Source organism: Rhea pennata, unplaced genomic scaffold (assembly GCF_028389875.1).
Source record: "Rhea pennata isolate bPtePen1 unplaced genomic scaffold, bPtePen1.pri scaffold_33, whole genome shotgun sequence".
In the NCBI taxonomy this organism is placed as follows: domain Eukaryota; kingdom Metazoa; phylum Chordata; class Aves; order Rheiformes; family Rheidae; genus Rhea; species Rhea pennata.
Window position 1 is genome coordinate 983,226 of NW_026907680.1, and position 63,551 is coordinate 1,046,776.

At 52.6% G+C, this 63,551-nt stretch overlaps 2 protein-coding genes across 2 annotated transcripts; one reads left to right on the forward strand and one right to left on the reverse strand.

The window, feature by feature from the left end:
- Positions 1-4,404: 4,404 nt before the first annotated feature.
- On the reverse strand, positions 4,405-27,092 carry LOC134154673 (uncharacterized). The gene is made up of 18 exons (XM_062601352.1): positions 27,077-27,092; positions 24,176-24,295; positions 23,929-24,074; positions 23,730-23,838; positions 23,475-23,591; positions 23,293-23,360; positions 23,137-23,232; positions 22,828-23,016; positions 22,603-22,705; positions 22,330-22,471; positions 22,074-22,248; positions 21,862-21,961; positions 21,659-21,777; positions 21,487-21,524; positions 21,103-21,215; positions 20,935-21,001; positions 8,326-8,411; positions 4,405-4,514 (listed from the first exon to the last, which is right to left on the reverse strand). The coding sequence occupies exons 1-18, from the start codon at positions 27,090-27,092 to the stop codon at positions 4,405-4,407; spliced, it is 1,914 nt and encodes a 637-aa protein (XP_062457336.1).
- Positions 27,091-40,884, forward strand: LOC134154674 (transmembrane protein 209-like). The gene is made up of 16 exons (XM_062601354.1): positions 27,091-27,353; positions 28,059-28,111; positions 28,876-29,002; positions 29,119-29,177; positions 29,918-30,049; positions 31,035-31,273; positions 31,685-31,893; positions 32,366-32,537; positions 33,490-33,561; positions 34,698-34,794; positions 36,380-36,505; positions 36,934-37,031; positions 39,032-39,146; positions 39,247-39,344; positions 40,165-40,238; positions 40,830-40,884. The coding sequence occupies exons 1-16, from the start codon at positions 27,091-27,093 to the stop codon at positions 40,882-40,884; spliced, it is 1,989 nt and encodes a 662-aa protein (XP_062457338.1).
- Positions 40,885-63,551: the final 22,667 nt, after the last annotated feature.

The window sequence follows — 63,551 nt, forward strand, 5'->3', positions numbered from 1 at the left end:
AGCGCCCATAGCACAAGGCCTGGGCAGAGAGCAGGCTGGCACATGAAGGGCCTCAATGAGGAGCACTTACCACGCCAGACCTCTGACGGTCCTCGCTCAGAGGACATGCAGCTAGTGCTCGGGCTTCTCTCCGTTCCTTCTTCCTGCCCACTGCTGCTCCACTCTGTGCAAAGCACTCTAAGGTGACTGGCACTGGCCTGCAAATACACACCGCGGAGAGGTGATATGAGCACAGGGAGAGTAGGGTCCCCACCTGGCCCTCACCAGCTTCACACCTGCTCCTGCAGCAGAAGGCAATTCTGCAGCAGAAGCACAGGGCTCCCACTGACTGCGGCCACATCAGAGCATCACCTCCCACCAAAACACCTGGGGCTGCACGTCATGCCTGAAGGAGAGCTCCAGGAGCCCAAGGGAGACTCTCTCCAGGCAGTGAGGAGAGCAGCAGGGTCATCTGCCAGGACAGGCTCCAAGGCACAGCATTACCTGCTGTCCTGTCAGCTACATAAGACCTGAACACTCTGTGTTCAGGGATGGGCAATAGGTTGTTGCTGGGCTCCCAGTGTCGAAGAAGGAGAAAGATATCAAGGCAGTCAAGCATAAAGCTCTTGCATAGTGGGAGGCAGCTCTGCAGAACCCTCTCCCCACCCACAGAGCCCAGATGAAGGCAGAGCATGCGTGCAGGTCACTGGGACCCAGCCGCTTGGAATTTTTGCTCCCAAAGCACTTTCAGAGCAGCCTCCCCCAGCCCTGGCAATGCAGCCCTAACAAACCTGTGCGGAGAGGCTGCTGCCTTTGTCAGGAAGAGGGGAAAGAAGGAAGGCAAAGTACTCACCTTAGGAACATGTTTGGAAGAGGTGCAGGGGACACAATCGGAGCTGCTTTAGGAGCTGTCGGGATTGAATCCCTGTGTATTTTCATCTGCAAAGGTGAGAAAGAGAGGTGAGATGCTTCCAAGGAAAGGATCTTGCTGCTGGTAAGGGCAGCCCATGTTTCCATGCTTCAGAGAAGAAGCTGCCTCTCAGAATTGCAGAAACAGCCGTTGATCCTTTGCTCTTGCTCACAGCAGCCCCTCCATTCCACACAAGAGCAGCTGCAGGGGAATATGGGCAAAGAGCTAAATGTTCTGGCAGGCTTTTGTCCAGGGAAGAGCCAAAAGGCTGATCCAGGACAGAACGGAGACATCAAGGGAGGCAAGCGCAGGGGAAGCCAGCTCAGAAGCTTCTCCAGAAGGGAAGGTTCTTCCCCAGCCTCTGCTCTGAGCCTTCCCGGGAGCCTTCCTGTCAGCACCCTTTTACCCTGAAGGGAAGCCCAGAAAGGCTGAACATCCCTTTCCTGCTTGAAAGAAGCATCTGAATTATCACAGAGCTGAGCAGAAGCTCTTCACTTTCTATCACAGAAAGGCCCAGCACTTCCAGTGCCACCAGCAGGAGGGCCCCAGAGGCTCTGCTGGTGTGTTCACGGAGAGCAAGGTGCAACAGCGTGTGCATTCCAAAACTACATTCACCACTGCTGCCTTTGAAGGCAGGACTGGGCGATGTCGGGCAGGGCTCAGTGAACCCATGGGAAGGGCTCTTGCAAGCCAGCGCCCATAGCACAAGGAGTTTGCAGGAAGCAAGCTGGAAAAGAAGGGCCCCCAGCAGTGACACTTACTGCTCTGGCATTCTCGTCCACTTCATTCCCAGGCCACTCAGTAGGTGCTCCACCTTCTGATGATGGCTTCCTCCCGCCTGGCACTGCCTTCTGGGCAGAGCACTCTGGGGTGCCTAGGAATGGACTGCAAATACACACCACGGGGAGGTGGCATGAGCACAGGGGCAGTAGGGTCCCCATTTCAGCCTGACAAGTTGGGCACCTGCTTCTACCGCAGAAGGCAGTTCTGTAGCAGAAGCACGTGGGTCCCCCTCACTGGGGTCACATCAACAGAAACGGGGATCACCCCCTAACAAAACACCCAGGGCTGCAGATCATGCCTGAAGGAGAGCTCTGGACACAACCACAGTGAAAATTTCTCTCCATGCAGGAAGGCGAGCAGCAGGGTCATCTGGCAGGACAGGCTCCCAGGCACAGCATTACGCGCTGTGCTGCCGACTACATTAGCCACTGCCCCATGGCCCCAAGGACTCTGTGTTCCGGGATGGGCAATGGATTGCTGCTGGGCACCCAGTGACAAAGACAGAGAAAGGCATCAAGGCAGTCCAGAATAAAGCTCTTGCGTGGTGGGAGACAGCATAAATCTTGGCTTAGGGCCTCCAACAGACCCTGTATGAAGGCAGAGCCACTGGGATGCAGCCGCTGGGAAGTCTTGCTCCCAAAGCACTTTCAGAGCAGCCTCCCCCAGCCCTGGCACTGCAGCCCTATCAAACCTGTGCTGAGAGGCTGCTGCCTTCGTCAGTCAGGGGAAAAGAAGCAAGGCAAAGTACTCACGTTGGAAAAATACTTGGAAGAGCACAAGGGGCCTCAGTCTCACTCCTCTGGCTGGCTTCGAGGACTGAGTCCCTCATCTCCAGCATCTGCAAAGGTGAGAAACACCGGTGAGATGCTGCCAAGGAAAGAATCTTGCTGCTGGCAAAGGCAGCTAAAGTTTCCACTACTCAGAAAAGAAGAAGCTGCCTCTCAGAAACTCTGAAATACCCATCATTGTTGCTCACAGCAGCCCCTCCATTCCACACAAGACCAGCTGTAGGAGAATATAGGCAAAAGTCTAAAAGCTCTGGCAGGATTATGTCCAGGGCAAGCACAAAGAGGCTAATCCAGCAGAGCATTGGGAAGTCAAGGCAGGCAAGTGCAGGGGAAGGCAGCTCACTAAACTCTAGGGCAATGTGCAGGGCAGTCCTGCTAGGGAGGATGAGAGAGGGCAGTGGGGGTTACGGCAGCTCTGTTTTCCCAGAAGGGAAGGTTCTTTCTCAGCCTCTGCTCTGACCCTTCCCTGTCAGTGCTCTTTTACCCTGAAGGGAAGCCCAGCAAGGCTGAACATCCCTTTCCTGTTTGAACCAAGCATCTGAATAATCACACCGCTGAACAGAATCTCTCCATCTGCTATAGCAGAAAGGCCCAGCAGTTCCACGGCCACTAGAGCGAGGGCCCCAGAGGCTCTGCTGGGAGAGGTTAATGGAGAGTGAAGGAGTCATGAGAGATGCACTGCAGAAGTAGAGCACAAGCAGCGCCTTTGACAGCTAACCCCGGGGACAGTCAGGCAGGGCCCAGAGGAACCCATGGGAAGGGCTCTTGTCCAGCCAGTGCCCACACCACGATGCTTTGGCAGAAAGCAAGCTGCCAAAAGAAGGACCTCCATCAGGAGCACCTACCTCTCTTGACTTCTGATAGCCAGTCTCGGGCCAGCCAGCTCCTGCTCTGGCTTCTGGCAGCTGCTTCCTCCAGCCCAGTAAATCCTCCTTTGCAGAGCTAGGCTGAATTGCTGGCAGCATGCTGCAAATACACACCGTGGGGAAGTGTGACACAGAGACTCCCCACCACCCAACCACCCAGGGCTGCACAGCGTGCCCGAGGGAAAGCTCTGGGTGCCCACATCAAGACTTTTTCTCCAGGCACCAAGGAGAGCAGCAGGGTCAGCTCCAAGGACAGGCTCCAGGACACACCATTACCCACTGTCCTGAGCACTCCAGTAGCCACTGCTGTGTGGCCCCCAAGGACAAGCTTTCTTGGAAGCTTCAGAAATGGAACCGGGAATAACTGCTCTGTCCCTTGCAGTCCTTCCGTCTTCAGGCACTCATGTCCCTCCTTCCCATCCTCTTCAAAGTGCCCAAACAACTCGCCCTTGCCTCTAAGGGCTGCCTGAGCCATGGCCACACCCTCTCGAGCCTGCTGCTCGCCACCCCTGACTGCTGCCTGGAAATGACCCTCCTTCCTCCTTGCTGCTGGCAGTCAAAGGAAGGGCATTGCCCAAGGGGAAACACCACAGCTTTGGGGAGATATTCACCCAAGGCATCCTCCCCTCCAGCAGCATTCCCTGCACACCCCTCTTGCACCTCGCACCAGTTGAGCTTTTCCACTTAGCTCCTCACAAGGCCTGACAAGGGCATGCAGACTCTTCCTCAGCCTCCAAAATTGCCCTGAGACACCCAGCCCTGCTCTCCACAGAGGAGCAGCATTCTCCTTACTTTCATCTATGGGCTAGGGGAAAAGGCCCTCCTCTTCCCGAAGGACCAATTACATTGAGTTGCCCAAAGATCTGGAAGCTGGAAGCAGAGGCAGCGGGGGCAGAAAGCCAAGAGCAGGCTCTGCCAGGCACTTGCTCTTGTCTGCCCAACCAGCGAGGGAGGCCTAGTCCTCGTGGCAGAGCTTAAAAGGCATTCAGAGCTCCTCAGGACCTTGTGTCCAAGGGAAACATCACCCTCCAAGACACACAAGGCTACAGGGTCACCCTCCGCCATTCCCCCAAGTGTCTCACCTGCCTCGAGGCTCTTCCTCCACCATGCCTTCCTCCACATTGGTAGCCACCACTTTGGATTCAGGCTGCCTCTCTCGCTGGAGGAGGCGCTGGCCAGATACATGCTCTGCAATCAGAAGGGAAGAAAACACACAGTCAAGCCAAAGGCTGTGCTTTGGAAATGTGTAGGAGAAACACAGAAGGCAAGGGCAGAACGAATTGCTTTGAAGGTGGAAGGAAGTCTTGGCACAAGTGAGCAGATTGTCGACTCCCCATCAGGGCTGAGCTGCCTTGCCTCTAGTGCCTCATGCTAGGCGAGCCACGGTGCTGCAGCCTTGGCTCCAATGCCCTGCCAAGGACCAACAAAGGAGAAGGTGCAAAGCCCAGCCAGGCATCAGCCACTCCATTACCTTCCTTGCTGCTGGCAACATCTAGTCCCTTCTCTTCTTCCCACGTGGGCTTCACAGCTCCCACAGATGGTCTTGGAGGGGCACTCTCAAGCACATACCTGTAAACCAGAAAAAGATACCACTCGCAAGGAAGGGCCCCGCATTTCCTTTGCTGCTTCTGTGAATTCTGGGCGTGCAGGCACATTGCGAAGCTGATACAAACAGCAGCCTTTCCCAAAGGGGGAATATGCAGGACAGGTCATCTCCTGCAGGACTCCCTCAGGAAGTGCAGGGACCCAGCATCCTGCCTGCAGGGCCACCAGCTTCCTCCTCACACTGCTCCAGGCCTTCCCTCTACCCCTGGGGAGAGAGCTCCTTCTCAGCTTTCCAAAGCAAACCCTCCAGGTCAACACTGCAGCCTGTCTGACAGCTCCTGAGCAGGCTCCTGTGCAGGCACATCAGACAAGGCCCCTTTCCTCCAGCTTTCCACCCTCTTAGGAAATTCTAATCTAGACCTCCACAGCCCTTGCAATCCCTCCCAAGCTCAGGGCAGAGCATCTGCAAAGAACAGCCTCCATTCCTGGGCCCCTAGTGCAACAAAGGCCTTCACAAGGTGGGAGCCAGCACAGAGCTCAGCAGAACCCCCACACAGAGCCCAAGCAAAGCCAGGGCATGGCTGAAGCACACGGGGATCCAACTCCTCAGAAGACTTGCTCTGCAAGCACATCCTGAGCAGCCTTCACTAGCTCTGGCAACACACCTCGACCAAACCTGTAGTGAGGAGCTGCTCTTTGGGTGAGCCAGGAACTCAGGTGGAAAGGAGCAAACCAAAGTACTCACGTTGGAAAGACAATGAGAGAGCCAGAATGGATCAGGGAAGCCGCTGTTTGGGTGCTTGCGAGAACTGAATGCCTCATCTCTGGCATCTGCAAAGGGCAGAGACATGGGTGAGATGCTACGAAGAAAAGGACCTTGCTGCCCACAAGGGCAGACCATGTTTCCACTAATCAGAGAAGAAGCTGCCACTCAGAAAGAGGGAAACACCCCTCGCTCTTGCTCACAGCCATCCCCACCTCCATTCTACAGACCAGCAGGTGCGGAATAATACAGGCAGATGGCCAGAAACACTGGCAGGCTTCTGTCAAGGGCAAGAGCCAAGAGGCTGATGCAGGAGAGCACTTGTTGCATAGTGGAGAAGTCAAGGGAGGCAAACAGAGGCCTTCTGCACCAGAAAGCCCAGGCTGAATGACACGGCTGCACTGGAGACCTGGGCAAAGGCCCTGGCTTGCAATGACTTTGTCTGTGACAAACCCCGAGAGTCTTCTGCAACTTGAGGAGCAGCTGTTGGACGCACTGCCCCACAATCCCAAACATGGCCAGAGGAGGCCTGGAGACAAATGGGATCCTAACACAAAGACCCCAAGGAAAGGCTGACTTTCTGGAAGACTTCTGGAGGAAGCCTAGCAGGAAAGAACTCCCAGGACCTGGCAGTGGGGGGAAAGCGGTTGCTTTGGACTTGGCCAGGCTTGCAAAGGGGTGAGAAGGAGAGCTGTGGAAAAAGGCAGACTTACATCCAGAAGAGCTTTGAGCAGCTGTGGGGAGGCATTCAGCCTGCGCAGAAAGCCTCTGTAAAACCACATTGTCACCTCTTTGCCTTCAATGAGAAGCACGCCAATGCCCTTGAAAAGAAGGGCCACGTTCTTCCCATTGGCCAGGCAGCAAGACAGAAGGTACACGGTCTCCTCCACGCAGGCCGCCACTGTTTTCCAAGGCACGGAGATGGCCACGGCTACGTGAGGATACTTGAGGGTCTCAGCTTTCCTGCGCCCTAGGCAACAAGCAAAGAGCAGCCCAGTCACGGACGGAGCCCTTCAGCAGGCTCCCACACAGTGCTGGGCGCCTGAAGGTCTTGCGGCAGCACGGAGCTGCAGAGCTCTCTGCTTTAACCCCCACAAAAGCCCCCACAGGAGGCTCCTGTCAGCCCTCCCTGACCCAGATTCAAAGCACTCTGCAGCCTCCTGGGCCAAGTTTACCGCAGGGCTTCCTTCCCTGCACAGACACCAAGAGCAAGCCCTGGCCACCTCCTGGGAGCGGGAGGCAGGAGGGCAGGCCAAGCAGAGCAGCAAGGGGGCCAGCTGCCAGCAGAAGGCAGTGCACAGAGGAATGGTGCCGGCACTCAGGCCATGCTTTGACGAGCCTTAGCTGTGCCATGTCACGCTGGCTCCAAAGGAGGAGGAAAACACATGGGCTGCACAACAGCCTTCCACGCTGCCTCTTAATCCATTGGTGTTAGGAAGCAATAGGAAGGACTTGTCCTTTTGAGCAGACGGCTGCTGTGGCATCAACAGGGAACAACAGTGGCAACTACACGGCACTGGAAGCAGCAGCCACAAAAGCCCCACTATGGAGCCACGTGTTCGAGCCAGTGCAAGAGAGAGACACACCGAGAGACTCTCGTTGGATTCTGCATTATAATGTTGTGATAATCAAAACACCCTGAAGCTCTGCTCAGCACCCGGGGCAGCAAGTCTCAATTTCTAACAGCCCCTGGGAAACAGCAGAGAGCCACAGCCCCGCGATGTCCCCAGGGGAAGCCGAGGTTTCAGTCTGCCTTCTTACCAGCAACAGAGGCCTCCTCGTGGCTGAGGCCGTGAAGATCCACAAGGTTGCTTGAGAGGCGAAATGCGGGTCTCTGAACAGTCAGAGGACTTTTCTTGCCAGCAACGACTTGTTTTGTAGCAACACTGAAGTTGCCAAGGGGAATAATTCTCACATCCTGCAGCCAGAGAAGTAGAGAGAAGCCTTAGAAGCATGGGAGACAAAGAGAGAGTTGTTCTCCAAGCATGGCCACGGTGCTAGGTGCCCTGCCCATGGCTGGCATGCAAAGGGGCAAGACAGAGCCTTCTGGAAAGCTTGGCGGAAGCCCTGGAGAACTCCCTGAGAAGGCCATTCCCCATAGTTTCCTCCCCCTCCTCCTCAGCCTCCAAAGGCAACGTTGCCGCCCCTCCAGCACACGAAGAAAAGGCTTTCCCAGAACGGCTCTCTTTCTGGCCTTGCACTCTGCCAGGATCTCCAGAGAGGGCCCAGAAAGCCTCCCACCCTTCCAGCAACCACAGCTGCACTGCACATTGGGCACCTCCCTTTTGGGAGAAGTCGGTCTGGGGCACAGCTGTCATTTGCAGCATGCTTCTGCAGGGAAGTTGCTTCTGCTTGGAGAGGAGGGGCAGGACTATTGCGGCCCATGGCCCCGAGGGGTCAGTGCTGCTGCCAGCATGGGTATGGGAGGGGAGGGAGAGGATGGCACACCCACCTTGTTCAGCACCAGCTTCTCCTGGATGTAGTTGGAGACACCCTCCCAGATGGGCACGGCCACTGCAAAGCAAGGCAAAGACACGTCATGCCCCCTGCACCACAAGGCACCATCAGCGGAGGACCCTTGGGGCACCCCCAGCCTGCCCAGGCTCCCCAAAGCCCCCGGGCATCTACAGCCCATCTTGGCGCTCAGCCTCTCGACAGCGATCCTGGGCAAGGAGGTCGCGAAGGCCTTACCCCGCAGGGGGATGACGGGCACCCGCTGCTCACGCTGCGTGGCGCGGCACTTGTGGGGCTGCCGTGACCCCCGCACTGGGGAGGTCCTGGGGCAGGGATAACCCCACCGGGGGACCGGCTGGGCTGGGTGCTGCGGCTGCACTCAGCCAGGCCATGGCCCCATGCTGGAAACCTGGCTGCGAGGGGAGGGGGGCAGTGGGGCACTGCACCAGCCTCCACCCATGGCGACACAGCACAGGCTGCGGCTCCTGCTGCCCCCAGTGCAAGGAAGTGCTGAGAACGGACCGATGGCAGGGAAACCTCCAGCAAGGCCTTGGCAGGCAGCAAAGCCCTGGCTCAGTGCCGAAGGAGAAGTTTCTTCCTGCCAGGCGTGGGCAGCTGGTGCATCCTGCCTCTGGGAATGTCCCCCAGAGCCCCCAGATGATGCCACACACGGGTCTGTGTCTCTCCACATTGCCCAGGGAGAGCTCGCAGGCTCTTGCGCATGCCCTGGATCACCTCTGGCACCTCTGGTGTCACCCAGTGTTTCCACGGCAGCAGCTGACTCCCACCTTCCACCACCTTGGACTGGAAATGGGAGGGGGGACAAGGAGCTCGCACACTTCTGTGCACCTCTTTTGGGCACACGGCAGCTTAAGCAGGATGAATCCCACAACCGTCCTGGGGGTTGGTGGCGTGCATGGGATGGAGGTGTCTGCCCCACCACCTGGAGGGCTTCTCCCCAAAGAAATGAGGGGCCCAGGCTGACTCAGCTCACTCACTCCCCGAAGCCTGGGGAAATGACTTCCCTGCTGGGTGCAGGAGCAGCTCCTCTGCCAGGAGCCGCAGTGCTGAGGGCACTGCCTGCCCGTGCTGAGCTGAGCTGAGACAAAACGGAGGGAAGCTCCGGACGCTCAGGAGGGAGGCAGCAGCTGAGAGCTCCTTCTGGCAGAAATGGGCAGAGCCCTTCCAGTGGGAAGTCTCTGGCTGCAGGGCAGTGCTGCTGAGCTGCTCGCGGGGTCCTGGAGACCTCGCGCAGGTGATGGTTGAGGCCATCTTTCCAGAGAGCTCTCTCGGTGGAGCAGCTGGTGCTTTAGGGCAGGGACTTGCTGCCACAGTGTCCGAGGGACAGGGCGGCACGGCTTCCTTCTGCCGGGGAGGGTGTAGGGCTGTGCGAGCAGGGCGTGCGTGCAGCCAGGTGTGCCCAGGGCTGTGCCTGAGAGCAGTGTCCTGGGAGGTCAGGGTGCCCAGGGCCATGCCTCTGCCACCTGCCTTGGTCAGCACTCAGCCCGCCTGGGCAACTGCCTGCAGCGCTGCGTGGAGAAGCCATGGTGGGAAGTAGCAGCCCACAGAAGGGCAGGATCTTGCTGTCCCAGATCAGAGGCTGTGTGGGGCAAGGCTGCTCAGAGCTGCTGCTCAGCCCCAGGAACTTGCCCGGAGGAAAGTCAAGGCAGGGACCACTCCACAGGGAAGGAGGTTTCCTGAGTGTTGGCTTTCTGTTCCACGCTGTTGTTTTGGGGGAAGGGAAAAGGAGGTGCCAAGGCTGGAGAAGAGCTGGAGACTGGGGAGGCTGCTGAGGGGTCAGCAGGTCTGTGGGGAAGCTCAGAAAGTGCTTTTGCCCCTGCTCTGCCCACGCACAGCAGCAGCAGCAGCAGCAGCTCTGCTGGCCCCAGGAGCCTTTGTGGCAGCTGCTCCTTGGCACCTGCCAAGAGGTGGGTGCCCCAAGGCAGTGCCCTGCTGCCGGGAGGGCTCTCTGGGGCACAGCCAAGTGCCCCAGAAGTGGGCTGGGGTCTGTTGGCTAAGGCAGGCAATGGACGCAGGAGAGGGCATTTGGTGCTGGCAGGAAAAGCAGCAGGCGGTGGAGCCATGGTGCGAGAAGGGGAGGAAGGCAGAACAGAAGTGCGGTGGGAGGGAGAATTAGGGAATTTAGCTCTCTTCTCCTCCATTGCAGATGTTTTCCTCCCAGAAAACCCCACATGGCCTCTGCCAGCCCGCAGAGCCTCTGCCCCACAGGCCCCAGGGCCAGGCCAGGCACTGCCTTCTCTGCAGACAGACCTCTGGCTGAGGAGAGAGTCCGATTCCAACGAGATGTTACTCCAGCCTAGGCCTCTCTTGCAAAGGCTGGAGCAGCAGCAAGTACATGGAGGTTCTGCTTGCAAACTGCAGCTCACTAAGTGCTTGAGGTCAGTGTTCTGAGAGCTGCTGGTGCTTCAGCACAGTCTTTCTAGCACAGGCTGGAACAACAGCAAGTAGGTGCAGAACAGCCAAAAATGCACTGATTGCCCCAACAGGGTCTTCTTCCAGCAGCCTGGGGCCTGGGAGCTTCCTCAGCCAGACGCAGGAGACACAAAGCCTTTGCCTGCTTGGTCCTTCCAGAAGCACACCCCCACCTTGGCCTGAAAGCACACCGTCAACCTGTGGCAGGGCCAGATGCAGCTCCTTGCTTGGCTTCTCTCTTCCTCTTCAAAGCACTTCTGCTGGGCTTCTTCTCACCTCCGCAGGGCAAGGAGATGTGGCTTTCAGCGACCTCTCTCTTGCCTCTCCTTCCTGACCAAGAGCTGTTAGCTCACAGCCTGCCCCGGTGCATGCAAAGTTCAGATGTGGTCATTTACTCCCCAAGAGGCCTTACTCCTCCTGCAGCAAATACCCTCTGGCACTTTATTGCCCAGCCATTCCCTGTGCTTTGGTCCTTCTGTAGCTCTTATTTGGGGAGCCTATAACATGGAGAGGAATGAGTGGTTCTGGTTTTGGTTTGTTTGAAAAGATTGATCCCTACCAGAAGCAAGCAAGGCAGAAAGACATCTTGGGCTGGCTTTTTCCTCCAGACCACGTTTGTCACAGCAGAGAGTCAGCTGCCCGTATGGGAGCATGATTTGGATCGGAAAAGGGTACGGGAACTCCTCATCACAAAGGCCTTAAGCCATACTGGGGAGCCAAAGTCCTCAGGTAAAGCCCACAATTTTCTCAGCCTGGTCTTCAAGTACGGCCTCAGAACACAAGTGGGCCTCTTGGCATGCTGGGCTGCCACCTTCAGCAGGAGCTCTCCTGGACGGGCTGAGTTCTTGCTTTTCTCTTTACTCATACAATTTCAAGAAGAAAACAAGAACTCCCCACCAGTGTCCCCGGCCACACTGAGATGACTGTGGCTCCTAATGGCTCCATTCGCAGAAGGGCCCAGGAAGAGTCTGCATAGGTATTGTCAGAGAAGGAAAGCTCCTCAGATCCATTGGAGATGTGGGCCTTCCACTCGTGTATGCAGTGTGCTTCCCAGGCTCTGACAAAGGAAAGGGATGGGCGGAGGAGGAGGGCAAACTGGTTCCTCTGGAGTCCCTGCTTTGTGACAGGACCTATTTCAAAGCACGGAGATCATCAGAGAGGTCCTTTTTGCTCCAGGATCTTTTCCTCACCCAGCACTGTGATTTGTTTCTCTACAGCTTTCAACATTTGCTGGCGTGTCCACAAACCTATTGCCTAACACTAGCATTTTTGAATGTCATCCCGTGCTGACTGGGAGCAATGTCATTTATTGGCTTCTGAGACTATCTGATTGTGCTAGATGCAGGAAGACACTGAGGGTCTTCTTGGTTGGTTTACATAGTCCTGTAGAGGAGTTTCCCTGGAAAAAAAGGAAGTTTCGACAGGGCAAGTGGTACCCGTGTGTGTGTTTGTGTATGCATATACATCTCCATCGAGAAGGCTCAGCAGAAAGCGGCTAAAAGATTTGTCCTCCATAAAACTGCCTTTCTGAGCTGTGAAGGAAGATGGGATGCTTGGAGACAGAGAGACCTGCAGGGGTCCAGGTTGGCCAATGGTGTAAGTAGATATGGTCAGTGGGTTTTCTGAAAACGTGTGGGGCATATCACAGAATCACAGAATGGGTAAGGTTGGAAGGGACCTCAGGGGATCATCTTGTCCTACCTCCCTGCTCAAGCAGGGTCACCTCGATCATGTTAGACAGGGTTGCATCTGGGCAGGGTCTGAATCTCTCCAGAGGAGGAGACTCCACAATGTCTCTGGGAAACCTCTCCCAGTGCTCGATCACTCTCACAGGGAAGAAATTCCTCCTCATATTGAGGCGGAGCTTCCGCTGGTTCAGTTTGTGCCCGTTGCCTCTTGTCCTGTTGCATGGCACTAGTGAAAAGAGTTCGGCCCCATCCCTTTGATGGGGATATCCAGTGGAATTTCCTTCACTCTCTTTCAAGAGCATGTTGAGTGATAATCAAACACAAAAAATCAAATGTCTTCCTCTGTGTGGGCCCCTTTCATTTTGAGTTCCTCTGAGGGCTTTACATCTCTCTACATTTTTGCACCGTCCACTCCCATGTACTATTTATTTCCACAAACGCTTTGGGCTACGTGTGCTGAAAAACTAACACTGGGTTTTTTTTTTCCCCCTCTCCCAGGTGCAGGTGAAGTTGGAAGTACATGTGTTGGCTTCCATGCATCTACTGAAGGATCTGCAGCAAATGCCACTTTCCAGGGCAGTACAGAGGCATTGTGATATTCTGAGCAGAAAGGATGTGACCGGCACAAAATACAATGCAATGCTGGTGAAAAATATTTGCTTTACACAGCACGGTAATGGTTTCCCACTAAGTGGTCTGGCTGTGAGAAATCCTTGCAGCAGTCTGAACCTAAACTCCAAGGGGTTTCAAAAACTGCCAGGCACACTGCACTTCCCTCTAACAAGCCTGCAGGGATATGGAGCATGTCTGGCACAGTAAAGTCCATGTCCCTTCTCGTGCGAGTAACCAACTGGCTAACCTTTCTTCTGCAGCTTGATGGAGCTGCCTAAGTATTTTGTATGGAAGCACACGTGTGGTCTTGCTCAAGTCAGGTGCTGCCTTTTAGCCAAAGCAGTCCCTCTGCTCCCTTCCATTCTCTTCCGGCTACAGACATGTAGCATTTTTAGCGTTCTCTTAGCACTGAGCACATTGCTCCTGGATCTGTTCTGTGTCCCCTACTTCAGTCCTCCTGCACTGGAAAACCCTCCAGTGCAGCCCAGCATGGCCACTGGCAGGCACAAGGCTTTGATGCTGAGTGTGAGGGCACTTGTGCCTTGCACCCGGGAGCGTCGCGGCAGGAAAATGGTGTCAGTGCTGACAGGGAGGTGATTCCAGCCCCACCCACCTGGAAGCCAGGAGGAGGAACCTTGCTGCTGCTTCTGCTAGTGAGCTCACTTGTGCCTCAAGACCTGAGAGGCCACCAGTGGCCACAAAGCTGCTGTTAGTGCCTGGGAAGGAGCAACCAGCCTGGGGAGGCAGCAGGGGTGTTGGCAAGCTCAGTGCAGGAGAGGAGAGCAGCAGGTGTTGTGCAGCTGCCTCCAGGAGGGCTCCACGCTGTCTCCCATTGCTTCTTCAACAATGTCCTGATGAAGCAGGGACTTGGTGTGTAACCAGGGAGGGGTGCTGATACCTGGCCGTGCTGGAGAGGAGCTTTTCAGAGAAGGACCTGGGGGTTGTGGTGGGCACCAAGCTGACCATGAACCAGCAATGTGCTCTGGTGGCAAAGAGCAGCCATGGTATCCTGGGCTGCATCAGGAAGAGCATTGCCAGCAGGTGGAGGCAGGTGATCCTTCCCCTCTGCTCAGCACTGGTGAGGCCGCACCTGGAGAGCTTGGTCCACCAGCACAAGAGAAACATGGACCTACTGCAGTGAGTCCAACCACAAAGAAGACTAAGGGCCTGGAGCATCTCCTGTATGAGGAGAGACAGAGATAGCTGGGCCTGTTCAGTGTGTAAGGGGAGAAGGCTCAGGGCAATTTGAATGTACAGAAGTACCTGATGGGGACATGGCATAAAGAAGACAGAGACAGATTCTTCTGTGACAGCCAGTGGCAGGATGGGAGGCAACAGGCACATGTAGAAATACAAGAAATTCCATTGAAATGTAAGAAAAGATTTTCTGCTGCAAGAGCGATGGAAGACTGGACCAAGTTGCTCAGCAGGACTATGAGTCTCCATCCTTGCTGGTGCTCAAAACCCAACTGGACACAGTCTCAGTCAGCATGCTCCAGGTATACCTCCAGGTATAAAAGAAAAGAGGGTGGAGGCAGATGTTCTCCAGGGGTGCTTTCCAACTTCAGCAATGCGTTGATTCAGTGATTTGGTGATGCTGCCATTTGTGAAGTCACTTGTGAGCTGCCTAGAGGAACTTTGCTTCTCCATGGAAGAACTCCTCTGTATCACAGAGCAGTCAGTGCCTCGGCAAATTACTTCTCAAGGGCTTCAACGAGGCGTGGGGGCTTTTTCTTCAGGGCCTCGTACAGGCGATCCTTGCACCAGGGAGTCCAGCTCGGCATCAGCCTGAACAGCTCACGCATCATGGTGTGGGATGTTTTCTCCGCCAGAATTCTTTGGTATTGCTCAAAGTCCAGAATGTCCCCGAGCAGGAGGTCCAGGACACCTTTCACTTCTACAACGCGTTCAGTCAGCTCCACTCGGTGCCTATCAACAAAGTGTTCCCCTGGGGAGGCCAGAAGCAAAGGGTTAGTCATCTGTGGACACACTGGTGCTCTTTCAGCTGCTTCACAGGTCATGGAGCAGCAGCCACTTCAGAGAGGGGTTTGCCTGAGCTAGCACGACCCAAGGAGGAAATGAACGGCACCACGGAGCACCCAGTCCTCTCTGTTGTTAGTGGGTGATGGCAGCATCTAGCCGAAAGCAGAGGCTCGTGTGAATGTCTAATTCAAACTGGGGCTGTGCTGGGGCCAATGCTGTGTTTTAGAGTGGGTGTTTGAGCCCCTGCCCCTGGTTTTGAGGCATTTTCCCCCAAAAGTCTCACCTGTCACTGCCAACATTTGAACAGATTCTTTGGGGATTTGTTCTCTGCCCCTAAAGCCTGTGGGACAGCAAAACAGAAAAGAAATGAGAGGGGAAGCAATGGGAGGGAGCTCCAATCTTGCATGGTCAATGGGGCGCTGCAGAAGGGAAGGACAGAGCAGACACCTTTCCAAAGGAGGCTCCTTCCCTTAGGAGACTAGGACTCCCAGGCCACCTCCCAGCCTTGCTGGTGACCCTTTCTCATGGCTGCTCCCATCTCCACTGAGCCAGTGCCATCAAGTGACAGCACAGCTAATTACAGCCCTATCAGAGACCACCACAGCTGCGCAGTGTGAACTGGCCATGGGAAATGCTGGAGCTATGGATGATGTACGATGAGCACCTCTGACAGGGAGGAGACATCCCATCACCTGGTTCAACCTGTATGTCTTGCTGGGAACTCACTGCATTGGAGTTTTAAGCTAATTTCAGACAGTGTCATGGCAAATACGTTCAATCGAGCTCATCACCCTTGGCTTGTTCTGCAGCAACCATGCACACGTCAACATGGCTGCCCCACAAACACGCCGACACGCACATGCCAACGACACAGCTGGGCCTTTCACAGGCAAAGACACACACACGGCAGCCCCACGCACACCCATGTGCAGGGCAATGGGGACCACTGGGGCAACATCCCCCCTGCTCCCCCCCACCCCAGGGGTCCAGGCACTCCTCTGCCCCCCTGCACCCCAGGGGCCCAGGCATCTGGGCATTCTCCTGCCCGCCTCTACCCGAGGGGCCCAGGTGTCCGGGCACCTCTCTTCTGCCCACTACGCGAGCGGCCCAGGCGTACGGGCATCCCTCTGCCCCGCCCTGACTCCAGGGCCCAGGCATCCGGACACCCCATTGCCTCCCCCTACCCCAGGGGCCCAGGCGTCTGGGCCCCTCCTTCCACGTGCCCAGGAAGTCCCCATCCCTTCCCACGCCAGGGGCCCAGGCGTCCGAGCACCCTCCCCCCACCCCCGTTACCTGAGCGCCGGCTCGGACGCCTGGGCCCCTCGCCGCGCCCCCTTCCCTCCCCCAGGCCCAGCGATGCCGCTGCCGCCCCGCGCCGGGAACTGCAATCCCAGCAGGCAGCGCGGCCGCCGAGCCCCGCCCCCTCCCTGGCGCCTCGCGGGAGCAGCCGCTGTGAGGAGGAGCCTTCCTGGCCCCGAGCCCCGGCTGCTCCGCTCCGCTCCTCAGGCCTCCCCAGAGCTGCCGCGCTGCAGGCGGGCGAGCGCGCCGCACACCCCGCCAAGAGCCACCCGGCCTGGGGCAGCTGGTTTAATTCAGCACACAAGAACTTCCTGGGTGCTCGCGCGGCTCACAAGCAGAGCTGCTGCTGCTGCTGCCGCCGCTGCCGCCGTTGTGGCTGCTGCTGTGGCCACCGCCGCTGCCCCTGGGGCTCCCACTGCCGCTTCCCCTCTGTCTGACATGTGGTCTTCGACTGCGCCTGCCCCTGGGGCTGCCGCTGTGCCCGCCACCGGGGCTTCCACTGCTGCTGCCACCGCCAGTGGATCTGCTGCTGTCCCCGCCACTGGAGCTTCCACTGCCGCTGCCGCTCTGTCTGACACTGGCACTGGAGCTGCCGCTGTGCCTGCAGCTGGAGCTTCCACTGCCACTGCCAGTGAGGCTGCTGCTGACACTGGGGCTGTCGCTCTGTCTGACAGTGGGTTTCCCAGTGCCACTGGGGCTCCCGGTGGGGCTGCCGCTGTGTCTGCCACTGGGGCTCCCACTGCCACTGCCAGTGGGGCTGCTGCCGGCACTGTGGCTGCCACTGATGCTGCCACTGCCCCTGCCACTGCTGCTCTGTCTTCTGTTGCCACCGGGTCTGCCGCTGACACTGCCACTGCTGCTGCTCTTTCTCCTGCTTGTCCCTGTCTCCGCCCATGGCTCTTCTTCCCCCTGGAGAAGGAGGCAGAAAGGAACAGGCTGTGCTCTCCTGCGGCAGAAAGGCCAAGGCCGTCCTGCTAGGGAGGACAGGGGTGCGCAGTGGGGGCCAGAGCCGGTCTCTTTTCCCGCAAGGGAAAGGCCTGTTCCCTAACTCTTCCCGTGAGCCTTCCTGTCAGCACCCTTCTGCCCTGAAGGGAAGCCCAGCAAGGCTGAACATCCCTTGCTTGTTCACACCAAAGATCTAACTCATCACACAGCTGAAGAGAAACTCTCCATCTTCTAGCGTGGAAACGCCCTGCAGTTCCACAGCCACCAAGCAGAGAGCCCCAGAGGCTTTGTTGGGTTGCTCACAGAGAGCGCTGGAGAGGCAGATACATTGCAGAAGTAGAGCACAGCTGGCATCTCTGAAAACAAAGCCCTGCGCAAAGCCTTCCAGGGCCCAGCAGGCCTCTTGTACAGCCAGCGCCCATAGCACAAGGCCTGGGCAGAGAGCAGGCTGGCACATGAAGGGCCTCAATGAGGAGCACTTACCACTCCAGACCTCTGACGGCCCTCGCTCAGAGGACATGCACTAGTGCTCGGGCTTCTCTCCGTTCCTTCTTCCTGCCCGCTGCTGCACTCTGTGCAGAGCACTCTGAGGTGACTGGCACCGGCCTGCAAATACACACCGCGGAGAGGTGATATGAGCACAGGGAGAGTAGGGTCCCCACCTGGCCCTCACCAGCTTCACACCTGCTCCTGCAGCAGAAGGCAATTCTGCAGCAGAAGCACAGGGCTCCCACTGACTGGGGCCACATCAGTGCATCACCTCCCATCAAATACCTGGGGCTGCACGTCATGCCTGAAGGAGAGCTCCAGGAGCCCAAGGGAGACTCTCTCCAGGCAGTGAGGAGAGCAGCAGGGTCATCTGCAAGGACAGGCTCTGAAACACATCATTACCTGCTGTCCTGCCAACTACAAGACTGCTCCGTGGCCCCAAAGGCTCTGTGTTCAGGGGTGGGCAACGGATTATTGCTGGGCACCCAGTGTCAAAGAAGCAGAAAGGCATCAAGCATTTACACACAAAGCCCTTAGCAGGTGGACAACATCACAGAGTTCTGCAGAACCCTGTCCTCACCCACAGAGCCCAGATGAAGGCAGAGCATGCCTGCAGGCAGGTGGGACCCAGCCGCTGGAAAGACTTGTTCCCAAAGCACTTTCAGAGCAGCCTCCCCCAGCCCTGGCAATGCAGCCCTAACAAACCTGTGCGGAGAGGCTGCTGCCTTTGTCAGGCAGGGGGAAAGAAAGAAGGGAAAGTACTCACATTGGAAAAATACTTGGAAGAGGTTCAAGGGACACAATCGAAGCTGCTTTAGTGGCTGTCAGGATTGAATCCCTGCGTATTTTCATCTGCAAAGGTGAGAAAGAGAGGTGAGATGCTGCCAAGGAAAGGCTCTTGCTGCTGGCAAGGGCAGCCCATGTTTCCATGCTACAGAGAAGAAGCTGCCTCTCAGAACTGCAGAAATACCCGTTGCTCTTGCTCACAGCAGCCCCTCCATTCCACACAAGAGCAGCTGCAGGGGAATATGGGCAAAGAGCTAAATGATCTGGCAGGCTTTTGTCCAGGGAAGAGCCAAAAGGCTGATCCAGGACAGAATGGAGAGAAGAGAGAGGCAAGCACAGGGGAAGGCAGCTCACTAAACTCTAGGGCAATGTGCAGGGCAGTCCTGCTAGGGAGGACAGGAGGGCTCTGTGGGGGCTATGGCAGCTCTGTTTTCGCAGAAGGGAAGGTTCTTCCCCAGCCTCTGCTCTGAGCCTTCCCGGGAGCCTTCCTGTCAGCACCCTTTTACCCTGAAGGGAAGCCCAGCAAAAGCCTCTGCTCCTTAGGAAAACAGCCCTGCTCTGGCAAAGGTAGCAACACGCTGACATCATGGAAGGTTTTCTTTTTAAAAGGCAGATTTGCTCTTAGAAAGGAGAAACTAGTACTTTAAGACAGCCTTGTTTGAAGATGATGGAGCCAGGCCTCCAGCAACAGCAGTGGCAGCCGAAGCCAAGCAGGAGCCCGGGCAAGCAAAGCCTGGAGTAATTTATCCTCCTTCTAGCTATGTGGCAGAGCTAGGCCCCAAAGCAGCAAAGGTCCCCCAGCTCGTGTGCGCCAGCAGGAACCTTGAATCGTTCAAATAGTCAAGATGCACAAAAGCATTGCCTTACCTAGCAGCAAGCCCTCAAACCAGAGCTGCATGCTCTCCAGCGCTGCCTCTGAAAACAAGTCAGTTGTGGGGTGAAGCAGCAAGGCGCTTTACTCAGCCTTCAAACACTTGTCCCCATGCTGCAGCAGCCACCCCAGGGCTCTGGGAGGGGAGGGATGACCTGCCCCACACACAGGCTTAGAGGCTGCTGTGTGTTCATGCACACATGATTTTGGCTTTGCACTGTTAGCAGCACCCCACCACCACCGCCCTGAAGATGGCTGCAGCTTATTTTGGGGGATGCTTTTGAAGACAGAAAGGTGCCTCCCATCACTAGGAAAGATTTGTATCACCTTTTATCAGCAAAGCAAGTCACTGACTGTTGCTCTGTAACGTTCGCAGCCCTGATGTGTAACACAGGCTATGACGCATGGCTAGAGCTCTGCCAGCAAAACACTTGAAGACAGCAGGGTGGCTCTACTGAAGAGGTGAGCTATGAGCAGTTGATGGATGCACCAGCAGCTGCTGCTGGAGGAGAGGGCCACTCTCCAGGCTCACAGCACTTGCTGCCCATTAAAGCTCCAGTGAGCAGAAGAGGTTTGGGTGCAGGTAGATGGGTACCATGTCATGGTGAGCTAGTGGTAAATAGGTACCTTGCAAAGTCTTCCCCAAGACCTGGTCCCCTCCCACCTCTGCAACACTGAATATGGTGCAGTTCAAGTGTTGAAGACAGAATTAAGAAACTATGACAGAGGGAGAATGAAGCCAGACATGTGCCCTGGCACCAGAGTGAGAGCCTGACACCTTTCCTCTCTGCTTTGATCCTGCCTTAACACAACAGCGGTGTGGCTGTATTCCAGCTTAGGCTGTCCCTTGTAGGATGACCTCGTAAGGCCACCGGACTAAGGAAGACAGGCAGCAAACCATTGCCCATCCCGGAACAGAGTCCCTGGGGCCACGGAGCAGTGGCTAATGTAGCTGGCAGCACAGCACGTAATGCTGTGCCTTGGAGCCTGTCCTGGCAGATGACCCTGCTGCTCGCCTTCCTGCATGGAGAGAAATTTTTGCTCTGGTTCTGTCCAGAGCTCTACTTTGGGCATAACGTGCAGCCCTGGGTGTTTTGTTAGGGGGTGATCCCCATTCCTGTGGATGTGACCCCAGTCAGTGGGACCCACGTGCTTCTGCTACAGAACTGCCTTCTGCGGCAGAAGCAGGTGCCCAACTTGTCAGGCTGAAATGGGGACCCTACTCCCCCTGTGCTCATGCCACCTCCCCGCGGTGTGTATTTGCAGTCCATTCCTAGGCACCCCAGAGTGCTCTGCCCAGAAGGCAGTGCCAGGCGGGAGGAAGCCATCTTCAGAAGGTGGAGCACCTACTGAGTGGCCTGGAATGAAGTGGACGAGAATGCCAGAGCAGTAAGTGTCACTACTGGGGGCCCTTCTTTTCCAGCGTGCTTCCTGCAAAAGCCTTGTGCTATGGGCGCTGGCTTGCAAGAGCCCTTCCCATGGGTTCACTGAGCCCTGCCCAACATCGCCCAGTCCTGCCTTCAAAGGCAGCAGTGGTGAATGTAGTTTTGGAATACACACGCTGTTGCACCTTGCTCTCCGTGAACACACCAGCAGAGCCTCTGGGGCCCTCCTGCTGGTGGCACTGGAAGTGCTGGGCCTTTCTGTGATAGAAAGTGAAGAGCGAGTGAAGAGTTTCTGCTCAGCTCTGTGATTATTCAGATGCTTGTTTCAAGCAGGAAAGGGATGTTCAGCATGGACAGCAGGAGGATGACCAGTGCCCTCCACCAAGACCAGTGGACCACGGCGCTGTGGTGGTGGCTGGGCCCTGGGGGAAAGGAGCAGGGATGAGTCAGAAACCCCATGTGAGCCTCCCAGCGTGGGAAGGGGAGCAGAGGACTCGCCGAGCGGAGCCGGGGCGGCACTCACTGTGACAGTCGCTGATGTGGATGTCATAGATGTGCGAGTGAGTTTTCAGGGTGAAGAAGAGGCCGATGAGGTAGGCGGCAGGGAGCAGCAGGGACACTGTGTACACCAGGGGCCTGCGGGACACGGCGCTCAGCCCCACGCGAGAGCCCTTTGGAGGCCCCGGCGTTCCCCTGCACCACACAGAGCTGAGAACACCGGCGGCTGTCCCAGGACAGAGGGAGATGGACGCAGCGTGGTCCAGCCCTGGGACCAGACAGGCACAGCGGTGCCATCCCCAGGAGGGAGGACGCCCTGCCCGCGACCAGGCAGCTCCCCGAGGACCTGTGAGCCAACCCACGAAGTGCCACCCCGACACGGGGACCGGGTCCACCCCAGGACACTCACTGGATGTGGCTGTAGTAGAGCATGCTGTTGTTCTGCACCTGCAACGGAGAGCCCATCAGCGGGGCGAGCGCCATGGCCGTGCCCTGGGCACCCTGCAGTGCCCGTTGCGGGCCGCCGGCGAGGAGCCGGGCGGGCTACGGGCGCCCGTGGGTGCCGCGGTTTGGGGGCTTACCAGGTCGAAGTGGCAGCTCTTGCAGAGGTAGTGGCCCAGCGCGTTCTGGGTGATGTTGTGGCACTCGCCGCACACCAGCCTCCCGTACACCTTGGAGAAGAGCATCGGGGCGAAGACGCCTGCTGGCAGGAGAGGTGGAAGTGGGCGCCAGGCCATGGCGTGGGACATCTTCCCCCCGACGGCACCACTGCCAGGGCACTCACCTCCCACGGAGAGGAAGAGCAGGGCCGAGCTGACACCTGCCGAGCGGCTGTTGAACCTCTGCTCCTGGTGCCGGATGCCTCCTATGACCGTGCACAAGCCCTCGGAGAGAACATGGCTGTCAGTGTGACCTCGGCGAGGAGGTCCTCTCCTCCTCCCACGCTGGAGGACGGGGGCTTTCGTGACACAAGCGCCTCCTCCCCGCCGGGCTCACCAGGACCAGGAGGACGCAGCCCACCAGGGTGCCCGTCAGCTCCACCTTGACGATCTCCTCGTAGCACTTGCGGGCGCCCTTGATGAGCGCTGTGATGTAGAAGGTGAGCTCTGTGATGGAGCCAAACGTGGCGTTCACCACCGCCCCCACCGCGACGTTGCTCTGCACCGAGATGCTGCGGGGACGGGAAGCGCAAAGGGTCAATGGGGCGGGAAGCAGCGCCGCGGGGCAGCCCCGGCACCAGGCAGCTGCTCACCTGGCGATGGCCATGCCGATGTAGTAGGAGAGGGGCATGATGGAGAGCAGCGCCAGGGCGAACTTCACGGGCGAGCTCGTCACCCAGTTGCGCCCGTCCACGTAGCCCAGCACCAGCGTCACCACCACCAGCGGCAGCAGGTCTGCGGCGGCCATCAAGGACGTGTCCGAAGTGGGGGGGGTCGGTGGTTTTTGAGGGGTGGTACCTCAAGGTGGTGCCCAGTTGACGTGTCCCCCCCTATACACAAAAAGGAAGCAGGGGGGAAAAGGATACTGACAGCGAAGACGTTGATGCCGTCCATGGCGTACTTGTAGTAGTAGGCGTTGATGGCGCGGTAGCAGCACTTGATCACCTCCGCCTCCAGCGGCACGTTCGTCTGCAGCGGCGGCAGCGGGGCGATGGAAACCAAGCGGGTGACACTGGTCTGGGTGTCCCCCCCTGCCAAAAGCCAGCCCATCGAGAGGGGACCCTCCACCCCCAGCACCAGGGGCCACCCACCATGCGCGGGCGCCGGATTCGTACCCGCTCCGGGGGCGGCAGCAGCACCCGGTGGGCCGTGCGGGTGCTCATCTTGGTGACGGAGATGAGGAAGAAGAGGAGCCAGGCGACGAAGCAGACGAGCCCGTGGGCCAGTGCCAGCGCCGGGTAGCCCAGGCAGAGCCACACGGCAGCAGCGGCAGCGCGTTGCTGCAAGGACGGCCCGGTGGCGGCAGTTTTTTAGGGTGGAAAAAGCCAAACGGGAGCAGCCGGGCTCCCAAAGAGCCGCCCCTCGGGCCCCGTCCAGCACCTCCCGCGCCGGGCGCTCACCCGGTAGCCGGGGTCCGCGGGGCACCAGCGGCCGGGCGCTGGGCCGCCGAGCAGGGCCGAGGTCTCCCGGGTGCCGTCGGCCTCCGCGGCGGGACCCTGGCGGAGAGTGAGGAGGGGCTGGCGGGGACGGACGTACGGACGGCACCCGGCCGTTACCTCCACCCGCTGGATCACTTTGCTGAAGGGCCAGAGGAAGTAGCTGCCCAGGTCCCTGCAGAGCCGCCCTGCGGGGACAGCGGCATCGGGACGCGGGGCAGGACCCCGACGCGCACGTCCCGTCTCCCACCACGACAGCCCGGCCCGGTCGCACCGGGGACGGGCACCTGGGGAAGACTCACCGTAAGGAGCCCCCACGACGGTGAGGAACATCTCGGCGGCCACCAGGACGTAGAGGAGCGCCAGCCACCAGCCGAAGAGCAGCGCGTAGAGGACGCTGCCCAACGTCACCGTGGAGCCTGCAGACAGCGACCGGCCCCTCCGCTGCTCCGCCAGCCGCTTCGCCACGTGCACGGCGGGGGGGGGGGGGTGTTAACCGGGCTCCCTCCTCCCAACAGGGTTTTGCCGCGAACCCTAGAGCCTCAGCGGCCGCCCACCTCCAAAGCCGCGGATGACGTTCAGGTTGGAGTAGAGCTCCTTCCTGATCTCCGAGCGGTCCTCCCAGGGCCGGGCGGTCGCGTGGCTCTTCCACTTCTTGAAGCCGAACTGCAGAGAGGAGAAGGTCGCGGCCAAAGAAAAGACCCCCTCCCCTCCCGTGCAGCAGGATGGGCATGGGCCGCGGGGGGACGGACCCACCTTGACGTCGTTGGAGAGCTTGTTGGCCTCCACCGCGCTCTCGGCCGTCAGCGTGGTCTTTGCCCCGCAGCTCTCGCACGCCGGCACCTCGTTCAAGTGCTGCTGGCGGGTGACGACTGCGGGCGAGAGGCGAGCGGGTGTGGGCGCTGGCACAGGGACCCCCCGCGCGGACCCCCCTCACCGCTGCCGCCGCCGGGCTCCCTACCGGGCAGGATGCGGAGGGCGAGGATGCGGGGGGCGAGGATGCCATGGGGGTGGGAGGCCGAGGGCAGGTCGCCATGCGGGTCGTTAATGGCGGCGCAGCGGCGGTCGCAGGGCGAGCCCCACCGCGGGCCCTCGCCCCGCACCTCCGGCTCCCCGGCAGCGGCTGCAAGAGAGGCAGCGGCCAGGACGGGCCGGGCCAGGCTGAGCCGCGCTAAGCCGAGCCTGGGAGGCGCCGCGCGTTCGATCCCCTGCAGCCCTGGCGCCGCACCGGAGCCCCTGCTTCCCCCCCCCCCCCCCGAAAAAAAACCCCACCCCCTTCCCAGGCTCATGCACTCCAGCACCCGCTGCAGCCCAACCCAGGAGGGACCCCCGCACACTGTGCAAATCGTCCCCCAGGTGCAACACCCCTGCCATGGAAAGCCACCCCCCCCCAGTGCAATGTCCAGGATCCCTCCCTGTGGGTGCAACACCCAAAAGGGACCTTCCTCCCCTCCCCCCCCATGCAATGCCCCCCTGTGGAAAGTCCCCCAGTGCAAGGCTCAGGACCCCTCCCATTGGGTGCAGCACCCCGAAGGGACCCAGAGGCAGCGGCAGTGGAAGCCCCACTGCAAAAGAGAACGGCAGCCCCAGTGTCAGTAGCAAGCAGCGTGGCAGTGGCAGCGGGAGCCCCGGTGGCAGACAGAGCGGCAGCCCCAGTGTCAATGGCAGTGGCACTGGAAGCCCCACTGTCAGACCAAGCGGCAGCCCCAGTGTCAATGGCAGTGGCACTGGAAGCCCCACTGTAAGACACAGCGGCAGCCCCAGTGTCAATGGCAGTGGCACTGGAAGCCCCACTGTAAGACACAGCGGCACCCCAGTGTCAATGGCAGGGGCACTGGAAACCCCACTGTCAAACACAGTGGCAGCCCCAGTTGCAGCCCCAGTGGCACTGGAAGCCCCACTGTCAGACCAAGTGGCAGCCCCAGTGGCAGTGCCGGACACAGCGGCAGCAGCCGTGGAAGCCCCAGTGGCAGACGCAGCAGCAGATCCACTGGCGGTGGCAGCGTCACTGGGAGCCCCAGTGGCGGGCACAGCGGCAGCCCAAGTGCCAGCGGCAAACACAGCGGCAGTGACAGTGGGAGCTGCAATGTTGGACACAGCGGGAAACCCGCTCGTAGCAGCAGTGGCAGCGGAAGCTCCAATTCTGGACTCAACAGCAGCCCCACTGGCAGTGGCAGCGGCACACGAAGACCCAGTGTCAGACAGAGCATCAACGGCAGTGGGAGCCCCAGGGGCAGCGGCAGTGGCCACAGCAGCAGCCACAACGGCAGCAGCAGCAGCAGCAGCAGCACTGCTTGTGAGCCACGCGAGCACCCAGGAAGTTCTCTGCAGCTGAATTAAACCAACTGCCCCAAGTCGGGTGGCTCTTGGCTGGGTGTGTGGTGAGCTCGTCCGTTTGCAGCGTGGGAGCTTTGGGGAGTCCTGAAGAGCAGAGCTGAGGAGTCAGGGCTCAGGGGCTGCTGCCAGGGCAGCTCTCCGCCGCGGTCGTGCTGTGGCTCTTTGGCTGCAGCTGCAGCTGCGGTGGCTGTGGCCTAGGGGTGTGCTGCGTCTTGTTGGTGCTGGGGAGAGGCGTGGAGAGGGCCGTGCCATGGCCAACGCATGTCCTGGGTTCAAGGGGCCTGTGGGGAGAGGAGGAAAAAGCTGCTGTACACCTCTGAGGGGAGGAAGTGCTTGAGCCTGGGCCCCCCTTGCTGGGGCCCAGTGCTGGCTGCGTGGTGGCAGGGAACTGCCAGCTCTTGTGTGTGCCTTGGGTGCCCTTGAGTGCTGGGCTTTTGTGGGCGTGAGGGGAAGAAGGCGGGTGCCCAGGGCCAGAAGGGGAAGCGGCCACCCCGGAGGCTTGGTGCCAGCAGAGACCATGGCCACCTGGGCTGTAGCACCCGGGAACTAGTGGAGTTGCAGAGCCTGAGGGCAGGTAGGAAGGAGAGCAGCAGAGCCCAGAGGCTGGCCTTGAGGTGAGCAGGCTTCCCCTTCTGCAGAGACCTGCTAGGGGGATGCCAGGGGAGGCAGCTCAGAAGGGCAAAGGAGCTCAGGAAAGCTGGCAGGCCTTTAAGCTGCTGAAGGAGAGCCTCCTCCAAGTGCCACGCTGCTCCACCTTGACACTCCAGCAAGCCCAAGTCAGGGCAAAGCCTGCGGCCCCTCACTAGCAATGGCGATTCTGGAGGACCAGGCTTCATCGTTCCATCTGGTGCGTGCGCATCTGCAAATGCAGGAGCTTTGCTTGAGAGCCTGCTCAGGGAGACTTTCATCAGCACTACATGAGCATCGAGTCCCCTTCTCTCTGCAGACTGACAAGCCTCGGTAAGGATCCGCACCTCAGACCAGCTTCTAGCCTCTTTGTCCTCCACGCATTTTCCATTACCCCCACAGCAGGAGCTGCGAGAGAAAGCGCCCATCACAGAATCATCGAAGGGTGGAGGTTGGAAGGGGCCTCTGGAGATCATCTCGTCCAACCCCCCCTGCTCAAGCAGGGTCACCTACAGCACACTGCACAGAGTGGCCAAGCGTTAGACACTGTGTTTATCGATAACTGTGCGGTCTAGGCTTGTAGTTAATCTCCTTTTTTAGGCTTTCTTACTTTCAGGTTGGTGCTTGGGATCTGAGGCAAAGGCAGGAAGGGTTTTGGAGCAGCTGAGGTTGTCCGCTGGCCCGCGCTCACAGAGCGGTCTGCTGTAACTCGTTGTGCTCCCTTTCAGCCGCCAGCGGTGCTTTTATTCCTCCCTGCTCCTCGTGGTGAGGTTTGCAGGCAGGAGCAACACGTTTGGCCAGGCTCTGGCGTGGGGCAGCCGGGGGGTGTGCCCGCACGCGGCCGTAGTGGGAGCCGAGCAGGGGAAGGGTACGGCCGGGTGTGGGCACGGCCGGTGGCGGCCAAGGCGGGCGGCAGGGCGCGGGGGGCGTCGCGGCCGACGCGCTGGGGCCGCCATGGTGCCTGGGGCCGCTTGCGGCCGGGTCGGGCAGGCGCCATCGGCCGAGCGTCCGGGGCGGCTGCGCGAGCGTCTCCCTGGCAACGGCGTCCGGCTGGGATCGGCGTTCCCCTGGCAATGGCATCCCCCTGGCAACGGCATCCGGCTGGGATCGGCGTTCCCCTGGCAATGGCATCCCCCTGGCAACGGCGTCCCCGCCCCCGCAGAACTGCCTACGGTGACGTCACGGGTCCGCGCGACCAATCGTTGGAGGTGGCTGCGGTGAGGGCGGCTGCGGTGAGGGCGGCAGGCGGAGCCTGGGCCTGGGGCGGGGCCTGGGCGCCCTCGGGGGCGGAGCGGAGCGGAGCGGCGGTGTCGCCGCCCTCCCGGGGCGCCTGCTGGTTGCGGGGCCGAGTCTGCTTGTGGTCGGCGGGGTTTGGCTGCGGGGGAGCCGGGGCGTGCGCGCTCAGGGCCTGTCAGCGAGGCCTGGGAGCGCGGCGGGCCGCTGGCAGGTGACAAGTGTCCGTGCGTGTCGTGGTGTGTGCCAGAGTGGGGGGGGTGTGGGGAAGGGTCTAGGGTGGTGGAGGTGGGAGAGGGCTGTGCGTGTGAAATCCTGTCATTTCAGTCAAACCGCGTGTTCTCTGAGGTAACTCTTGTATGTTTGTGTTCAGCGACGAAGTAGCTGAGAGGTTTTGAAGCCTGTGGCCGGGGGAGGCGTGGCAGTTTCCTGCGCTGATGGGAGGAGCAGGGAAAGTGGCCAGTGTTACTGCTGTTGTGTGCGGCATTTTGTGGCGTAAAGGCGGGGGGGTGTGCGGAGGGTCTGGAGACGGACACGGGCGGGGGTTTTCAGTAGGAAAGCGGCCGGGCTGTGCACGGGCGAACGTTGTTTTTCAAAAGCGGAGTCGTCTCCCCCGCCCCCCTCCCCCCCCGCTGTTAACGGCATCTCCCCGGCAACGGCGTTCCCCCCCGCCCCGCCTCCCCCCGCAGAACTGATTCCGGTGACGTCACGTCCGCGCGACCAATCGTTGGAGGCGGCTGCGGTGGGGGCGGCGGGCGGGGCCTGGGCCTGGGCCTGGGCCGCGGCGCCCTCGGGGGCGGAGCGGAGCGGAGCGGCGGTGTCGCTGCCGACTCAGGGCCTGGCAGCGAGGCCTGGGAGTGCGGCGGGCTGCCGGCGGGTGACAAGCGCGCCCGCGTGTGTGTGTGTGTGTGTGTGGCATGGTGTGTGCTAGAGTGATGAGAGGAGTAGAATATGCAGGAAGCGTTATTTCTGTTACATAGGGCATTTTGTGGTGTAAAGGGGGGAGGGTGTGGGGAGGGTACAGAGCTGTCCTGAGCTGACAGAAGGAGATAGGTGGGTGTTTTCAGTAGGAAAACTGCCAGGTTGTGCAAGATGTTTTCTTGGTCTGTTTTCCTTGCTTGGAGAAGGCAGTGTTGCCTCAGCATTCCGAAAAATGCTATTTCTCAAAAACGCTGTTGGAATCTGGCTCTCTTTTCTGTCCTCTGTACCTCAGTGGAGAAAATGGAAACTGTTTCACTGTGAAGAGGTGACAGTGCTTATGCAGTTTATAAGAGGAATATTGTTTTGGGTTTTTTGTTTTTGTTTTTTGTTTTTTGTTTTTAAACCACTGAAGCTCATTCTTAACACTACACACGATTTGGTACCTCAATGTGAAGTCCTTTTATGTAATTTCTTTTTGCTTTTTTACTTTTTTAAAGGTCTTGTACAGAGTGAGAATCTAACTGTATATAAATTTTCAATCTTTAACTTTCTTTGTGTGCTTCCTGTTGCAGACAATGGCGGCAGAACAGATTTCTGCAGCTTCGCTCCTTGACAGGACTGTGAAGATTAGGAGGGAGGCTGAAGAGCGGAAAGTGGTCTGGGCCTGGGGCCTCCTTAATATGTCTGTTGGGGGGATGATATATACTGACATGTATGTTGATTGTTATATCTGACTCAACTAAGTAAAGCATTCTACTTTGTATATGCTTAAATATTTCATAGGACCCAGTTACTGTTAAATTGATCGCTTCTTCCTTTTCTTTTTAGGACTGGAAAACTTATAAGTTCCTATTACAACATCGCATTTTGGCCGCTCTGGTATATTGGTGAGTTGTCACAGCATATGAATTAGTTTTAGGGAGGAGGGAAGGTTTCAGCCTTCATTCTTCTTGCTGGGGAAAGCATTTTTAAGGTTTGGGGTTTTTCGTTGTTGTTGTTGTTTTTTAATAACCAAGCTTCATTTTGTTTTCCTTTATCCCTTTTGGTGCTGTTGGAATTTCATCATTTTAGTGACAAGTAAGAAAGAGTGTGAAGAACAGGTTTCCTACCTTAAATGTGTTTAATGTGTGCAATAAGGCTTTGGGGAATAGTTGAAATAGTAGCGCTGTGTTGTATTGTAGGGCTGCAGGACATTTCCAAATAATCAAATTTGGTTTCAAATGAGTAGGCTCAAAAGTAATTGTATCTAATACTATTAGCGGATGAAAAGGAAGAAGAGTGAGAGCAATGTCAGGTAACGAGTGACAGAAGGTTTGGCAGAAGACACTTGATAAATAGCATGAAACTTCATTGCAGTGCTTTGTATCCTGTCTGGAAAATACCTTTCGCTTTTACAAATACATATTGTAGCAACAGAAATGAATTTCAATATAGAAAGGAAATTTATCTCTAATGGTTCTTGCATGAAAAGGAGAAGTTGTCTTACGTCCGTGCTCAGACTGGCAGTTATTGGTAGCCCTAACAATAAACTATTCTTGATTTGTGTATAAACTTGTTTTCTCAGATCATTTACTGTTACTCCTGTTTATGGTGCCTAGCATGATAAAAACCTTTGTGTTTGTTCTAGAGCTTGCGCTTGTATCCCTGTTCAGTCTGAATGCCTTATTTGATTTTTGGATGTACTTCAAGTACACAATGGCACCAACTACCTTGGTCATGACTCGTAGACAGCAGATCCTTCTAGGGATGCAGAATGCAGGTAGGTGTTATAAATTATAAATACTTTTTTTAAAGATGATATCTTTCTCAAGCCCATGAATCTTTAGTGAAGTGAGTTCTCAGTTACCTCATCTGACAAGAGCAGTAAGATGAACTAACTGCAGCCTATAAAAATTCAAAATAAAAGTGATAAATTGATGAGCAATTAAGGGGAGAAGTGGAGAGGAAACAACCAATACAAAAGGAGAAAAGGAGAGTGGGCTGTTAAAGGGCAGTGAGAGAGACTTAAACTTTATGAAGCTGGACAAGGAATTTGTAACCTATAAATGGGATTGAGAACAAGGCAGAGTGTATAGGTTTGTATTTAAATTTGGTATCCTACTATCATCATACTGACTGGAGAGCGCCAAATTAGAAAGAGAAAAGAGACCTTAGTGTGCAGTCTGAAAATGACAGGCTAGAGAGCAGTTGCTCTGAAAAGTTCTGAATGTCTAAGTGATGTTGTCAAATATAGAAAAACTTGGCAGAGTTTGAAAATACAGCAAAAGCAAGGTGCTAGTACAATGTGTTACATACTACTAGGCTGCCTCCAGAGAAAGAGCGGCAGATACGGGAGTAGGGTTATATCACCGCAGCTGAGGAGTGTAATATCTGGGTTTGCACAGGTAAATGAGACATTAGATGTGCTAAAGACACATGAAGCAGGCAGGTAGAGTAGCTGACCAAATAAGTTAAATAATTGCCTCGGGCTATGCAAAGGTGCTTGGTAGAATTTAACTGAAATTTTAAATTGTAGAATTTGTATTGAATTATGATCACGTGTCCCAGTTTTCTGATTTTTATGTCTTTGGGGTTGACTGCTGAATCCTGTAGGGGTCAGACTAGAATAGTCTTTTTAGTGTCCTAGAATTTCCTTAAGGGAAGAGAGTTGTGTATGTGTGTTTTGCTGTGTATTTAAAGTGAGGAGGAGAGTTCTGGGCTGCTGCATGTACAGTGCTGATTGTGGGTTTTTTTGCTTATTGCAGCAGTACAAATAATTCCAGCACGTGAGCTGGCAGCGAAGAAAGTCCCTTCTTCTACGCCTTCTCCTAGAGTCCAGGGTCAAACTGTGCTGAGTTACAGCCCATCCCGGCCCTTCAGGGCCAGTCCAAAGTTTACTTCTGGTTGTATCTCAGGGTACAGCCCTCAGCGGCAGGCTCTGTCAAGCAACAGCGCTTCTTATAGCAGTGCTTTAACCTATTCACCAAGCAGCAGCTACAGTAAGGTAATGACCAAGGTGGCTTCAAGGGGAACGGTTTGGCTTTGCTTATCGTGTCCTTGTGTTGTGCTGTAAGCCATTGGAGGTGTGCGGCCAGCAGTGGAGGGTCCTGTGTGTGTGTTCGCTTTGTTTGCAAAGCAGATGAAATTTGTCTTGTCAGTATTCATCCTCTTTCCCTGGTGTTAATTTATTTGTTTTAGAGTAGCTAGTTTGTTTCAGAGCACAGCAAAAATAAGAAACTAGAATGTAACTACAAAATAGCAAAAACCTTCCCCCAAACGAGAGCATATTTTATAGCAGCAGTCAGCAGAGTAATCAATTCTTATGTTGAGTCGATCTATTCATTTAGTTTATAAAGTCAAAATGGAACTCTCACTTTCCTCATGTGACACAACTGTTTGCTTTTGTTTCCCAAAGCTTTCCAGCTTCAGCTCTTCTCCTACTGGTTCACCATATGCCTCAAGTGTTGGGCCAGTGGAAAGCACCGGGCTAAGGTCTCGTTGCCACTTTTCACCAATGCGGTATAATTCCCGTATGAGTCAAGATGATGAAATCACAGACCGCAAGTCACTGCAAAAGTACCTTCGAAGCGAAGAAGAGAAACAGCGTAGACTTCAATTGGGTACGTAAATAACTTCATGTAGCCTGAAGAGTTTGGCAAGGAGGGGATGTTGGTTTTATTGATGAGGAGTGGATGAGAAAAGTTGGAAAAGATTCCTGCACAGAAAGAGAGCTGCTGAAGTACTAGTCTATATTATAGATATACTAATAATCTCTGTAGCATTTGTTGTGTATAGTGGACTACAATGAGTTGAAGGGCTTTATCACCTCGATGGGAGGGATATTTTGTGGAGAAGGCAGTTGAGCTAAAGGTGGTGAATTACCTGCAGGCAGTTTTTGTCTGGGATAGGGACAGTGCCTTATTAATATAAAGATGAAATCAGTGTTTATGCAGACAGATTTTGGTGTATGTATTTATGATAATTCATGAGCACATCTCTCCTGTCAAAGCCTTAATATAGTGACCTATTGCCTGCAGTGTTGCTTCTGTGATTACTTGGTGATAATTTTATGGCTGTTCAATGTCATTTCAGCAAGTTCATGTTCCAGCTCTCCTTCCAGCAGCCCAACCTTTTGGAACTACAGCCGTTCCTTAGTAGAGCAAGCACAGGTGCTGAGAAAGTACCAGTATCAGGTGGCTTGCATGCCCCAAGCTCCGTCAGCACACAAGGACGAAGCTCGTCTGAGCTCTCCACTGACTGCAGAAGAAGTAAGCTCAGCACCAAAGGAGCCAAGAGAGAAAAACAGGGCTCTAAAATATGTGGCTCCATCCAAATGTGAACTCCGTCAACGGTGCTAGAAAGGGAGAAATCCTATAGCATTTAACCATCTTCATACAGCTTGTAAGACTTTTTGCCACAAGGGGTATACATTTCAAATTCCGGACTGTAAAATTTTACAATTGTAAAATTGTAAAATGATTTCTTCCTTGGTGAACAAGGTACCTGTGTTTAGGTGGAAAACTGACTCCTGAGAGAATTTCAGGTTTCATGCTTTGTGGTCTTTGTAATTAACTAATACTCACCGTGTAGGCCACGGTGGAAAGCTGGAAACTTCTGTTGGTTTGGCCAACTCTTCAGAATTATTTTATCTGAAGTTGTTTAATATTACTGTGTGTCTGAGAACAGACAGACTTCGAGTTCAACTCAAGAATGGTGGTTGTGGAACTTTTTTTTACCATTTTGTCCTCTGGATAAAATAAACTTGTGACATAAAAAATGACTGGAAACTGACCTGTACCTAATGTAGTGAAATAGTTGAAGGTGTGTAAAATTGTTCTCCTTTACATTTGTGTCTGGAATAAGTCTGATTCAAAAGAATGTCATTAACGTAGCTTTTAATTAAATTTGATCTGTTTTCTTTATGTCGTACATTAACTTAGTCTACCCTGCAACTTGGACCAATTTTATCCTAACAGAGCAGGGAACGCAAAACTGTGCGTTTGGACTCACGGGAGATTTAGTGTACTGTGAAAAGAGAGTAGGAGAGTAGTATGGTAAGCTACTGTAGAATTCACATGATACAGCCATTAGATGAGAGTTCTGGAACAAATGCAATTTGCATTATGTGCTGTGGCTGCGGTCAGAAAACGTCGTAGGCCCTAAAAACTCTTTAGTATTCTGTTAGGTTGCTGTATGTAGGTAATAATGTTCTTTCCATAGGTTTGGGCAAGGGTGATCGTGAATCGACGACAGCTTGATTACCTGGATTCCTGGACCGCTAGGTTCAGAAGTGTAAGTCCTGTCCCTATGAACTGCCTGTTCTTGCTGTTAGAATAGGTACAGCAGAATGAAAAAGTACCTCAGTGCTCCCTGTATACCTAAGGAAGTGAGAAGAATTACATATTTGAGTCTGTTTGAGGATTAGGGTGGGCTTGGACATGGAGACTAGAACAGCATGCTTGTAACAAAGAAGTATTAGGACACATTTTCAACCTGAACTTTTGCACTTGCTGACCTAGGTGTTTTCTGTTCTGAAAACTTTACAGCTGTAAAGTTCACCCACCTTTGAATGAAGACACGTGCATCTTAACACACAGTGGATGTGAAAAGACTTGTTTTTTCTTTCTACAACCCAGTTTTCTGAATTTTTTCTGTTTTTTTTTCTCCTGTATTTCAAACTCCTTCTGGACTCAAATAAAGCATGGGAAATGCCAGCCCGTTGACTTTTTCCAACAGCCTTGAGGAGTGTAATAAAAAAACAAAAAGAAAATTTTGGTCTAGGCAATTGCTTTAGCAGAGGAAATACAATCACATACTATGACAAAATAATTTGTAAGCCTAACTTTGAATTACCCCTTCAGTCAGCAACTATCACGTATGTAGTTCTTCTAAGTAGTGGGACGAGTGAAAAGTAAAAGATTTCTATGAGATGTGGGGTTATGACTGTTCTGTACCAGATTCCTAAGCATCTGTTCATAAACCTACAGGCAGCTTGGCTTCAGTTCCCAAACTGTGTCATATACAAGTGTCACATACTGTGTTTATCAGGCCCTTCATTTCCTGAAAGGGTTTTGAGAGGGAGTGGGCCCATGAAAGTTTAAATTACCACTATGAGTGTCGTGCAGTGCCTCAGAATACCCCTTTTCTCATTGTTCAGGAAAGCTTTATCAGTATCACTGCTTTCTGGAGATTTGTTTTCCCAAGTCCTCTATAGTGAATTTTTGGCATTTTAGAGGGTGTTTCTAGAGCCAATCACCCCTATCTAAATTGATGCTCTTAATTACTTTTCCTCTTTGGTTGACTTCAAAGTTCCTGTTGTTAAACTCCTTTGTGATTGTAACAGTGATGCTGACTAGAGAGTAAACTAACATTTTTGTCACATTCTTGTTGCTTCTAAGCTTTTTAATTTTTGCATTTCTCTTTCCTAGTGGATTAATGAGACTATTTTAGTGCCACTTGTACAAGAGATTGAGTCTGTGAGCAGTCAGCTGAGAAGAATGGGGTACCCAGAAATGCAGGTTGGAGGTATGATGATAGAGTAACTGGGGGGTTCCCTGTGGTGGTTGGTAGCAGGCCACCCCATAGCAGGGCACTGCATAGGTAGTATAGAAAACAAGTCTGCTAAGAATTACAGTTCCGTTTCCTGTTTGTATTGGTGTGATCTTTGCTTCATGTAATGCATTTTACTAAACTGGAAGGATTCTTCATAGGATTTCTGGAAATACTGATAAAGGCATGCTGATGCTGCAATAGCATAAAATTCTTAAGCCTCTTGTTTCCTCTGAATTCATTCCTGGAGAGTTAAAGGCTCAGATTAACATCCTTGTATCTTAAACTGTCAGAAAACTATCACACGTTGCAAGGATGGTTGCCTGTCAGCCCTCTCTGTCTCCGTTAGTATGTGTCTTTCCAAACTTCCTTAAAATCAGCTACTTCCTGAAAAACCTATTGCTGTTACTTCCTTAAATTGTTACCTGCTATCTTGTCTGAAAGCAAACAGGCCACAAAAAGTTTTATGAAAACTAAGATGTGATACATTGTATCCAAATAGTGTTTAAGAACTGAGAAGTCATCTTATGACTGTGATAATAATAAATCTATAGACCTAGGAAGTATTTATTTATTTATTTATTTTAACTTAAATTAATTCTGTTATCACAGGCGATTAATCGTTTGCATTTAAGATCTAAGATCATTTTAAGGTTAAGATACATTAAATTTTATTTATTTATTTATTTTAACTTAGAATAATTCTATTATCACAGATAGGTTATTAATCATTTGCATTTAAGATCTAAGATCATTTTAAGATTAAGATGCATTAAAGATTATTTAAGTACTAGGTGTAGCACTAAGTGGGGTTGGGGAGGATAATCTCAGGTGGATTTTGGAGAGCTATGGGCATTAGAAGAAAAGATCTTTTGGTTGGGGCAGTTGGTTTTTGCTGTTTTGGGGTTCCCCCCCCCTCCTTTTTAAGCATTTTGATGAGCTAGAATTCTAGCTAAAATTTCATAGTGCAACTCTGAAGGAACTCCTTCCATTGCCTTATCACATGCATATTCCCCCTCAATCAAGAGCAGGATTTGATATGCTTCATTTAAACAAAGCCTACTTTTTTTTTTTTTTTTTTTTTTGGTGGGGGCCTGTTTGTAGTCTGTCCTCAAGATCTGCACCTGTTGTGGTGCCTGTGAAAAACTGATCACTTACTGACCTCATCTCCACCTTGCTGCTCTCCTACTGCTCTTTAAAATGGATGTTACTTCTTCCCTTTTTCACACCATATGTTTCTGTTTTCTTATGGAATGCAAGCCCTTCAGATAAGGGTCTGTCGTCTTTTGCGACCGCACAGTGCTGCATAGCGTTTATGTTGTGTGGTTTAAGGGAGACAGCTAGTACTTCACTGGGATTGGAAACAAACATTTGGAGTATTGGATAAGCTGTTAACTTTGTATAAATCTTAGTAAATTATCTTAGTAAGTTACCTTAGTAAACAGTGAGACAAAAAAGCCAGTTCCTCCTTGTAACATTGCATTTGTTAACGCCTTGTAAGGGAGAATGTTCAAATTTCTGTCGTGGATGCAGATGTCGTGCTGGCTCTTGTCGCATGCAGAAGCCAGCATCAGCAATCTGAAACAAGCAGCGCTTGTTAAAGCTCCAGTCATGCCAACTCTGTACGCTATAATGCAGTATTTGGATATTGCAGCGAACCAAGAGTATTTGGTGGAAAGGATCAAAGGTATGTGGTCAACCATACTGACTTTAAAACGTTTCCATTAGCTGGGTCAAGCGTCGGCGGTGTCAGATACCCCGTCAATTAAGAGGTTTGAACTACAGTCACAGCAGGGAGAAGAGCTGCTTTTCAAGTAGCAGAGGTAGTTTTTGCAACTTCCTCTTTTCAGACCAATGTAATGATGTGGGACTTGGCATGGAAGTTTTTATTTCTTCTCTCAGTTTGGGGTGTGAAGTGTCCTATATAATCCCTTCATTAATTACCAATAAAAAATACCTTGTAAACTCCACTCCCCTAACTTTATAAGCACTTCCTTAGTTTAATTTTTCCTATTTTGTGCACTGAAAATACATGCAGTGTTCTTGAAGCTAGTGTCAAATATGTCCTCCTTGCACCTTCAACCTCCAGTAGCTGAATAAATTTTGTTTTTTCAGAGCTTTCTCAGGGAGGATACATGAGCTCATTCCGATGGAACAGAGGAGGAGATTTCAAGGGCCGTAAGTGGGATGCTGACTTGCCCACTGACTGTGCTGTAAGTTTTCAAAGAAGGCTTAATATAACTTCCTAAAGTGTGTCTTTCAGGGTAGATTTTTGTGTGTGGTAGCAATTAAGTCTTTTGAGGAACATGGTCAAAATCCTGTTTGCCTCCCGATCCTGATAATCCCATTGTAGTCAGTGAAATTATGCAAGGAATAATGCCAATGAGATTGGACATTGTGCAGATCACAAAAATGCGATTTCATGTCTTAGTCTTAAGCCGGCCTCTTATTTAGACTCATCTGAGATGTCAGTCAGGTAACTGTTTTGGGAGCAACCTGACAGAAGGTTGCGGATTTGTTAGAGCAATATTCTTACCTTATTAAAAAAAAAAAAAGAAAAAAAAAAAAGAAAAGAAAAAAAGTCTGCTTTAACCAAACCTCATCATTTCTCATGCAAGATGAACCTTAAAATTTTCCTGTGCTGTAATGGTTAGAAGAACGAACGGATTAAGTGGCGTGTCTTGATGTTTATTTAATTCAGTAATGTTTCTTGAGAGATCCACAGGGATTACATTATCGTACTTGAGAACAGACTTGTAGTCATGCTTAGCCAATTAATGCAAAAGGTCAGGAGAAAGCACTTCAGTGAATATAGTGACTTGAAAATTCAGCTGAAATAGTTAAAAGAAAGGCCACAAGATAATCCAGGGAGTGGAGAACAAGCTTCACGTGTGACTCTTCAGTTGAACTCTGTATTTGAAAGGAGAGTTCAGGTGATTTGATTCCCTCTATAGATGTTCAGTTACTGGGGAGAAGCAGAAAGAAGATTCATATGCAAGTTTTACAACCTTGCTGACAAAGATGCAACAAGATTGAATTGCTGGAAGCTAAAGCTGAGCAAAATCTGTCTTGAAATAAGATTTGATTTTCTAGTTGTGAAGATGACTAAATATTTGGGACTGACAAGCTGGGAAGCAGCTCTGGCTATCTTGGTAGAGAGCAAGCTGAGCAGTTTGAAAGTATTAAAGACCGTAACACAGACCATCACACCCTGAATTCATTGTCTTTTAATGAAACCAGCTAAGAGAGATAGTACTGCACAATGTACTAAACTTGTAAAGATTCTGGGAAAGAAGTTCTGATATAACAGATGAAATTAATATTGAACACTTGTCTCGAAGCTTTGGCATTAACTTAAGACAATAAGTGCCAAATGAAGAGTTTTTAACGGTAATGTTAGTCTCATTGCGTGCAACTTAAAGCAATAATTTCCGCTAGACCTCTTGAGGCTTTGGGCATTTAGCCCATAGAAATTCTTCTGTCTGCCAAACAAATCCTATGTTGAACACAGGAGGTATCATACTACAGAGTAATTTGGTCACGCTGCACCCAAAGAATGTTGAGAAGTCTACTGTAAGAGTTAAAACACAACATGCAGTACTGCGATTTTCTCGCTGTTAGCTAAGAAGATACTTGTTCTAGGACTTTCTTCCAAAATGTTGAGAGCTGTAAGATTCATGAGCAGTCCAAGTTTGTCCATTGATTTTGTTTTGCCATTTTTGACAAGAGAGGAGCAACTTGCTGGGTAAGTGTAGTGTTTGGAAAAGTTGTCATTAGATCGGATCGGCCTCTCTACGCCAAATCTTTGCAGCTAGCGTAGAAACCATCATGAAATCAGGTATCTTGTAGTTTGTCCTACATATGCTATTCAGATCTGTGACTCTGCAAATTCTGTGAGATGTGAAGATAGTTACTTGTATGTCAGGAGTTCAGTTCACATGCAGCACCTTTTTAACGTGTTGTGACTGAAAGGGTTTCATTTACAGGAAGAATAAACTTGTCTTGACATCTGTGGCGTGCCCTGGACCATTGAATTCAGTGCTCTAAGTGTTAAGCTACCTTGGGCTTCTAAACATGGTGGGATTAATTAAGTCCATGATGCAGCAACAGACTCTCAAATACCCTAACTAATGTCTGAGATTATGGAAAGAAAGCTGCTGTCCTGTCAGTCTTCTTAATGATACTAAAATGAGATTTGTTTTTGTTTGCACAGATCCTTATGCACATATTCTGCACTTACCTCGATGCCAGACTGCCCCCTAGCCCCAAATACCCCGATGGCAAAACCTTCACTGCCCAACACTTTGTTCAAACACCAGATAAACCAGGTATTGGCATTCTTGGACTGCTTGTTTAGCTGCTGTTTCCTGCTTGGATCCCATCAGCGCTCTTAAAATCCCTATCTTATTTTAAAACTTTAATTCACAGACATTACAAATGAAAATGTATTTTGCATCTACCAAAGCAACATCAATCCACCCCACTATGAGCTGATCTACCACCGCCAGGTCTACAATCTGCCCGAGGTATGATCGCGTTAGTTTTTTCTGCTGTCAGGAAACCTTGAGCAGACCTGATCTGTTTCTTTTTCATTCTTCCTTTTCCTTTGGAACTAGCCACATCCATTGAATATGTAGGCTGGCTCAGTGCAGAAAGCAAATGTTACCACGATCTTTGGCCATCGTGTGGTATTTAGTCTGCTGCTGAATGATAGCTTCAGTGCCTAACTTAGGTACATCAGTGCCCAGGCAGCAGCTTCCTCTTGTTGTTTATTTTCTGATGATTTATTCTAAAATCCTAATTTATGTAAGCTCTGAGGTGTGTTGCTATTCCTCAGTGCCAACGAGACTGATGCTTGTCTGTACGAGCTTTTGGAGGGAAACATCTAATCTCAATATCAAAATACTAGACTTTTCCTGTACATCTTGATTTTATGATTGAGCCCCGATTGTGACTTGATTTTCTGATTTCAGAAAAGCTCTTTTAAAAAGCATTTAAAAATATTTGAGGGTGATAATCCATCTAGAAAACAAGCTTGGTCTTTTTCTGGTGTTTGCCTAATTGAAAGATAAGAATTGAGGCAAAACCCCAGCAGTCTAAGCTGTAATACCATTTCGCGAGGTCTCTGTTATAGTTTTTTCTCATCTCTGATGATATAACAGGCCGACAGGGTGCACACTGCAGTATATGTATCTTGCAAAACATTTTGAAGGAAAAATTGTGCTGCTCCACCTAAGATCAGGACAGGGGATGACAGTTGTTTTAAATAAGACATTCTAAGATATTAGTGTGGTTGTTTGCATGTGATTTCATTTCCAAGTTTTTTTCTCTTCCCGTGGTATTCAGGGCAGAAACAACATGTTCCATACATTGCTTATGTTTCTGTACATCATAAAGACAAAAGAATCTGGGATGCTTGGGTAAGTGTCAAACGTTCCGTATCATTGCGCTGCGCACGAGATCTGAGCAGGAGCTTTCTGTTTTGAAATACCGTAACTGAAGTTGCTATCATAGGACGATACTGATGGAATTAAAATGCTCTTCTCATTTTAAGTAATGGCAGCCTTTTTACAAAATCATGTCAGTTTTGTGTGCATGAGCGTGCAGGAAATGTTTTGTGCTTTTCTTTGGTCTTGTGCTGGCTGAAAAATCCTGTGGAGTCCATGCTGCGGAACAGTGGCCTTGGCCAGACAACCAGGTTGCTACCTTCTTGCTAGAAGTACTGTGCTATTTATAAACAGGAGACAGACACTGCCATAGTGCTGTAATCTCTTGTTTTTGGCATAACAAGAGGAGTTTCGAGTGCACAGTGAAAGCTGCACTGACATAAAAGCAATGTCCGGACTTTTTTGTTCTGAAAGAGCTGTCTTTAATTCGAGGTGAAACACGATACCTACATAAATGTTAAAATGCTGATGTGCGGGATTGGCAGTTTTTCTTGTAATGAAGATTTGTTTTAAATAGGAGCTTTAACTTACTTGTGTCTTATCGTTATAATGCTGTTTTTGCAGGCGAGTGAATTTTGGTGCATCAGGAGTCAACGTTCTAGGGGTGTTTGGAGAGTAACATCTCTAGCAGGACTGCAGCTCAGAAGAACGATCCTGCTTCTCCGACAAGACGAACTGAGCAGCATCGTTTCACTTGTTGCCTTGAATATGGACTATGAAATGGGATAATTTAAACTCTGCTTTATGGACAGAGGGGAAATGTTTGTAATTTCTGTACAGTTTTGGGGAGGATACTCTGTAAAACGTTGTATTGTTTTTTACTGATGAAATGTATCTAAACAGGAACTCCAGGCAGGTCTTTTCTATTTGGCTCCTCACCTTAACAAATCGTATTTAAACCCCCCTTGCTATTTCTGTTGCATTTACTCTTCAAGCACTCTAAAGAGCTTAACTGCCCACAGGGCTCAGCAATGAACCCGCGCTTGCCGCGTTTGAGGGTGGAATGCAGCAGCGCAGCTGGGACGTGTCTCCCGCAGTTGTACCCAGCCGCTCGCTGGCGAGCAGTCCCTTGAAAAGACAGTTACTGCAACGCGGCCAACTGCCGGATTCACAAGATCCAAGAGATTCCAGACGGGCATAACAGGCGCCAAGTTAGCGCTTACACTGATTTTTGGTTAATTTAATTACATGCGATCTGAAAGGACGTTGTCTTTTATCCCTGCTCATTGGAATAATTGGATTTTGTGACCTCTCTGGATGCTTCAGGTGTCTCCACCGCAGATATAAGGGAAAGAGAAAAATTTTTGACTTGCTGGTTTCAGTAGGTATTTTTAAAATAGATTTAAAACAAAACAAAATAACCATACCATTCAAATGTGACCATCTTACGAGACAGAAGATGTTGTGGGTGATTGAGTACGACTAGAACGTTACCCTGCCTTTGCTTTTTAATTTTTTAAAAATTCTTTTATTTCTCACATTAGCTTTTCTGCTAGCAGCTCCTTACTTTTAGGGCCTTGCAGACTGGCCTGTGGCTTCAGCATCCCTGCATGAAACCAGAGTGGATACACCTGCGTGGGCTCATCCCAGGAACTTCGGGGAACATCCCGAAGTTCCTGCTGCCTCGCCAGAGCGTGCCCAGAAATGGCTTTTTTCTCTTTTTTTCTCCTGGGGGCGAGCGGCCGCCGCCTGGCCAGAGCCTCTGGCTTCTCCGGAACGAGTCAAGCTCTGGGGCCGCCGGCCAAGCTGCGGTTCCCGTTGCAGTGACGGTCTCAAAGCTCGGGCAGCAGTGGAACGTCCCCGCTGCGGAACAACGCCTGCGCGAGCGTCTCACCACGCCTGCACGTGCCGCCGTTCCCCTTCTGCGGAATTGGCTTTTGGGGGAAAACACTTGCCTTTGTTTCAAAGAGCAGGCCCTGCTTTTAAAGGGGGGGAAGCCATTGCAAATTCAGGCAAATCGAAAAGGGGGTTAGAAGTTGATGTGGTTTATTTTTTTAAACAGAGGGGTAAAACTGCGATACTGTTGTCCCAAAATCTGGGTTCTGTTACCCGATGTGCAAGCAACCAATAGACACACAGGGTCGAGGTATTTGTTTATTTCATTTCTGCGCAGAGATGGGGGCTAGGTGGTAAATCCACAAAGCTAGCACACCTCCTCCCCGTCCCATTCTTGATTTACACACGCTTTCCAGGGAGTATTTTATACAAATCTTTCTATTGGTTACAGTTTCGTTAACTCAGGTAATTGCTCTGCGCTTGTGCTTTCACATTCTTGTTAATTAGCATAGGAAGCGAAGAAGAGGCGGTAATATCATTATCATGTCATTTCCATCTCATTATTCATTTAGGGGTGTGAAATTTAGTATGTTAATAAGCCTTAATGAACCTAAGGTCACTTCTGGGATATTCTGCTGTTTTTGTCTTACCTACCCCTCGCAATCTTCACAGCGCTGTGGTTTCATGAAGGTTATTTAGCTGTAGCTGGTTATCCTTTGCAGTACTGTTTTTCTCTCTCCCTTGTCCTTGAGTCCTGTTAACTATTTGCAAGGTTTTTTCTCACAGTATTTCTCTAGCAATTCCCCCCTCTGAGACTTGTTAATATCACTTATCTAGCAAGTCTCATTTAAACAACTTCAATTATTCTTACATGGATGTTAAGTTAATTCTAAGTATTTCCCATGGCATGGGTAATCCAGGAGATTTGGGGAATAGAGAAGCAAATAGTAATATCTGAGTCACTTTTTCTGAAGGCCCGTATAAGCTACAAAATCAGGTTAGCTGTACCAATGAGCGTGCATAACAAAGTTAACAATGTCCTCATTTTCCATCTTAACTCTATAGCAAACAAATTAAATTAAACAAATCAATATTCTTGTAAATCAGCTCTATCTATAATTAACAATACTATCAGAATGCAAAATAACACCTAGTAACACTTAAGAGCACTCTATTTCCATATAAAAGAGTTCAATTTTCCAAGTGCAGTTCATCACTTTTGTAACTTCTGTATTCTTCTCTTGGGAGCTATCTTGTGGGTGTGGCAGTCCACGAGTCATTCAAAGGTGCCTTCTGTATTCGGGAATAGTGGGTCCAGGAACTTATTCCCTCCACCTTTACTGCAGTAGGAGTTGTCAGAAGCACCAGGTAAGGTCCTTTCCACTTTTCTCTTAGTGGTTCTTCTTTCCATGTCCGAATATAAGCTAGATGCCCAGGCTTGAAGTCATGCACAGGGGAGTCCAATGGAAGGGGGGTACGTTGATTAAGGTACCTATGTAAAGATGTTAGTACCCGAGACAAAGACAATAAATACTCTCTCAACATTTCTTCCCCTCTTACATGCATTTGATCACTTCGTCCCCCTATTTCATTAATTGGGTAAGGTTTCCCGTAAAGTGTTTCAAAAGGGCTTACTCCCTCTTTTATTCTCAGGGTTATTCTTATTCTCATCAAGGCCATTGGTAATACATCTACCCATTTAAGATGGGTTTCCTGACACAGTCTTGAAATATGTCTTTTAAGTGTTTGGTTCATTCTTTCTACCTTACCGCTAGACTGGAGTCTGCATGGAGTGTGTAATTCCCATTTCATCTGTAAAAATCTGGATGTTCCTTGAACCACCTCTGAAATAAAATGAGGTCCATTATCTGAGGATATACCTTCAGGAATCACAAATCGAGGAACTATCTCTTTTAGTAAAATCTTAATTACCTCTTTTGCATGATTGGTGGAGCATGGGAAGGCTTCTGGCCAACCAGAAAATGTATCTACCAAAACAAGTAAATATTTAAACCGACCACATTTAGGCAATTCAGAGAAATCGATCTGCCAGTGTTCCCCTGGGGTTAATCCTCTTCTGAGATCTCCCATAGGTGGTTTCTTCTGAATTTTGGGATTAGTTGCACAACAGGTGGGGCATCTCCTTACAATAAGGTCAGCATTTGATAGCATCTTTGATCCCACAGCGTATCTTTTTTACGCTGCTTATCATAGCATCTGCTCCCATGTGAGTTTCTTCATGCAGTCTCTTGAGGAGCACTTCCATCATTTTGGCTGTAGTTAAAACTTGTCCATTTGGGGTGACTCACCACCCTTTAGCATTTTTTGTACATTCTAGCCTTTATGCCAACTGATTGTCTGAATATTCAGGAGGTCTCACCTGTATTTTTCTACTGGGTAATAAAGCCCCAATCACCTGTCCTGCTAGTGCTGCCTTTTTGGCTGCCATATCTGCTCTCCTGTTTCCTTGTGCCACTTCACTATTTCCCTTCTGGTGGGCTTTGCAATGCATTATAGCTACTTCTTTGGGTTCCACTGTTGCTTTGAACAATCTTAATATCTCTTGTCCATACTTGATATTACTTCCTCGAGAATTTAAGAGCCCTCATTCTTTCCAAATCGCTCCATGAGCGTGAACTACCCCAAAAGCATACTTTGAGTCAGTATCTATATTTACTCTTTGGCTCTTTCCGATTTCAAGGGCTCGTATAAGGGCAATGATTTCAGCCTCTTGTGCTGAGGTGTTTTGTGGCAATGGTTTAGCTTCTACTTCTTTCCATTGAGTCACTACTGCATATCCAGCCTTTCTCTCTCCATTCTGTACAAAGCTGCTACCCAGAGTCAATGTGCGGGCCTCTTGTATTAATAAAGACGGTGGCTGCTATAGCCCGGAGGCAGGCCGGCCATCCTTTACTTACTTTGTCTAATTGTTTAGAAAGATATGCCACCGGTCTTTTCCGGCTCCCAAGCATTTGGGTCATTACTCCCGAGGCCACCTGCTGCCGCTCATGCACATACAATTGAAAGGGTTTAGCCATATCTGGGAGTCCCAGTGCTGGAGCTTCCGTCAATTTCTTTTTTATTTCATCGAAACTAGCACGGCATTCTGGGGTCCGCTCTAACCATTCTCCCGGACCCTTTAGGGCTGCGTATAAAGGTTTAGTTATCAGCCCAAAATTAGAGATCCATATACGGCAAAATCCTGCCATTCCCAAGAATCCTCTCAGCTGTCTTTTTGTGCGGGGTCCTGCAATTCGGCATATAGCCTCTTTTCTTTCCGCTCCTAGTGCACGTTCTCCTTTTGATATTTTAAATCCAAGATATTGGACTTCCTTCTTCGCAATCTGAGCCTTTTTCTTTGAAACACGATACCCGGCAAGTCCCAAACAATTGAACAGACTCACTGTCGCCTCTAAACATATTTGCTCTGAATCCACTCCACTCAAAATATCATCCACATACTGTAAAAGAGTGACATTTTTGTTACCTTCCTGCCATTGGGCTAGTTCTTTGGCCAAGATCTCACCAAACAGGATAGGGCTGTCCTTGAATCCTTGAGGAAGGACCGTCCAGCATAACTGCTCCATCCTCCTCGTAGTGGGACTTTCCCATTCAAAGGCGAAAATTGTCTGGCTTTGTTCCTCTATAGGAATACAGAAAAAAGCATCTTTTAAATCTAGCACTGTAAAACAACTGTTAGTCTCAGGCACCGAGGCTAAAAGAGTATATGGGTTTGGCACGCTTGGATGGATATCTTTTGTTATTTGGTTCACTGCCCTCAGGTCCTGGACCAGTCGATATTCTTGGGAGCACGGTTTCCTTACCGGCAGGATTGGTGTATTGAATTCAGACTGACACTCTCTAAGCAAGCCATATTGCAAGAAGGCATTAATTAGGGGTTCCAATCCTCTACGTGCTTCTAGCTTGATAGGGTACTGATGCACCCTAACTGGCTTCGCTCCTGGTTGCAGCTCTATTTTGACCGGAGTCGCGTTTTTTGCTTTGCCTGGCTTTGTTGAGGCCCAAACCAAGGGAATCACCGCATCCAATACACTTGAAGGGATACTTGCACTGTTATCGTCTGGAGCCGATCCCATCAAAAGGCAGATTTGTGCTCTCCATGCCAATTCTGGAGGGCTGTGGAGCTGCACGGAACTCTCAGAAAAGGTCACCTGCGCATTCAGTTTGCATAGTAAATCCCGTCCTAATAAAGGGAGGGGACATTCTGGCATAGAGAGAAATTCATGAGTCAATTTAGTACCTCTAATCGTGCACTCCATTGGTTGCAAAAAATGGCCTCAAAGCTTTCCTTCCCATAGCCCCAACAATGGTGGTAGCAGTCTTACTTAAGGGTCCTTTACAACTAGTTATCATGAATGAGTGGCTCCACTATCTAATAAAAAATCTATAGTTTCATTCCCCAGCTTTACTGGAACCAGGGGATCAGCTGAGGAAATTCTGATTTTCTCCCCCGGTCCCCTTCATTCCATATGTGACTCCTCTAACATAATTAGGTCGGTGCTTGCTGGGCTCTGTAGCTTTGTTATCCTTCTTCGATTGGGACATTCATCTTTCCAGTGCCCTTCCTGTCTACAAACTGCACATTGATTTGGACCCAAAGCGGGTCTAGGGAGGCCTCCTCCTGGCCTCCCTCCCCTTCCACCTCTTCCTCCTCTGTTACCTCTCCTGCTTCCCCTGCCCCTGCCTTGGGATTCATTCCTCTGGACAGCTGCCAGGAGAAAAGCCTGCAGTTTCATTTGATTTTGTGTTTCTCTTGTTCTCTTTTCATCTCGATTATTCTATACCTTATACGCTATTTCTATCAGCTGTGGAATAGACATTCCCCCAGCTCCATCTACCTTCTGCAGCTTCTTTCTAATATCCTGAGCTGACTGGCCAATGAAGAGCATATTAAACAGCCTTTGATTCGCTTCCTCATTTGGATCCAGGTCTGTCCATTTTCTGGCTCTTTCGCATAATCTTTCATAAAAGGCCAAGGGATTTTCTTCAGGCCCTTGCTTTACTTCATACAATTTTGACACAGTCTTTGGTTTCGGAACCCCGTACTGAACCTTATATAAAAATAGATATTGATACTGCTTCAATAGCTCCCTACCCTTGCTCCTATTTGGATCCCACTCTGGATCCTTTCTGGTGGGTAAATAGACCTCAGGTTCCCCCTTTCTGTCCCTTCTCTCACCCTCTTCTTTTGCCTTAGCAATTACCAGCCTCCTTTCTTCTCCCGTCAGGAAAGCATTCAACAGCACCTGCACATCTCTCCAGTTAGGATTATGAGTTATCATAATAGTCTCCAAAAGCTGATTCAGCTTCTCAGGATTTTCCCTATATGATCCAACAGACTGCTTCCAGTTTAGTAAATCCGAGGTTGTAAAAGGAACATGTACAAATACTGGCAGCCCTTCTGGTCCCACTGCTTGTCTCAAAGGAGCCTGTAGAACAGGTTGTTTCCGTCTCCTAGTTCGGCCAGAAATAGGGCTGGACTCTTGGCTTTCTAGCGGGGGGGCCGATGCTTCAACTGCGGTGGAATCGTTTCCACAAGAGGGGGGCACTGTCAGTAGTTGTACATCCTCCTGCTCCTCTCCATTCAGAATTTGTCTGTTAGCACAATACCTGCTCTCTTCCTTCTTTCCTACTGCAACCATTACAGATTCCTCCTTACTTATAGGTTCACATTCCCTCTGAATTTCTGCTTCCCTATATAGCGACAAAAGCCTCCACATAGGGTATTTCATCCCACTTCCCCTTCCGGCAACAAAACAGCAGTAACTGTAATATAGTGTTATAGTTCAAGGTCCCATTTTTTGGCCATTGCTCATCACATTCCAGCTTATACATTGGCCACCATTGATTACAACATCTTTTCTTTCTTTTTTTTGTCATCCGATCTCCTCCAAAAATATTCTAGTGTTTCAAAATACAACCCAAAGGGATACAGGGAGGAATCGTGGATTGGCTTGATCCCATGTTAATTACCGAGAAATACCAACCTTATTACTTAGAAATAACTTTTTTCCCGTACCTTTGTGCGCACTCCGCTCTGACCCCTCTGGTCAATTTAAGGCAACCTTTGCCGAGCGTCTACGTGCGACGTAATTCAACATAGTCTTCCACGTAAGTAAGTAAATTTGATACTCACCAATCCAAAGATTCACCCCCCTTTCGCCCTGGCACAAATATCTCTGGTCGGCGTTGCACCTTTGAGCCTCTTGTCATCCCAACTTCGGAGGGAGGTCAGAGGACTCCCCGATCAACAGGTCGGTGCATCCTGGAGCTCGATCCGATCCAGTCTGCTGTCGGGAACAGCAAGATGATCCGGGCAAGGCCTTCTGGCAATTCCCATCTGGGTCGCCAAACTGTTGTCCCAAAATCTGGGTTCTGTTACCCGGTGTGCAAGCAACCAATAGACACAAAGGGTCGAGATATTTGTTGATTTCATTTCTGCGCAGAGATGGGGGCTAGGTGGTAAATCCACAGAGCTAGCACACCTCCTCCCCCTCTCATTCTTTGTTTATACACGCTTTTCAAAGAGTACTTCATGCAAGTTTTCCTATTGGTTACAGTTTCGTTAACTCAGGTAATTGCTCTGCGCTTGCGCTTTCACATTCTTGTTAATTAGCATAGGAAGTGAAGAAGAGGCGGTAACATCATTATCATGTCATTTCCATCTCATTATTCATTTAGGGGTGTGAAGTTTAATATGTTAATAAGCCTTAATGAACCTGAGGTCACGTCTGGGTTATTCTGCTGTGTTTGTCTTATCTACCCCTCGCAATCTTCAAAGCGTTGTGGTTTCATCAAGGTTACTTAGCCGGAGCTGGTTATCCTTTGCAGTACTGTTTTTCTCTCCCCCGTGTCCTTGAGTCTTGTTAACTATTTGCAAGGTTTTTCCCACAGTATTTCTCTAACACCAACACCCCTGCTGCTTCCTCAGGCTGGTTGTGCCCTCCTAGGCACTAACAGCAGCCTTGTGGCCACTGGTGGCCTCTCAGGTGTTGAGGCCCAAGTGAGCTCACTAGCAGAAGCAGCAGCAAGGTTCCTCCTCCTGGCTTCCAGGTGGGTGGGGCTGGAATCACCTCCCTGTCAGCACTGACACCATTTTCCTGCTGCGAGGCTCCCGGGTGCACGGCACAAGTGCCCTCACACTCAGCATCAAAGCCTTGTGCCTGCCAGTGGCCATGCTGGGCTGCACTACAGGGTTTTCCAGTGCAGGAGGACTGAAGTAGGGGACACAGAACAGATCCAAGAGCAATGTGCTCAGTGCTAAGAGAACGTTGAAAACGCTACATGTCTGTAGCCGGAAGAGAATGGAAGGGAGCAGAGGGACTGCTTTGGCTAAAAGGCAGCGCCTGCCTGGAGCAAGACCACACGTGTGCTTCCATACAAAATGTTTAGGCAGCTCCACCAAGCTGCAGAAGAAAGGTTAGCCAGTTGGTTACTCGCACGAGAAGGGACATGGACTTTACGGTGCCAGACAAGCTCCGTATCCCTGCAGGCTTGTTAGGGGGAAGTGCAGTGTGCCTGGCAGTTTTTGAAACCCCTTGGAGTTTAGGTTCAGCCTGCGGCAAGGATTTCTCACAGCCAGACCATTTAGTGGGAAACCATTACCGTGCTGTGTAAAGCAAATATTTTTCACCAGCTTTGCATAGTGTTTTGTGCCGGTCACATCCTTTCTGCTCAGAATATCACAATGCCTCTGTATTGTCTGGGAAAGTGGAGTCGTGGGGTACATGTGCATTTGCTGCAGATCCTTCAGTAGATGCATGGAGGCCAACACATGCACTTCCAACTTCACTTGCACCTGGGAGAGGGGAAAAAAAATCCAGTGTTAGTTTTACAGCACACGTAGCCCAAAGCATTTGTCGAAATAAATAGTACCTGGGAGTGGATGGTGCAAAAATGTAGAGAGATGTAAAGCCCTCAGAGGAACTCAAAATGAAAGGGGCCCACACAGATGAAGACATTTGATTTTTTGTGTTTGATTATCACTCAACGGGCTCCTGAAAGAGAGTGAAGGAAATTCCACTGGATATCCCCGTCAAAGGGATGGGGCCGAACTCTTTTCACTAGTGCCACGCAACAGGACAAGAGGCAACGGGCACAAACTGAACCAGTGGAAGCTCCGCCTCAATATGAGGAGGAATTTCTTTCCTGTGAGAGTGACTGAGCACTGGGAGAGGTTTCCCAGAGACATTGTGGAGTCTCCTCCTCTGGGGAGATTCAGACCCTGCCCGGATGCAACCCTGTCTAACATGGTCTAGGTGACCCTGCTTGAGCGGGGAGGTAGGACTAGATGATCCCCTGAGGTCCCTTCCAACCTTACCCATTCTGTGATTCTGTGATATGCACCACACGTTTTCAGAAAACCCACCGACCATATCTACTTACACCATTGGCCAACCTGGACCCCTCAGGTCTCTCTGTCTCCAAGCGTCCCATCTTCTTTCACAGCTCAGAAAGGCAGTTTTATGGAGGACAAATCTTTTAGCCGCTTTCTGCTGAGCCTTCTCGATGGAGATGTATATGCATACACAAACACACACACGGGTACCACTTGCCCTGTCGAAACTTCCTTTTTTTCCAGGGAAGCTCCTCTACAGGACTATGTAAAACAACCAAGAAGACCCTCACTGTCTTCCTGCATCGAGCACAATCAGATAAAGTCTCAGAAGCCAATAAATGACACTGCTCCCAGTCAGCATGGGATGACATTCAAAAATGCTAGTGTTAGGCAAGAGGTTTGTGGACATGCCAGCAAGTGTTGAAAGCTGTAGAGAAACAAATCACAGTGCTGGGTGAGGAAAAGATCCTGGAGCAAAAAGGACCTCTCTGAGAGCTCTGTGCTTTGAAATAGGTCCTGTCACAAAGCAGGGACTCCAGAGGAACCAGTTTGCCCTCCTCCTCCGCCCATACCTTTCCTTTGTCAGAGCCTGGGAAGCACACTGCATACACGAGTGGAAGGCCCACATCTCCAATGGATCTGAGGAGCTTTCCTTCTCTGACAATACCTATGCAGACTCTTCCTGTGCCCTTCTGCGAATGGAGCCATTAGGAGCCACAGTCATCTCAGTGTGGCCGGGGACACTGGTGGGGAGTTCTTGTTTTCTTCTTGAAATTGTATGAGTAAAGAGAAAAGCAAGAACTCAGCCCGTCCAGGAGAGCTCCTGCTGAAGGTGGCAGCCCAGCATGCCAAGAGGCCCACTTTCCTTCTGAGACCATACTTGAAGACCAGGCTGAGAAATTGTGGGCTTTCGCTGAGGACTTTGGCTCCCCAGTATGACTTAAGGCCTTTGTGATGAGTTCCCGTGCCCTTTTCCGATCCAAATCATGCTCCATACGTGCCCCATACAGGCAGCTGACTCTCTGCTGTGACAAACGTGGTCTGGAGGAAAAAGCCAGCCCAAGATGTCTTTCTGCCTTGCTTGCTTCTGGTAGGGATCAATCTTTTCAAACAAACCAAAACCAGAACCTCTCATTCCTCTCCATGTTATAGGCTCCCCAAATAAGAGCTACAGAAGGACCAAAGCACAGGGAATGGCTGGGCAATAAAGTGCCAGAGGGTATTTGCTGCAGGAGGAGTGAGGCCTGTTGGGGAGAAAATGACCACATCTGAACTTTGCATGCACCGGGGCAGGCTGTGAGCTAACAGCTCTTGGTCAGGAAGGAGAGGCAAGAGAGAGGTCGCTGAAAGCCGCATCTCCTTGCCCTGCAGAGGTGAGAAGAAGCCCAGCAGAAGTGCTTTGAAGGGGAAGAGAGAAGACAAGCAAGGAGCCGCATGTGACCCTGCCACAGGTTGACGGTGTGCTTTCAGCCCAAGGTGGGGGTGCGCTTCTAAAAGGACCAAGCAGGCAAAGGCTTTGTGTCTCCTGCCTCTGGCTGAGGAAGCTCCCAGGCCTCAGGCTGCTGGAAGAAGACCCTGTTGGGGCAATCAGTGCATTCTTGGCTGTTCTGCACCTACTTGCTGCTGTTCCAGCCTGTGCTGAAACACCATGTGACTGGAGCCAGTGCTCTCTGCTCCTGCTCTGCAAAGCTGTTGGCCTAAGCCTCTTCACTCCCTCGGCATCCATGGCAAAGCCATCAAAGGACGCCAGCTTCGGATGAGATCAGTCTAATGCCTCGTGTTTCCCAGCACAGGAGCTCTGGCTTCCTCCGCTTGCTGCTTAGTTTGCAAGAGCAACCTCTTTTTGTCTCTCAGAGTCCTACCTTTGAAGGGCAGGCTTGTTCCATTTGTCTTCCCCTCAGGGATGGGAGGTGCAAGAGCAGAATCTGGCAGAAAATAGGACGCAAGCACAGAGCTGAGGAATGAGCCCAAAGACAGCAAAGGCCTCTTCTCCCACTGCGGGCTGCAGCTCTCGGAACCCTGGCCTCAAGTACTGCGTGAGCTGCAGTCTGCAAGCAGAACCTCCGTGTTTGTGGAGAAAATGGGCACAGGCATCTTGGATGTCTGCAGTCTTCTCCACGGGACTTGCCAGAGTTGATGTACTGCTATGAAGATGGTTAGAAGGCTGGGTCATCTCTCTAAGGAGGAAAGGCTGTAAGGACTGTGCTTGTTTAGCCTCCAGAAGAGAAGCCTGAGAGGGGATCTTACCCATGTCTACAAATACCTCAAGGGAGGGTGTCAAGAGGATGGGAGCGGGCTCTTTTCTGTGGTGCCAAGTGCTAGGAGAAGAGGCAGTGCACACGAACAAGAACACAGGGAGCTCCACCTGACTCTGAGGAAAAACTTCTTTCTGGTGAGAGTGACCGAGCATTGGGACAGGTTGTCCAGAGAGGTAGTGGAGTTTCCTTCTCTGGAGACATTCAGAGGCTGCCTGGTGTGATCCTGTGCAGTGTGCTGTAGGTGACCCTGCTTGAGCAGGGGGGTTGGACGAGATGATCTCCAGAGGCCCCTTCCAACCTCCACCCTTCGATGATTCTGTGATGGGCGCTTTCTCTCGCAGCTCCTGCTGTGGGGGTAATGGAAAATGTGTGGAGGACAAAGAGGCTAGAAGCTGGTCTGAGGTGCGGATCCTTACCGAGGCTTGTCAGCCTGCAGAGAGAAGGGGACTCAATCCTCATGTAGTGCTGATGAAAGTCTCCCTGAGCAGGCTCTCAAGCAAAGCTCCTGCATTTGCAGATGCGCACGTACCAGATGGAACGATGAAGCCTGGTCCTCCAGAATCGCCATTGCTAGTGAGGGGCCGCAGGCTTTGCCCTGACTTGGGCTTGCTGGAGTGTCAAGGTGGAGCAGAGTGGCACTTGGAGGAGGCTCTCCTTCAGCAGCTTAAAGGCCTGCCAGCTTTCCTGAGCTCCTTTGCCCTTCTGAGCTGCCTCCCCTGTCGTCCCCCTAGCAGGTCTCTGCAGAAGGGGAAGCCTGCTCGCCTCAAGGCCAGCCTCTGGGCTCTGCTGCCCTCCTTCCTACCTGCCCTCCGGCTCTGCAACTCCACTAGTTCCCGGGTGCTACAGCCCAGGTGGCCATGGATTCTGCTGGCACCAAGCCTCCGGGGTGGCCGCTTCGCCTTCTGGCCTGGGGCACCCGCCTTCTTCCCCTCACACCCACAAAAGCCCAGCACTCAAGGGCACCCAGGACACACACAAGAGCTGGCAGTTCCCTCCCCACATGCAGCCAGCACTGGGCCCCAGCAAGGGGGGCCCAGGCTCAAGCACTTCCTCCCCTCAGAGGCATACAGCAGCTTTTTCCTCCTCTCCCCACAGGCCCCCTGCCCCCAGGACATGTGTTGGCCATGGCACGGCCTTCTCCACGCCTCTCTCCAGCACAACAAGACGCAGCACACCCCTAGGCCACAGCCACCGCAGCTGCAGCCAAAGAGCCACAGCACGACCGCAGCGGAGAGCTGCCCTGGCAGCAGCCCCTGAGCCCTGACTCCTCAGCTCTGCTCTTCAGGACTCCCCAAAGCTCCAACGCTGCAAACGGACGAGCTCACCACACACCCAGCCAAGAGCCACCCAACTTGGGGCAGTTGGTTTAATTCAGCTTCAGAGAACTTCCTGGGTGCTCGCGTGGCTCACAAGCAGTGCTGCTGCTGCTGCTGCTGCTGCTGTTGTGGCTGCTGCTGTGGCCACTGCCACTGCCCCTGGGGCTCCCACTGCCGTTGATGCTCTGTCTGACACTGGGTCTTCGTGTGCCACTGCCACTGCCAGTGGGGCTGCCGTTGTCTCCAACATTGGATCTTCCGCTGCCACTGCTGCTACGAGCGGGTTTCCCGCTGTGTCCAACATTGCAGCTCCCACTGTCACTGCCGCTGTGTTTGCCGCTGGCACTTGGGCTGCCGCTGTGCCCGCCACTGGGGCTCCCAGTGACGCTGCCACCGCCAGTGGATCTGCTGCTGCGTCTGCCACTGGGGCTTCCACTGCCCCTGCCGCTGACACTGGGGCTGCCGCTCTGTCTGCCACCCGGGCTCCCACTGCCACTGCCACGCTGCCTGCTACTGACACTGGGGCTGCCGTTCTCTTTTGCAGTGGGGCTTCCACTGCCGCTGCCTCTGGGTCTCCCGCTGACACTGCCGCTGATACTGCCCCTGCCACTGCTGCTGCGTCTTCTGCTAAAACTGGCTCTGCTGGGCTCTTTGCCACTGCTGCTGCGTCTTCTGCTAAAACTGGCTCTGCTGGTCTCTTTGCCACTGCTGCTGCTCTTTCTTCTGCTTGCCTGTGTCTCTGCACACGGCTCTTCTTCCCCCTGCACAAGGAGGCAGAAAGAACAGGCTGTGTTCTGCCCTGCCAGAAAGCCCAGGAAGACTGCAGACTCGTGAGGGCCAGGGATGTTTGCGGGAGCTTCTGAGGGTGTTGCCAGCCTCACCGTCATGGGACAGGGGAGCTTGTTTGGACACAGCTCATCAGCCCGTGGCAGAGGCTGCTGGTACCAGGACTGGCAGGTACCTGTGTCGTCTTGGCTTCAGCAGTCAGGGAGAGCTTTGCAAAGGGGCACACCAACGCTGGAAGCATCCCTTTGCGCTCAGCTGCTCAGATCTTGCAGGTGCCACTGTTGGAGGCCATTCTCAGCACTCAACAGCTGCCCCTTGGCTGGAAGGCAAGGCTGAGCCCAGGCCAGCCCTGTGGCTTGCTCATGGGGCAATGGGGCTGCAGCCGCACTGACACCTTGTCTCTCTCACTCGGCCTCAGAGCCCTCCTGCTTATCTCCTCCTCTACTCCCTCAACCCCGCTCCCATTTGCAGCCACAGCCCTTCAGCTCCACAGCAGTGCTGGGCATTTGCTGAGTGCTGCAAGGAGGGACTTAGTGACAGGCTTTAAGCCACATAAATCTCATGTCAGAAAAAGTCACAGCACGCTCTAGGCAGCACAGTGGCTCCGGGATTACAAGTGGCACCCCTTGCTGCCTCACTGCCTCTCAGTTCTGCCAGGCTTCTCCTGGAGCTGCCACATACCTGCCCTGTCTTGCAAGGCCCCTCTTGACTGTCCAGCCCTTCCTCCTCTTCCTCTAGGCAGGAGAAGCAGACCTTCAGGGTCACTTGCTTGTCTTCTCCCAGCTGGTATTGGACGATCTTCTGAATATTGGGCTTTTCTTCAGCCAGATTCTCAGCACCCTCCTGCACCTGCAAGACAACTCCACACTGTGCAATGTGCCCCACTTCCAAGTCCACTCCGCTGCTCTCCACATGCTCCTCACCAGCATCCAGAGACTGCAGGACCTTGGCAATCACCAGGCCCCTGGCTCTGACCTGGCCTGGGGCACCCGCCGGACAACGGCTGCTGCCACCCCAGCAGCAGAAGAGCAAGGGGCACCGCAACATGTCCCAGGCTTTGTGACCTTCTCCTGAGCCTTCCTGCCAGCACCCTATTGCCCTGAAGGGAAGACCAGCCATGCTGAACATCCCCTTCTCATTCGCACCAAGCATCTCAATAATCACACAGCTGAGCAGAAACTCTCCATGGTCTCTCACTGAAAACCCCAGCACTACCATGGCCAGAAAAAAAGAGAGGGTCCCAGGGGCTCTGCTGGAGTGTTCGAGGAGGGCGCAGCAGCAAGAGCTATATTGCAAAACTAGAGCCCAAGCAGTGCCTTTGAAGGCAAGCCCTGGGCCAAGTCAGCCAGGGCTCAGCAGAGCCCATGGGAAGGGCTCTTGTCCCAGAGAAGAATGCTTCTGCAGACAAAGGAGCTCAGGGAGGAGCACCTACCTGTCTTGCCTTCGGAGCGCTTTCATTCACAGCCCACACAGCTCGCACTCTAGTGCGTGGCGGTTGTTCCCAGGCGCCTGGGGCCGGCCATTTGGCAAAACACTCTGGGGTGGTGGAAAACATCCTGCAAATAGGCACCAGGGAGGTGGCATGAGCCCGGGGAAGCTGGGGAGTTTGGACTCCACGCAGCGCTCCCAAGGGGGGCACCTGCCTCTGCAGCAGAAGGCAGTTCTGCAGCAGCAGCACGGGGGTTCCACTGACGGGGATCACATCCACAGACACGGAAATCACCTCCCGCCAAAACACCCACAGCTACACAATGTGCCCGCTGGAGAGCTCCGGGTGCCCACAGCGAGACTTTCTCTCCAGGCAGCAAGGAGAGCAGCAGGGTCCCCTACAAGGACAGCCTCCAACTCACACCATTACCTGTGTCCTGTCAACTGCATTAGCCACTGCTCCGTGGCCCCAAGGACTCGGTGTTCCGGGATGGGCAATGGATTGCTGCTGGGCACCCAGCAACAGAGAAGGAGAAAGGCATGAAGGCAGCCCAGAATAAAGCCCTTGTGTGGTGGGAGCCAGCACAGAGTTGGCCAAAGCCCCCCACAGAGCCCATATGAAGGCAGAGCATGCCCGGAGGTCACAGGGACACTGTCGCTGGGAAGTCTTGCTCCCAAAGCACTTTCAGAGCAGCCTTTGCCAGCCCTGGCACTGCAGCCCTAACAAACCTGCGCCGAGAAGATGCTCTCTTGCTAAACTGGAGGCTAGGGAGCCAACAAATATACTCACGTTGGAAACATATGGCGGCGGGGAGTACGGGCCTGGACATCGAGGGCTTTGGTGGCTGCAAGGATCGAGTCTCTCATCTCCAGCATCTGCACAGGGGAGAAACACAGGTGAGATGCTGCCAAGAAGAGGATCTTGCTGCTCACAAGGGCAGCCAATGTTTGCACTGTTCAGAGAAGAAGCTGCCTCTCAGAACAGCAGAAACAACCTTCTCTCTTGCTCACTGCAACCCCTCCATTCTACACAATAGCTGCTCCCTGGACATACAGGCAAATGGGGAAAAGCTCTGGCAGGCTTTTGTCAAGGGCAAGAGCCAAGAGGCTGATCCAGGAGAGCAGTTCTTGCCTAAGGGAGAGACTGAGGGAGGGCAGCGCAGGGGAGGGCCGCTGACTAAGATCAAGGGCAATGTGCAGGGCAGTCCTGCCAGGGAGGACAGGAGGGGGCAGTGGGGGCTACGGCAGGTCTCTTTTCCCAGAAGGGAAGATTATTTCTCAGCCTCTGCTCTGACCCTTCCCATGCGTCTTCCTGCAAACACCCTACTGCCCTGAAGGAAAGACTAGCAACACTGAACATCCCATTCTCATTAATCACACAACTGAGCAGAAACTGAATTTTCTATCGCAGAAAGGCTCTGCAGTTCAGAGGCAATCAAAAACGGGACCCCGGTGCCTCTGCTGGTGTGTTCAAGGAGGGCGCAGCAGAAAGAGCTATATTGCAAACCTGGAGCACAAGCGGTGCCTGTGAAGGCAAGCCCCGGGCCAAGTCTTGCAAGGCTCAGCAGAGCCCATGGGAAGGGCTCTTGTACAGCCAGCGCCCATAGCACAAGGCCTGGGCAGAAAGCAGGCTGGCACATGAAGGGCCTCAATGAGGAGCACTTACCACGCCAGACCTCTGACGGCCCTCGCTCAGAGGACATGCAGCTAGTTCTCTCCGTTTCTTCTTCCTGCCCGCTGCTGCACTCTGTGCAGAGCACTCTGAGGTGACTGGCACCGGCCTGCAAATACACACCGCGGAGAGGTGATATGAGCACAGGGGGAGTAGGGTCCCCAGCTGGCCCTCACCAGCTTCACACCTGCTCCTGCAGCAGAAGGCAATTCTGCAGCAGAAGCACAGGGCTCCCACTGAGTGTGGCCACATCAGAGCATCACCTCCCACCAAAACACCTGGGGCTGCACGTCATGCCTGAAGGAGAGCTCCAGGAGCCCAAGGGAGACTCTCTCCAGGCAGTGAGGAGAGCAGCAGGGTCATCTGCAAGGACAGGCTCTAAAATACATCATTACCTGCTGTCCTGCCAACTACATAAGACCTGAACACTCTGTGTTCAGGGATGGGCAATAGGTTGTTGCTGGGCACCCAGTGTCGAAGAAGGAGAAAGGTATCAAGGCAGTCAAGCATTAAGCTCTTGCATAGTGGGAGGCAGCACAGAGCTCTGCTGAACCCTCTCCCCACCCACAGAGCCCAGATGAAGGCAGCGCATGCGTGCAGGTCACTGGGACCCAGCCGCTTGGAATTTTTGCTCCCAAAGCACTTTCAGAGCAGCCTTCACCAGCCCTGGCACTGCAGCCCTAACAAACCCCGGCAGAGAGGCTGCTGCCTTCGTCAGGCAGGGGGAAAAGAAGGAAGGGAAAGTACTCACCTTAGGAACATGTTTGGAAGAGATGCAGGGGACACAATCGGAGCTGCTTTAGGAGCTGTCGGGATTGAATCCCTGTGTATTTTCATCTGCAAAGGTGAGAAAGAGAGGTGAGATGCTGCCAAGTAAAGGCTCTTGCTGCTGGCAAGGGCAGCCCATGTTTCCATGCTCCGGAGAAGAAGCTGCCTCTCGGAACTGCAGAAACAGCTATCGTTCTTGCTCACAGTAGCCCCTCCATTCCACACAAGCACAGCTGCAGGGGAATATGGGCAAAGAGCTAAATGTTCTGGCAGGCTTTTGTCAAGGGAAGAGCCAAAAGGCTGATCCAGAAGAGCATGAAGGAGTCAAGGGAGGCAAGCGCAGGGGAAGGCAGCTCACTAAACTCTAGGGCAATATGCAGGGCAGTCCTGCTAGGGAGGACAGGAGGGGGCAGTGGGGGCTGCAGCAGGTCTCTTTTCCCAGAAGGGAAAATTATTTCTCAGGCTCTGCTCTGACCCTTCCCATGCGCCTTCCTACAAACATCCTACTGCCCTGAAGGAAAGACCAGTCACACTGAACATCCCGTTCTCATTTGCACCCAGCATCTCAATAATCACTCAACTGAGCAGAAACTGAATTTTCTATCGCAGAAAGGCTCTGCAGTTCAGAGGCAATCAAAAAACGGGACCCCGGTGCCTCTGCTGGTGTGTTCAAGGAGGGCGCAGCAGCAAGAGCTATATTGCAAACCTGGAGCACAAGCGGTGCCTGTGAAGGCAAGCCCCGGGCCAAGTCTTGAAAGGCTCAGCAGAGCCCATGGGAAGGGCTCTTGTACAGCCAGCGCCCATAGCACAAGGCCTGGGCAGAGAGCAGGCTGGCACATGAAGGGCCTCAATGAGGAGCACTTACCACGCCAGACCTCTGACGGTCCTCGCTCAGAGGACATGCAGCTAGTGCTCGGGCTTCTCTCCGTTCCTTCTTCCTGCCCACTGCTGCTCCACTCTGTGCAAAGCACTCTAAGGTGACTGGCACTGGCCTGCAAATACACACCGCGGAGAGGTGATATGAGCACAGGGAGAGTAGGGTCCCCACCTGGCCCTCACCAGCTTCACACCTGCTCCTGCAGCAGAAGGCAATTCTGCAGCAGAAGCACAGGGCTCCCACTGACTGCGGCCACATCAGAGCATCACCTCCCACCAAAACACCTGGGGCTGCACGTCATGCCTGAAGGAGAGCTCCAGGAGCCCAAGGGAGACTCTCTCCAGGCAGTGAGGAGAGCAGCAGGGTCATCTGCCAGGACAGGCTCCAAGGCACAGCATTACCTGCTGTCCTGTCAGCTACATAAGACCTGAACACTCTGTGTTCAGGGATGGGCAATAGGTTGTTGCTGGGCTCCCAGTGTCGAAGAAGGAGAAAGATATCAAGGCAGTCAAGCATAAAGCTCTTGCATAGTGGGAGGCAGCTCTGCTGAACCCTCTCCCCACCCACAGAGCCCAGATGAAGGCAGAGCATGCGTGCAGGTCACTGGGACCCAGCCGCTTGGAATTTTTGCTCCCAAAGCACTTTCAGAGCAGCCTCCCCCAGCCCTGGCAATGCAGCCCTAACAAACCTGTGCGGAGAGGCTGCTGCCTTTGTCAGGAAGAGGGGAAAGAAGGAAGGCAAAGTACTCACCTTAGGAACATGTTTGGAAGAGGTGCAGGGGACACAATCGGAGCTGCTTTAGGAGCTGTCAGGATTGAATCCCTGTGTATTTTCATCTGCAAAGGTGAGAAAGAGAGGTGAGATGCTTCCAAGGAAAGGATCTTGCTGCTGGTAAGGGCAGCCCATGTTTCCATGCTTCAGAGAAGAAGCTGCCTCTCAGAATTGCAGAAACAGCCGTTGATCCTTTGCTCTTGCTCACAGCAGCCCCTCCATTCCACACAAGAGCAGCTGCAGGGGAATATGGGCAAAGAGCTAAATGTTCTGGCAGGCTTTTGTCCAGGGAAGAGCCAAAAGGCTGATCCAGGACAGAACGGAGACATCAAGGGAGGCAAGCGCAGGGGAAGCCAGCTCAGAAGCTTCTCCAGAAGGGAAGGTTCTTCCCCAGCCTCTGCTCTGAGCCTTCCCGGGAGCCTTCCTGTCAGCACCCTTTTACCCTGAAGGGAAGCCCAGAAAGGCTGAACATCCCTTTCCTGCTTGAAAGAAGCATCTGAATTATCACAGAGCTGAGCAGAAGCTCTTCACTTTCTATCACAGAAAGGCCCAGCACTTCCAGTGCCACCAGCAGGAGGGCCCCAGAGGCTCTGCTGGTGTGTTCACGGAGAGCAAGGTGCAACAGCGTGTGCATTCCACAACTACATTCACCACTGCTGCCTTTGAAGGCAGGACTGGGCGATGTCGGGCAGGGCTCAGTGAACCCATGGGAAGGGCTCTTGCAAGCCAGCGCCCATAGCACAAGGAGTTTGCAGGAAGCAAGCTGGAAAAGAAGGGCCCCCAGCAGTGACACTTACTGCTCTGGCATTCTCGTCCACTTCATTCCCAGGCCACTCAGTAGGTGCTCCACCTTCTGATGATGGCTTCCTCCCGCCTGGCACTGCCTTCTGGGCAGAGCACTCTGGGGTGCCTAGGAATGGACTGCAAATACACACCACGGGGAGGTGGCATGAGCACAGGGGCAGTAGGGTCCCCATTTCAGCCTGACAAGTTGGGCACCTGCTTCTACCGCAGAAGGCAGTTCTGTAGCAGAAGCACGTGGGTCCCCCTCACTGGGGTCACATCAACAGAAACGGGGATCACCCCCTAACAAAACACCCAGGGCTGCAGATCATGCCTGAAGGAGAGCTCTGGACACAACCACAGTGAAAATTTCTCTCCATGCAGGAAGGCGAGCAGCAGGGTCATCTGGCAGGACAGGCTCCCAGGCACAGCATTACGCGCTGTGCTGCCGACTACATTAGCCACTGCCCCATGGCCCCAAGGACTCTGTGTTCCGGGATGGGCAATGGATTGCTGCTGGGCACCCAGTGACAAAGACAGAGAAAGGCATCAAGGCAGTCCAGAATAAAGCTCTTGCGTGGTGGGAGACAGCATAAATCTTGGCTTAGGGCCTCCAACAGACCCTGTATGAAGGCAGAGCCACTGGGATGCAGCCGCTGGGAAGTCTTGCTCCCAAAGCACTTTCAGAGCAGCCTCCCCCAGCCCTGGCACTGCAGCCCTATCAAACCTGTGCTGAGAGGCTGCTGCCTTCGTCAGTCAGGGGAAAAGAAGCAAGGCAAAGTACTCACGTTGGAAAAATACTTGGAAGAGCACAAGGGGCCTCAGTCTCACTCCTCTGGCTGGCTTCGAGGACTGAGTCCCTCATCTCCAGCATCTGCAAAGGTGAGAAACACCGGTGAGATGCTGCCAAGGAAAGAATCTTGCTGCTGGCAAAGGCAGCTAAAGTTTCCACTACTCAGAAAAGAAGAAGCTGCCTCTCAGAAACTCTGAAATACCCATCATTGTTGCTCACAGCAGCCCCTCCATTCCACACAAGACCAGCTGTAGGAGAATATAGGCAAAAGTCTAAAAGCTCTGGCAGGATTATGTCCAGGGCAAGCACAAAGAGGCTAATCCAGCAGAGCATTGGGAAGTCAAGGCAGGCAAGTGCAGGGGAAGGCAGCTCACTAAACTCTAGGGCAATGTGCAGGGCAGTCCTGCTAGGGAGGATGAGAGAGGGCAGTGGGGGTTACGGCAGCTCTGTTTTCCCAGAAGGGAAGGTTCTTTCTCAGCCTCTGCTCTGACCCTTCCCTGTCAGTGCTCTTTTACCCTGAAGGGAAGCCCAGCAAGGCTGAACATCCCTTTCCTGTTTGAACCAAGCATCTGAATAATCACACCGCTGAACAGAATCTCTCCATCTGCTATAGCAGAAAGGCCCAGCAGTTCCACGGCCACTAGAGCGAGGGCCCCAGAGGCTCTGCTGGGAGAGGTTAATGGAGAGTGAAGGAGTCATGAGAGATGCACTGCAGAAGTAGAGCACAAGCAGCGCCTTTGACAGCTAACCCCGGGGACAGTCAGGCAGGGCCCAGAGGAACCCATGGGAAGGGCTCTTGTCCAGCCAGTGCCCACACCACGATGCTTTGGCAGAAAGCAAGCTGCCAAAAGAAGGACCTCCATCAGGAGCACCTACCTCTCTTGACTTCTGATAGCCAGTCTCGGGCCAGCCAGCTCCTGCTCTGGCTTCTGGCAGCTGCTTCCTCCAGCCCAGTAAATCCTCCTTTGCAGAGCTAGGCTGAATTGCTGGCAGCATGCTGCAAATACACACCGTGGGGAAGTGTGACACAGAGACTCCCCACCACCCAACCACCCAGGGCTGCACAGCGTGCCCGAGGGAAAGCTCTGGGTGCCCACATCAAGACTTTTTCTCCAGGCACCAAGGAGAGCAGCAGGGTCAGCTCCAAGGACAGGCTCCAGGACACACCATTACCCACTGTCCTGAGCACTCCAGTAGCCACTGCTGTGTGGCCCCCAAGGACAAGCTTTCTTGGAAGCTTCAGAAATGGAACCGGGAATAACTGCTCTGTCCCTTGCAGTCCTTCCGTCTTCAGGCACTCATGTCCCTCCTTCCCATCCTCTTCAAAGTGCCCAAACAACTCGCCCTTGCCTCTAAGGGCTGCCTGAGCCATGGCCACACCCTCTCGAGCCTGCTGCTCGCCACCCCTGACTGCTGCCTGGAAATGACCCTCCTTCCTCCTTGCTGCTGGCAGTCAAAGGAAGGGCATTGCCCAAGGGGAAACACCACAGCTTTGGGGAGATATTCACCCAAGGCATCCTCCCCTCCAGCAGCATTCCCTGCACACCCCTCTTGCACCTCGCACCAGTTGAGCTTTTCCACTTAGCTCCTCACAAGGCCTGACAAGGGCATGCAGACTCTTCCTCAGCCTCCAAAATTGCCCTGAGACACCCAGCCCTGCTCTCCACAGAGGAGCAGCATTCTCCTTACTTTCATCTAT

What these genes read in the sequence shown, in the direction of transcription:
- LOC134154674 (XM_062601354.1), top strand. Translation starts at nt 27,091, where the DNA reads ATGGTGCCTGGGGCCGCTTGCGGCCGGGTCGGGCAGGCGCCATCGGCC. An exon ending in AATCGTTGGAGGTGGCTGCG is followed by an intron (nt 27,354 to 28,058) that starts GTGAGGGCGGCT and finishes CTCCCCCCGCAG; the next exon opens with AACTGATTCCGGTGACGTCA. An exon ending in GGACCGCTAGGTTCAGAAGT is followed by an intron (nt 33,562 to 34,697) that starts GTAAGTCCTGTC and finishes TCTCTTTCCTAG; the next exon opens with TGGATTAATGAGACTATTTT.
- LOC134154673 (XM_062601352.1), bottom strand. An exon ending in CCGCGGACCCCGGCTACCGG is followed by an intron (nt 23,017 to 23,136) that starts GTGAGCGCCCGG and finishes CCGTCCTTGCAG; the next exon opens with CAACGCGCTGCCGCTGCTGC. An exon ending in GCTGCGTCCTCCTGGTCCTG is followed by an intron (nt 21,962 to 22,073) that starts GTGAGCCCGGCG and finishes GTTCTCTCCGAG; the next exon opens with GGCTTGTGCACGGTCATAGG.